The 72,089-nt window shown below is 31.2% G+C and overlaps 7 protein-coding genes and 1 non-coding gene across 9 annotated transcripts in view; 5 read left to right on the top strand and 3 right to left on the bottom strand.

Moving 5' to 3' along the window:
• The first annotated feature begins 7,195 nt into the window (after positions 1-7,195).
• On the top strand, positions 7,196-9,770 carry LOC118058229 (WAT1-related protein At4g30420-like). Its single transcript, XM_035070934.2, has 7 exons — positions 7,196-7,813; positions 7,902-7,970; positions 8,089-8,205; positions 8,438-8,648; positions 8,721-8,879; positions 8,984-9,135; positions 9,254-9,770. The coding sequence occupies exons 1-7, from the start codon at positions 7,635-7,637 to the stop codon at positions 9,462-9,464; spliced, it is 1,098 nt and encodes a 365-aa protein (XP_034926825.1). The 5' UTR covers positions 7,196-7,634; the 3' UTR covers positions 9,465-9,770.
• A 17,540-nt stretch (positions 9,771-27,310) lies between these two features.
• LOC118058228 (WAT1-related protein At4g30420-like) lies at positions 27,311-29,888 on the top strand. Of its 2 annotated transcripts, none has more exons than XM_035070932.2 (7): positions 27,311-27,717; positions 27,807-27,878; positions 27,969-28,085; positions 28,643-28,871; positions 28,956-29,114; positions 29,203-29,351; positions 29,431-29,888. In XM_035070932.2, the coding sequence occupies exons 1-7, from the start codon at positions 27,536-27,538 to the stop codon at positions 29,639-29,641; spliced, it is 1,119 nt and encodes a 372-aa protein (XP_034926823.1). In that variant the 5' UTR covers positions 27,311-27,535; the 3' UTR covers positions 29,642-29,888. The 2 variants fall into 2 exon arrangements, with proteins under 2 accessions (XP_034926823.1, XP_034926824.1); XM_035070933.2 differs by having other exon boundaries at positions 27,320-27,717; positions 27,810-27,878.
• LOC118058237 (U2 spliceosomal RNA) lies at positions 28,122-28,314 on the bottom strand. The gene has a single exon (XR_004689125.1). It is a non-coding gene; the product is annotated as a U2 spliceosomal RNA (small nuclear RNA).
• A 10,425-nt stretch (positions 29,889-40,313) lies between the features above and the next one.
• On the top strand, positions 40,314-42,193 carry LOC118058206 (WAT1-related protein At4g30420-like). Its single transcript, XM_035070907.1, has 7 exons — positions 40,314-40,495; positions 40,606-40,674; positions 40,760-40,876; positions 41,083-41,311; positions 41,398-41,556; positions 41,682-41,830; positions 41,971-42,193. Exons 1-7 carry the CDS (start codon positions 40,314-40,316, stop codon positions 42,191-42,193), a joined length of 1,128 nt encoding a protein of 375 aa, XP_034926798.1.
• A 3,228-nt stretch (positions 42,194-45,421) lies between these two features.
• Positions 45,422-47,687, bottom strand: LOC118058226 (tetraspanin-8). Its single transcript, XM_035070931.2, has 2 exons — positions 47,103-47,687; positions 45,422-45,944 (listed from the first exon to the last, which is right to left on the bottom strand). The coding sequence occupies exons 1-2, from the start codon at positions 47,607-47,609 to the stop codon at positions 45,636-45,638; spliced, it is 816 nt and encodes a 271-aa protein (XP_034926822.1). The 5' UTR covers positions 47,610-47,687; the 3' UTR covers positions 45,422-45,635.
• Positions 47,688-55,873: 8,186 nt separating this feature from the next.
• Positions 55,874-57,385, top strand: LOC118058205 (tetraspanin-15). The gene is made up of 2 exons (XM_073409875.1): positions 55,874-56,645; positions 57,011-57,385. The coding sequence occupies exons 1-2, from the start codon at positions 56,020-56,022 to the stop codon at positions 57,321-57,323; spliced, it is 939 nt and encodes a 312-aa protein (XP_073265976.1). The 5' UTR covers positions 55,874-56,019; the 3' UTR covers positions 57,324-57,385.
• Positions 57,386-57,748: 363 nt separating this feature from the next.
• On the bottom strand, positions 57,749-61,047 carry LOC118058225 (protein FLX-like 4). Its single transcript, XM_035070929.2, has 4 exons — positions 60,889-61,047; positions 59,349-59,903; positions 58,431-58,570; positions 57,749-58,329 (listed from the first exon to the last, which is right to left on the bottom strand). The coding sequence occupies exons 2-4, from the start codon at positions 59,885-59,887 to the stop codon at positions 58,115-58,117; spliced, it is 894 nt and encodes a 297-aa protein (XP_034926820.1). The 5' UTR covers positions 59,888-59,903; positions 60,889-61,047; the 3' UTR covers positions 57,749-58,114.
• A 10,852-nt stretch (positions 61,048-71,899) lies between these two features.
• The window catches only part of LOC118058224 (uncharacterized), a 636-nt gene continuing 446 nt past the window's right edge, over positions 71,900-72,089 (top strand). Inside the window, exon 1 of the mRNA XM_035070928.2 lies at positions 71,900-72,089. This exon is cut by the window's right edge and continues 446 nt beyond it. Coding sequence (XP_034926819.1) covers positions 72,026-72,089 — 64 coding nt within the window. The 5' untranslated portion in view covers positions 71,900-72,025.

The raw sequence follows: 72,089 nt of genomic DNA on the forward strand, positions 1-72,089 counted from the left end.
ATATTTAAGAAATCTTTAATCTTCTTCCAATAATAGAAACTTTGGGTTGCATGAATAAGGTTACATGGCCTTTTTTATTGAAGCCGCCATAAAGAGGATTGCCACATCCTTGGCTTGAAGTAAAAGAATTTTCATTTCAAATGTAATGATCCATTACGCCATAAATAATTCTTTTTCCATGACCAAAATATCTTAGAAGTAAAAAACTAAAACATGCATCAATGGTCAATTTTGTATTTTCACAATTGTTTTTTTTTGTTATTATTAATTCAGCTGAGAAGCAATTTGATATTTGAAAAAATATAAAAAAATAAATAAAAAACATAGTAAAAAGACTAAAATACCCTAAAAAGCCAAAAAAACATTCGCAACGGTTTTTTTTGTTATCATCAAGTTAGTTTAGAAAAAAATTGGTATTTGATCAAGTATTAAAAGAAAGGATGAGGTGCATGTCGGACGTGCCTGTGCCAACAAGCGGCACAAGCAATGCCTCTTAGTATTCAAAAATACCCTTCCATCGTGTTGTTAAAAGTGTTGTCGCATTCTCTTCTTGGTGATGGGGTGCATGCTGGCGGTTAAAGTCTAGTTTTTCGTCAATGATTCTTTTTTGGTATTTTTTTCTTTCTCTTTTTTCAAAAATTATAATTTGACCCTATTTGTTGTTGGTATTTCAACTTTTAGCTTTATTCTTTTGATTTTTATTTTTTGTTCTTAGCACTTTTATAAAAGTTTTTTTTGTTTTTAATTTCATCCTTCAATATCAATTTGTCAAATATTATTTTTTTTTTAAGTTGATCCTTGTTCTTTTGATTATTTTTTTAGGGTTAGTGATATTTAATTTTCTCTGTGTATATCATCCAGTGAAGCTTGTCTTATTCAGACATGGTCACCTTTCAAGCACAAACAATAAGTGGTGTTGTCAAGCCAAAATACGGTGATACGCAATTAGAAGACAAACTTAATTATGTTCAAAATCGTGTTTTGATTGCTTTTCTAATAAGCTAGCTATCCATTCTCCAAAAGTTCTTAGACATCATCACTTCCAATGTCCAATTCAGGGGGATAAATTGGAAAATGCGGTTTGATTTTATCATTCTTGACATATGATAAGAATGATGAAACATGAAGAATACAGCAGATGGGCACGCAACGCCTGCTATACTATTGCACCGATCGTACTCTTAATTTTGGCTTCAAGCTTTAATTTGTTGAACAAAGATAAAAGTTCAATGACTTCGATTATTTTATCCATACACCTTCATAGTCACTAAGCTAGTTTGAATCCTCTTGAAGCATAGCAAGAGTTAGGAAGGTATTTTATACCACTGAAAGTCACTAAGCTTCTTGCACCGAAGGTTAGAGAGAAGTTCAACATTTTTGTCTTTCATATGGAAAGGGTCTCTGACAAAATGTAAGGAGATGGTAAGGATAAGGGTGGACACAACATCTTGGATGATGTTTCCTGAAGGGTCAAGGATAGGTGTTTGGTCTTTATAAGCTTGTATGGAGTTTAAGATATGGAGGTGATCTGTTTCAGTGAGATGGTAATCCCACCATTGTTTAAGCTGGCCAGAGAAACCTGCAATAAGGAGTTCGGCTACGGCCTTGTCTGGGGTTACTGTTTGGGTTTTGTAGGTATTGGCTGCCATGGTCATTTGTTGGAGGGTGTTTAAAATATTATATTAAGACATTCCATTTATATTCCATTCATAAAGGGAGGAGGTGCTGTATTTATATTGGTTTAGAACATTGGGTTCTGTAGGTGAGGAAATATTAAGGGCATTGGTTGTTTTGTGATTTTTTTCAAGGTTTGTTTATTTCAAGAGGTTATTCTTGAAAAGTATCTATATCGGAGGTTGATATTGGGTTATTTTGAATAGTATTAACTTGGTTTGTAGAGGATGAAGGGTTGGATTGTTGAGGTGTGTCTGAGATAGTCAAGGTTGTTTGGTCAAGATTTTGTAAGTATATTTTAATGGCTTTAAGAAAATCTGCTTTTTTTTTTTCTTGAATTTGTGTTTGGCTTGTCTTGGTAACCTGGCATGGTTTGAATACTAGGTTTTCTAGCTTGATGTTGGTTGGGTTTTTATTAGTTATGAAGTTGATCTAGTTCTTTTGTATTTGTTTTTCCAGTCTGGTAAGCTGTTTACCTATGGTTTTGAGGTTGATATTTATGATATTGTTTTGTTGGATGATATGTTTGGTATTTGTGAGGGTATCATCTCCGGGTATTTTGTATGGAGCTGCATCAACTGTTTGGTCTTTATGGGTAAGCTGTATGTTTCGCAAAGGTAGATGGTCAAACTCAATTGAAGGTCCACTGGTGAGGTTCAATACAGGAATTTTGGAATTGGTAGTAATAGGACGTACATGTTTGATGGATGCAAATAGATATGTAATATGTTGTGCTGGTGCATTATGAAATTCAAACCAATCAAAGAATAAAGTTTGTACCTTATAGGACTCAATGTAAGCATAAAATTGTTTTTGGATATCATTTCTTTGTTGGAGGAAGTTTTGAAAAAACCAAGATCGTTTTTTAGAATTATGGTCACCATAAAATTCTCTTTTGAAAAGCGTTTTGTTTATGACAAAATGTTTATCTGAAGTCAAACATTCAACTCGTTTTGGATGTTTTCAGTTACTGCTGAAAAGGTTGGGGATGTTGGAAGAGATGGTTGCTCAGTGTCTGTATAAACATGTTTTGGTATAGTTGTAGTATAATCTACATTTTTGAAATTAGCAGAAGGGATATCAGATGTAGATTTTCTAGGAGGATTTACATGATAGGAGATATTGATAACAAAAGGGATTTTAGAAATTTTTCTAAGATCTATTGTATTAGAGGAATAAGAGTCTTCTAAGAATCTAGAACTTGTAAAGTGTCGGTGGAAAGACAATTTAACTTTTCCATATGTTTACTAGGTAATGTTGTTGATTTAGACATTAGGTTGTGGTGGTTGAGGTAATTCTGGTTGTGCTACTCAATCAAGGATCCAATCCTCTAGAAGAGATATCTTTCCATTTGATTGCTTTTGGGACAACAATGTTTGAGTGGGATAAATCTGTTTGTAGATGGAGTGTTTCTCCTTTTTGGGATTAGAATTTGTGTTTGCTGGCAAAGACTGAGAACATGGTTTTGTAGTGGATTTTGAATATGAGAGCAATATGGATTGATCCTTCAAGCATGTCGTAGTTATGGGTCTTTATTTGTAGTAGCATACTTTGCAAGATATTTTTATCTTTAAAGGATATGGTTAAGTTTGGACAACAATCAAATGAAACTGGATCACTACAAAGGCTAGACTCAATATAACTTAGGAGTGAGTCTTGAAAGTTTTGGAATCTAGCATCTCGGAGGACAGCTAGAATGGAGGTGTTTAAACCTTCTTTTGTAAGGGGTTTTATCCTAACTTGGACAAGGTCAACGTGGATGTATTTATAGTTTCTAGCTATATGTTTTTGTAAGGATTTTTTTAGAGAGGAGTTGGATAGTTTCAAAAGGTTTTGCAAGTAGAATATCTCTTTCTTCAGTTTTAATAGTAAAATCTGTTTTGAAAATATCATATTTGGACTTTTGATAAATATGTGTTTGAGAAATTTTTGGAATTTTCCAATCATCAATGTTTTTTTGTAAAATCCTCAATTGTTATCTCTTCACTTTGTACAATCCATCTACTTTCAAAAGTCTTAGAGGTAGAGGAAACTGGAATAGAATTAATCCTGTGGAAAACAAAATCCATAGATTGAAAAGATAAACTAAAAAACAGCCTCCAAGTTATATGGATCTATTGCTCTAAATATTAAACGGGACTTACACCATTCAATAGCATTCACCTATTTACTAATGGTCTTTTGTCTTACTAGAGTTTTTGTAACCTATGTTACTATTCCTATCCAGATCCCAGTAGGCTCTAATACCAAAGATTAGCAAAAATACCAACAAAGTTAAAGATACCAAATTATAAATTTATAGAACACAGTACATGGCGTTGTTATACCTGAGAATGATCTTTAGATTGGGTAAAAGGTTTCCAGCTGATATACTGATTTTGGAAAAAGAAACAATTTTCTGATGTGAATGAACAAGGCAAGACCAACAATGTCAGGATCTTTGATCAAACATAGAGCATATTTAAATTTGTAGAAATATAAATTTTGCAAGAATGTAAAAAGTGTAAATAGAAATAGAATCTTAAATAAATTTGTATGGTAAATCAATACAAGAGATATTGGTTACAGAGGAGAATGGTTACAGGGAAACAGGAGAGTAAAATTTCTGAGGGGAAATGATAGTCTGCCCTCTAAGGCTCTAGGAGTCCCCTTTTATAGATGAGTTGCCATGGAAGAGGCCAAAATGGCTTTTGAAAAGCCTAGAGATTCCTCCTGAATCCATGTGCTATTGTCTTCTATGATTAGGTGATGACAAAATGGAAATTGCCCATGGTTTTTGTGGGATTTTTTGTTTGTTTTCTTCTTACCACCGACACCTAATTTATCTGTTTGTAGTATTAGGTAATATTTGTAAACAAAGACTAAAACAATGGGCTTAAAACAAAGGAACTCAAAACAGTTGAGTCAAAAAGATATGAGCTCTAAATAGATGAGCTTGAAATACTTTTTTTTTTTTTTTGCTGCCGACAATTTTATGGGGTCTTCAATGTTTTGTAATGGGTGGCAAAATGGCAAAACAGTCATCTTCGTTATCATTTCCAAAAGAATATGCTGGAGATGATGAACTAGAGGAGCTGGATTCAGACAACACTATTTTAAGGTCTTAACTTTGGATGATGCTTTCCACAATGTTGAGGTATTCTTCCTTAGATTTTGCAAGGGCAAGCAAGGCTGCAGTATGAGCCTTTCGGGCTAGAAATTTGGACGGAGGATAATGGTCAATGATGGGGGAGGATTGATTCTTTTGTAACCATTCCGTTACAGCTAATTTTAAACTTTTGGATTCTGCTGCAAATGAATCCCACCATTTGATTTTAAATTTGCGTACAAGAATTGGATGTCCTTGTTGGAGATTATAATCATAAAACCATGAACATACCCATGGAATAAAAAAAAATTGTATAGAATATTAGAAGGGAAGAAAACTTCCTTTCGAAAGGAGTTGGTTGAAAATTTTATTTGAAATGAAGATATATATATATATATATATATATATCTCTGTGCGCCCGCGCGTGCGTGTGAATGAAGAAGTTTAAAAAGATTTTTTTCTGAAAATTTTAGTTCATTAGATATTTAAATTGTTAATCATGGTTTATTTTTTTGTTTTCCTTATAAAAAAAACTATAACAAATTAGGAAACAACTAAAATAGAAGGAGGTTTCATTGTAGCCCCTCACATTTCATTGTTCAGTGCTATAGTGTGATGACTATTTTGTCCTTCCCAACAAAAATTGCACGCATTAGTCATTACTAATTTATTTGGGTGAGGTGCATTACATTTGAGAGGATGTGCAGGATATAAAGGATATGAAAACTAATTTTCTCTCTTGTTATTCACTATCCAGACAATTTTACCATAATTATTTAATGTTTTCACATTTGTTTTTAAATGTTTTTAGTACTTTTCTTTCCTTATTTTAATGGATATTATCTTTTGAACATTATGCAATGGTTTTATGTCTTATTTCTCTATGATTGCTATATTTTCCCTATATGCTTTTCGTTGAACAAATTAAAAGGGAGAGAATTGGGGAGGTTGGGGAGAGAATTGACATTTTTTTTTAAATGTTTTTAGTACTTTTCTTTCCTTATTTTAATGGATTTTATCTTTTGAACATTATGCAATGGTTTTATGTCTTATTTCTCTATGATTGCTATATTTTCCCTATATGCTTTTCGTTGAACAAATTCAAAGGGAGAGAATTGGGGAGGTTGGGGAGAGAATTGAAGAATACATATAAAACATGATTATATGATTACAGGGGAGAGAAATTTATATCTATAGATTGTTTTTAAATTGAAGTTTCCAAGGAACTATATTGCAAATTATAAAGGGATACACACACACATACTAGATTGGTGCCCATGCTACACTGCGGGTCTACATTTTTTTTCTAGTAAAATATTTAGGCATTGAAAGCATTTTTTTTTTTTTAAGAAAGAGAAATTCAATAACCCGGGTTATAGTTCCAACCAACTACATAAGCTAGCTTTATTTGAATCATATGGAGAGAAAAAAAAAAGACAAAAATAGCAAACAGGAAATATATATATATATATATAAATGTATCACGATAACATGAAAAAAAAAAAACATTTATTTAAGAGGAAAAAATTAATCATTTACCTGGTCGTGTTTAATAAATTTATTTATTAAAATCAATTTGCAATAGAAATTAACACACATAAAATAAAAGGAAAATAAAAACTATGCAAGACTGCATGTATTAAAAATATCATAAAAAATAAATATATAATCTATATAAAATATTACAAAATTTATAGAAGAATCATACTAATATTTTTAGATATTAAACACATACAATATAATTAAAAAAATAATTACTATTTAGTTAAAAACTATTTTCAAAAAGCATATAAAAAATGTATTTGCAAAAAAAATTAAAAAACAATGAGGACATGCATTGTGGGCGTGGTAAACTAGGCCAAACGCCTAGCCCACAAACAAAGGTTCCACATGTGGTCTTGCAAATTCAGGCCTACACACAGGGGCCTTTAATGTTTTTTTATGGTAATAAGGTGGATGAAATTTTGTTTGGCGCCCCATTTTTTAATAAAAAAAAATAGATGACGCATCCTCCTGTTTTGATAAACGACATGTTGTCTATAATTCTCTAGATTTTGGCCACCATGGTGGTTCTTGTTTTTTCATCTAAAAAGCCATTTTAACCAATTTATAACCCTATAAAATACCATTGAAAACTTGTTAATTAAACCAATTCATGACCCCTTAAAATTGAAAAAAAAAAATCAACTTGAAATCCATAATCAACCTGAAATAAAAAAATCTTCTCGAGCTCAAATCTATTTTTTAGGTCCTGCCTAGGTAAAAAAAAAAAACCTAATCTTAACTCTTTTCATTATATGGAATCATTTGACATAAAAATAATCATTTTAGTGACTAAAATCATTTCCAACAAAAATTTTCTCTTTTTACTTTGAAATTAGACAACCCTTACTCCTCCACTAAAAACAAACTGAAAAATTATTATGTTGTAAGTATTGGTTGCTGGGCTGTCTGTTTATCTTTGTGAGCACTTGTTGCTGGTGAGGATTGGTTGCTGGGCTGTCTGTTTATCTTTGTGAGCACTTCTAAAAAATATATAATTGAGGTACTTTCTCTCTTTTTTTAGTTTATACTATATCTCGTGTGTGTGTCATCAAAAATCTTACCAGCCCATACACAACTGGATCCTTCCGAGAAACCCTTCTTCCGATGTCTCTCTCCAAGTTAAGTCCAGATGCTGTCGTGAGTTTTTGTTCTTATTTTAATCGAATTTTTGTTCTTTTATAAGTCCAGACATCACTCTCCATGTCACTGAACACAATATTATGTTGTAAGTATATTGATTATGCTTCTAATCTGTATGTATGCGTGCCTCTAGCGTATATATATAGACACATATACATGTGAGCTTGTTACAATTGACAAGCAAGATATGGGGGCATTTGATGATTCCAAGCCAACACTGGCCATGTTAGGATTGCAATTCTCCTATGCAATTGTTTCTCTCATCACAAGAGCTGCTCTTATACAAGGAATGAGTCCTAGGGTGTTTGTTGTCTACAGGCAAGCCATAGCAACTTTGATCATTGTACCCGTATCTTATTTCTCAAGGTACTTTCTATATTCTTTAAACTGCTATGTGTCTCTATACACACACACATTAATTCGTTATGTAATATTATCTTAATTACGTTCACAGAAGAAAATCAGTTGGGACTTCTTTGGGACTAAGGAGCTTTTCTTTAGTGTTTTCGGCCTCACTTATAGGGTACGTAAGCATATAGCAATCTTTTTTTTTTTATCATTATTTTTAGCTTCAATTTATGTATCAAGATCGAATAACCCCAGCCGCTGACATGACCGTTCCTTACTTTAACCTGCCACAGTGTAACGATCAATCAGAACGTCTTTGCTGAGGGACTATACTTAGCCTCATCATCAATGGCAAGTGCAATGGGTAATCTCGTTCCTGCCATCACGTTTGTCATGGCAGTAGCTCTCGGGTAATTGAGCATAACTTTAAATTTCCCTTTCTTTATGACTATACACGCTCACAGTGAGATACCACTTAGCATCACATAAATATATGGTGCTATTGAAGCTATCAACACTTGGATTATGAGATCAGTAGACAAGACCTCATTTGTCAATTAGATCTCCAGTTCTTGGACTTCATACTTCAAAATTAACGTGTAATTAATGCGTTGTTTTTTTTTTTTTTTTGTAATTGAATAGATTGGAGAAGATTAAGATCGGAAGCTTCAGAAGTATCGCGAAAATAGTAGGAACAGGAACATGTGTCAGTGGAGCCATATCAATGGCATTGCTCAGGGGACCAAAGCTACTTAACAAAACCATTTTTGGGTCGGGAGGTGAGGATTGGTTGCTGGGCTGTCTGTTTATCTTTGTGAGCACTTGTTGCTGGTCAATTTGGCTGATTTTGCAGGTGCGTGGATCTAAAATTGCTCCACTCGTGTAAACATTTTGGCATCTAATATAATATTACAAATTTTAACAGGTTCCGCTTACAGCTAGCTATCCTGACCACCTATCCTTGTCAGCCTGGATGTGTTTCTTGGCAACACTACAGTCAGGAATTCTAACATTATTCTTAGAGAAAGATTTGGATGCATGGAAACTGCATTCATACTTGGAACTTGTTGGTTGTTTGTTCACAGTAAGTAGTTCTTCCAGTTCCAGTTGTTCTTAGGGATTGGCTGTTTTGATGCTCGACTGATATCCTAATTAATTACTAAATGTTAAATTATCTGATATGAACAGGGAATTATAGGATCTGGGCTTTCTTTCTTTGTTCAGGCCTGGGTAATTTGTCAAAGGGGTCCCCTCTTCTCTGCAATGTTCAATCCTCTATGCACAGTTATTGTAACCGTATTGGCTGCTATTTTTCTCCATGAAGAGATTTACACTGGAGGGTAATAGGATTTGAATTTTTATCTTTTCCGAGCTTTCTTCTTTTTGTGCCGTCAGCTTAATGAAATATATTACTGCCTTTATGGGTTCTCATTAAAATCCTATGTTGTAACATAGCAGCTTGATAGGAGGAGTTGCTGTGATTATTGGTTTGTATATTGTGCTATGGGGAAAGGCAAAAGACTTTATAAAGGAGGAAGACGAAATCGATCAAAGGCAGGCAGTTAAAATCACGATTCAGGACTCCAGAGAAGGAAAACTTGCTCTTGAAGAACCTTTTCTATCTGATAAATCAAATGACATTGAAGAAGATGATAATTTCCATCAATAATAGATTGGATCAGTAATCATTTTGCAGTTCTTTTGAGATTACAGATGGAACATGACATTGTAATAGTTTTGAGAAACTTAAGTACTCAAGTACTTATTAATGTCAATTTAACGAAACCATTTCAGACCCCCGGAAACTGAGTCTATAATTTAACATTTTACATTCAAGATATAGATAGTTGTTCCACTATGATAGATTGATGAAAATGAGATTTGAACTTGAAATCTCATTTCTTTGCGCATGTAAATGCAATTAATTCTTGTGAAAATGAGATTTGAATGGCAATAAATTTTATTATATAAAATGGATCATTCTTCTATAATACTGATTATTTTATTTTATTTTTGTTGTTATTTTTACTCTTTTTTTTCAATTTAACTTTCAAATTCAAAATTTTATGTTAACTTTTAATTTATTTTTTTATTTCAAATTTAACCCTTATTTCTTTATTTGTTAATTTTTTATTGTATACTTTTTTTTATTTAATTCTTGAATATTTCATTTCTTAGGAATTGAGCTTTACGATTTTTTCATATATGGTGCTTCAAAATCTTATGACTCAGATCATGAGTTTGAAAAAATAATAGGGGTTGGCATATTTTTTTTGTTTTATTTTCTTTTCTGATATCATCATTCAATATTGTTTTAAGATTATTTTTTTCAAGTGAGTTTTTATGGTATTATATTTCTATATGGTTATCCAGATCTCATGTGTCAATCATGAATTTTACATGTTAATTCAACTTTGCACATATTAATAGTTTTTTGTCTCATTTTTCTATTATATTCACAACCAGAATTCACAGTTTTACCGACTGAAATATTCTGCCGGTCTGTGATTGATAGTACGTCGGTAAATTATTTACCGACGGAATAAGTCCGTCGGCTTACCTTTCGTCGGTAATTCCCCATTCCGTCGCTATATCGGTCGGGAAAAAAAAAAACCATTTACCGACGGTTTTACAGACGGAATTTGTGCGCAAAAAAAAAATTCCCGCTTCAACAATATCGACGGATTGTTATTCCGTCAATGATATCACAAAGCACCGACGGTTACTTTCCGTCTGTAACTTACTCGGTGAATTGTTGAAATACCGACAGAATATACCGTCTGTAAATTCGTCGGTAAGTTATAATACCGACGGATTAATTCTGTCGGTAAATCTGTTGGTGAGTCATGAAAACACCGACCGAATTTATCCGTCTGGAAATTTATCGGTGATGGTCACGACTACTGTCTAATGTCGACGGATTTAGTCCATCGGTAAATTCCTTTGTAATTTTTTTTTATTTTTTTATAATTATTTAGAATACATAATAAAAAATGATATAAATTAATGGTAATAAAAACCAATTATCCAAATAAAATTTATATTAAGCATCAAAAACAAAAAAATGAAAGATAAATAATATTCATTACAAAATGAAATGTTTCAAAAAAACATTAAATGAAATTTTAAATGTAAATAATGTTTATCAAAAATTAATATAAAGGAGGATGAGGAGGAGGCTGGCTGTTATGCGGCCAACTTGGATTGGGTGCACATGTTCCACCTTGTGCCATGTTTATGACCATTTGACGAAGCTCTTCATAGGCCGCTCTTTGTTTTGCAAATTTTGTTGTGTATTGTTCTTTGAGTTTTGTGTATGCCTCTGATAGGTGGCCGCACCTTTGCTGCAAGGCCACAAACTCCTTAGATTGGGAGCTCCCGAAGGTTGAAGCAGTACAGGTCGTCCGCAAGTTGTCGGCCCTAGTGTTGGAGAGCCAGTAAACCTGATTCTTATCGGGTCCACCTGACGATCCAGCCTCTATCCGCAAATTCAGATCGAATTCCGGATGGGTCGAAGGATCGTCCCTGTATGTCTCCCTCAACCGATTATTATAGGTCTCCTGAAAATAAAAAGTAATCATCATATTCAATTCAATAAACATAATAATAACTTACAAAATAAAATGGTTGAATAAACATACCACAAAATATTGAGCTCGGCTGTCAACGAACTATTGTACCCCCTTTTGGCAGTCTTGACTCCGCACGTGCATCTCCACAAACATCTCCATAGGGCTTGGCTCACGTCCAAGAGACGTAGCCTATAATGAAAAAAATATATTAACAACAAATTAATTGAACGATATATTTCATTTAAATTAATCTTACCATCTGTTTCGCATGTGCAGCAAACGAAACGGAGCCGCCGGTGTGCGTTGTCACCGAGCCATGAATTGGCCGATTCTGGTTGCCAGCACCGGACTGTGAGCGTCGTGTGATTCGCTCAGACGTCACGTGCTCAAGATAGTGCGGCCATATATCCTCTAGGATGTATATCGGTTTGAAATCCCTCGAAACCGCAACATCGTTCCAGCCTTGGAACCCCCTATCCCTCGTAGTTTTTTTTTGCCTTTTTTTGGACTTCGTACCAAAAATCACACAACCTACTTAACGCAATCAAAAATTACATTTCGAAACATAAATTTTTTTGTAAAAAAAAGTTCTATTTTTTTTTATGTTACCTAGTTGCAGCGTGATTTTCCCACATCATTCTCACAACATTGTTATGTTCCTCGTTCCAGCAGAATCGATTCTGTGTATAAAAAATAATTTTTAAAAATGTTAATAATTTATTTACAATTATATTAAGAATTTATTAGAAATTAGCTTAAAATTATATATTAACACAAACCTCAAATCTGGAAAACCATGCATTGATTTGAGGCATCCTGGATATCTGACTCCATTGAAACAATGGAATCTCCATCGACGCTTTAAACGCCGATGATATTACTCGAGCGGCCTCAATGTTTGTGAACCTGAAAAAAATTTAAATTAATTAAATAGTGACTTCATAAATTTGTTTTAAATTTTTTTTAAAAAAAAAAATTAAAACCACCTTAACAAACTTACATTTAAAGATCGTCCTTCCATTGTGCGTCGTACTTGCGGGTCCATCAATTCCTCTGCGAAGGCACGCCGCTTCTGCGATGTGAAACATCGCTGAAAAAGGCAGCATCAACTAACGACGCAAGTGGTGTAGGTGCCTATTCTTGAGAAGCACCTAAGGAAATGTCTTCGTCGCTGCTAGACGAACTAAATGCGACCGTACGTGAAGCTTTGGTTTTCATTCTCTGCATCTAACCAATTTTATATAGATAATTATATAATTCAAATCAAATGTTAAAAAAAGATTCGGCAGCACCTCCCCTATACTTGGATACTACCCAAATCCATAAACCTGCAAATATTAACAATAACCACAACCAATTGACCCAATCTATACTAATTATTCCAACATATTCAATTACTAATCCTAAGGTAAATTCAACATTAACAATTACAATTCAGCAAATTATTCAATAATTATGTCAATACAACAAAACTATAAATTCAAAATAAATAGAAACAATTAATCACAAATCATCAAGTTAGAGTAAAATTAATAATTCTTCAAACATATTCAATTACTAAATCTAAGATAAATTCAACATTAACAATATTAATTCAACAAATTATTAAATAATTATGGCAATACAACAATAAAATATATACAATAAATTTTAAAAAAAATATAAACTAACAATTAAAAACATACGCAATTACTAATTATTCCAACAAATGCAATTACTAATTCTAAGGTAAATTCAACATTAACAATATTAATTCAACAAATTAATCAATAATTATATATGGCAATACAATAATAAATTATATTCAATAAATTAAAAAACAAATATAGACTAACAATTAAATCAATGGAAATAATTAAATACAAATCATGCAATAATAGAGTAAAATTACTAATTATTCTAACATAGTCAATTACTAATTCTAAGTTAAATTCAACTTTAACAACAAATATCCAATAAATTAACTAATACCAATTATGACAAAAAATTCAAAAAAAAAAAAATATGTCCAATTCAAAACTTTATCTACATTACAAAAAAAATACACCAAAACAACAAAATAACAAAAATAAAAAAAAATACAACTAAAATAAAATAAAATAGAAAAAAACCACATACCTTTTAATATGATGAAGATTCACAACAACTAATCTTGCTAGAGATTCAAGGTGAAAGCCTTGAAGGATTGAGAGCAAAAAAATCAAATTTAGAGGGCAACGGAGGAGAAGAAAAAATGAAGCGAAACGGCGGGTGCTGGAAGTTATATGGCAGATTTACCGACGGATATAAAAAAATATTATTAATTTTTTAAATCCGTCAGTAAAAGGTCAACAATTCGTCGGTAAGTTTTGAATTTCGCACTGAATTTTTAATTACCCTCCAAATTTTTTGCGGTCCGTCGGTGATTTCGTCGGTAATCTGACAGTGCATTAAATTCACACCCTTTGGAATTCGCACATTCCGTCGGTATTTTATCGGTAAAAGTTTCCACTGACAACATACTGACAAACCTAATCTGTCAGTATGAATGTCGATAAAGTCGTCGGTATGGACGTCAGTGATTGTGGCATTTGGGTGTAATTATTTTCGAACTCTCTATGAGATGCCGACGGATGACTGTCCGTCGGTATTGACGTCGGTGATTGTGGCATTTTGGTGTAATTATTTTCGAACTCTCTGTGAGATGTCGACGGACGTTTGTCTGTCGATATGGACGTCGGTGATTGTGGCATTTCGGTGTAATTATTTTCGAACTCTCTGTGAGATGCCGACGGACATCTGTCCGTCAGTATGGACGTCAATAAAGTCGTCGGTATGGACGTCGGTAATTGTGGTATTTTGGTGTAATTCTATTCGAACTCTCTGTGAGATGTCGATGGACGTCTGCCCGTCGATATGAACGTCGGTGATTGTTCAATGTACAAGAGGTGTTGTGTTTGTATTTTCTATTTACCTTCCTGCAAAAAATTCATTGATAAACAGTCCATCGCACAAAACATTAGCAACAATGCTTAAACAATAAATATATATTTCATGTTACAAAATATATCATCCATAATGTAAATTACATGAAGAAAAGGGTTTTACACAGGGCTTCGTTTTGATAGTTACTCAGAATTATCTTCTTCTTCGTCATCAATTGAATAGTCATCACCTTCATCGCAATCTTCAATATGGATATCATCTTTTTCATCGACATTTGCTTGTCCGCTAGAGCTCAAAACAACGTTCAACTCCTCTACGTCAACATCAACAAGACTATCATCGGAAACACGAAAATTTGAATTTTCTTCCAATTCAATTGAAGGAGCAACTCGATATGGTTCAACCAACTCACTAACTTGAAAGACTTCATCCCGCACACTTGTTTCTTCGTTCTCATCCTGAACAACCTCAACACGAACCCGTGGTTTTCTTTTTAAAACGGACAACCAATCAACTCTTGATCGATCCTTTCTAAATGAAGGGGTGTATGTGTAATAAACTTGTTGACATTGCTTTGCAAAAACAAAGACATCGTTTATGTTGCAGAGTCTAGCTTTTGAGTTGATTTCGACCAGACCATGGTGCGTATCAACTCTGATTCCTCTGTCTGTCGTGTCATACCAATAGCATTTGAATAAAAACACTGTATTCTGCTCGTTATGATATTTTAGTTCGACAACCTCTTCTAATCTACCATAATAGTCAACTTCTAACTCATTACTTGTGGATCCTTTAACACAAACACCACAGTTGTATGTCTTTCTTCCTTGCACGTATTCTTCAGTATGGAAAACATATCCATTGATAAAATACTCGTTGTAGCACTTAACTTTTCTTTTAGGGCCGAGGCTTAGTGAAGACAATGACTTAGACGCACTTCTTCCCATTTGATAAACCTTGTATACATGTAATGTACATCAATAAACGATAAATGAACGAGAATCTAAACCTTGTATACCTTATTGGAGAGCAAATATTGTCGATGTTGCCTGCAAGTGATAATGAGTGTATGATTTCACAATATATAATTAACAGTATTTTACTGACAAAGTTTAATTAGTATTACACATATATAGACTTACTGAATAAATGGTCTCAACTCATCACAGTTAAATAGAACATAGTTGTGTGCTTGTTTGAATTCTATTTCTGACAAATATCTTCCTCGTACGACATTTTTAGGTGTGGGTCGTCTAGTATTGGAGAATATTGACAAGTTCCCACTAGAAGGCACTTCATCGCCATCGTCGTGCCGTGGAACGCGATTGATTCTTGTTCTCAGATGAGGTTCAAAATAGTACGAGATAAATGTTGAGATCTCTTCAACAATATAGGCCTCAGATATCGAAGCCTCTACATATGCCTTGTTCTTAACCTTTTTCTTGAGATTAAACAAGTACCTGCATTGAATTACAATTCAAGTATTTCCAATTAAGAAAAACATATAAAATACTTTTAGATATGAATTCCATTGCAACTGTAATATCTAACCATTTGAATTGGTACATCCATCTATACTGGACCGGTCCTCCAGCTTTTGCCTCGAACAGTAGATGTATAGGGAGATGCTCCATTGAGTCAAAAAATGAAGGAGGGAATATCATCTCAAGTTTGCATAGTGTCTCGATGATATTCGTTTGAAGCCTCTCAATGTGCTCAACATTCAACTTGCTGGAGCATATATCTCTGAAGAAATGACTGATCTCCGTCAGTGCATCCCATATTCCCTTTGGCAACAAATCACGAAAAGCTAATGGGATGAGTGTTTGCATAAACATGTGGCAGTCATGACTCTTCATTCCATACAATCTACAGTCCTCTATGTTAACAAGCCTTGATATGTTCGATGCATGTCCATCCGGAAAACGCAGACTCTTAAGCCATTTGTAGACTAGCAGTTGTGCGTTTTTCTCTAACATGAAGCTTGCCATTGGTTTTGCGACCTGTGACTCCTCATAAACCAACTCCATATTTTTACGGTTACAGTATAAAGCTATATCCAATCTAGACTTGATGATGTCCTTTGTCTTCCCCTTCACATCCATGACGGTGTTGAAAATTTTATCAAACACGTTCTTTTCGATGTGCATGACGTCAAGGTTATGGCAGAGAAGATTGGTCTTTCAATAAGGAAGCTCCCAAAAGATACTTCGCTTTACCCAATTATATGTCAAACCAAAACCAGGAAACTTTTGCTTACCTGATTGAAGGCCAAACACAATGTCACCGTACTCTGATACAACATGATGCTCAGCATCATGTGTTTGGTGCCATGTCATGTGCTCAGCAGTCCTTCGTGACATGAATAACCTCTGCAATCTAGGTGTGATCGGGAAATATCTAAGTTTTTTATACGCCACTAGAGTCTTTCCCCTGCCAGTTCTGGGTTTGTAACGGGAATGTCCGCATGTCATGCACTCGGTCATCTCAGCATTTTCAAGGTAGTATAACATGCAAAAGTTAGGGCACATGTCAATTTTCTGGTATGCTAAACCGAGGGGTTTCATCATGGACTTCGCAGCATAGAAGTTCTCTTTCAGCATGTTCCCTTCAGGTAAAATGCTTCTTGCCCAATCAATAATTTTGTCATACCCGGCCTCACTCAGCCCATGATCTGACTTGATGGTGAACACCTGTGCCACGGCCGACAATTTACTGTAGTTTGTGCAGCCATCCTATAATGGTTCGTCAGAATCTCTCAACAAATCAAAAAACCTAGCTGTCTCTGCATTAGTTTCTTCTTCTACGATTGGACATTGACTGACATTACCTTGATTCATTCTCATTGCATCCATAACCATGTTTCTGTAAGGATTAGTGTTGTCATTTGCCGCTTCATGCACGTTGCTAGCACTAGAAGTTGACCCAACCACCGTTTCTCCCATTCTCCTATTACTAACAAATACCTCTCCATGTGCATACCAACACTCGTAATCCTCCACAAACCCTTTGTGTAGAAGATGCATCATTACAACATCTGGATGCAGATACTTTTTATTTTGACACTTCCTGCATGGACACCTAATACCGCCTCCAGTAAAATTTATGGGAATAGATGTTGCGAAATTAATAAAACCCTGAACCCCGATACAATAATCCATCCTCCGCAATCCTTGGGATGACATCATGTATATATTAATTAACTAAGTTAGGTAAATAAACTTGTAAATCTATTACTTTACCTCAAGATTATCCAACAAACCAATCACAACTTCTCGTAAATATTAAATATTCATTATCATTTATCAACGTCCATACATCGTTTTTGTTTGGGGGCGAGGGGGGGCTTGTTATTTGCAGATGGGGAGACTTAGGATTAGGAAGAAGAAGGAGAAAGAAGGAGAGTGTCGGCAAGGCGGCCATATATTCACTTTTTCCGACGGACTCACCGATGGAATAACACCGTCGGTGAATACATCGGTGACTCCGTTGCTAATTGTGACGGGGAATCGACACGTCACCACATGGACCTGCTTTTCAAATCTCTCGGTGATTCTGTCGGTATTTTTTGACGGTGCACCTGTCACGTCACCCGTACGGATCTGGCATTCAAATTCGTCAGTGATTTCGTCGGTATTTTTTACCTGAGTGTCGACAGGTTTTGAATCCATTGGTGATTCTATCGGAAAAATCACCTGTCAAAACCTTCGCCTCAGGTACCTGCCCTTTTTTCATTAATTCTGAACTTTTCGTCCGTAATTCGATTGGTAATTACCGACGGAATATTTCCGTCGGTAATTACCGACCGAATTACAGATGGAAATATTCTGTCGGTAATTTCGACCGAAAAATACCAACAGAAATATTCCGTCGGGGATTCTGTTGGTATTTAGCAAGTTTCTGGTAGTGATTATTAAATTAATTAAGATTTAATCAAATTATCAAATTTCTTTTACTTATTTAAAAGCATAATCGTCATTTTATTTAAAAAAAAAAATTTAATTTTTTTAATCCGATCTGCAATTGGTAACATAACTAGTTTTCATTTAACGCTACTAGTGTATGTTTGGAAAATACAATAGCATTCCAAGCCGAGCAAAACAAAGCAAGCCCGATTGTTACCTGATAATTTAAGAATGGTTTCAAGCTTATCTCGGTAACACGTTGCAAACTCTTATCTCATTGGTGTAAACAGCCTGGTCCACTGATACTTAATTATGCAGATAATTATAAAATTCTAATTAATCTCGCGTTTCCACGTCTTGCATGATTGGATGCGCCATCTTTTCATATGAATGAGCAATTTACTTAATTGCCCTCTAGGTTTTCGAAGTTAATCGTTCAAATACATATTTAAGAAATCTTTAATCTTCTTCCAATAATAGAAACTTTGGGTTGCATGAATAAGGTTACATGGCCTTTTTTATTGAAGCCGCCGTAAAGACGATTGCCACATCCTTGGCTCGAAGTAAAAGAATTGTCAATTCAAATGTAAGGATCCAATACGCCATAAACAATTCTTTTTCCATGACCAAAATATCTTAGAAGTAAAAAACTAAAACATGCATAAATGGTAAATTTTATATTTTCACAATGATTTTGTTTTTTTTGTTATTCAGCAAGGAGCAATTTGATATTTGAACAAATATAAAATAATAAATAAATAACATAATAAAAAGACTAAAATACCCTAAAAAGCCAAAAAAAAAATTCACAACGGTTTATTTTTTATTATTATTAAGTCAGTTTAGAAAAAAAATTGGTATTTAATCAAATATAAAAAGGAAGGTTAGGGTGCATGTGGCTCACTATTCAGCATGTGGGACTTGCCCGTGCCAACAAGCAGCACATGCAATGCCTTCTAGTATTCAAAAATACCCTTTCATCATGTTGTTAAAAGTGTTGTCACATTCTCTTCCTGGTGATGGGGTGCATGTTGGCAGTTAAAGTCTAGTTTTTCATCAATGATTCTTTATTGGTATTTTTTTTTCTCTATTTTCTCAAAAATTATAATTTGACTTTTCTTGTTGGTATTTCAACTTTTATCTTAATTATTTTTTTTGTTCTTAGTGCTTTTATAAAAGTTTTTTTTATTTTTAATTTTATCATTCAATCTCAATTTATCAAATATTATTTTTTTTCAAATTGATCTTTATTTTTTTTATTATTTTTTTAGTGCTAGTAATATTTAATTTTCTCTGTGTATATCATCCAGTGAAGCTTGTCTTATTCAGACGTGGTCACCTTTCAAGCACAAACAATAAGTGGTGTTGTCAAGCCACAATACGCTGATACGCAATTAGAAGACAAACTTTATTATGTTCAAAATCGTGTTTTGATTGCTTTTCTAATAAGCTAGCTATCCATTCTCCAAAAGTTCTTAGACATCATCACTTCCAATGTCCAATTCAGGGGGATAAATTGGAAAATGCGGTTTGATTTTATCATTCTTGACATATGATAAGAATGATGAAACAGGAAGAATACAGCAGATGGGCACGCAGCGCCTGCTATACTATTGCACCGATAGTACTCTTAATTTTGGCTTCAAGCTTCAATTTGTTGAACAAAGAAAAAAGTTCAATGACTTTGATTATTTTATCCTTACACCTTCATGGATTCCAGCTCTAGTGTAATCATGATGGATCACGTTACGCTCTAAAAGCCTCCCTCCTAGTGTCAAAAAAAATTGAAATACAAAGTCCACTGGTTATTGTGTTAGTTTATAAACTAAGTTTGCATAACAACTTCTCGTCCAACGAAGGTGAATACAAGAATATAGTAGCTTAGCTATGATTTATCGACAGCACAAGAGTTTATATTAACTAAACAGGACAAAAAAAAAAAGTCCTTGTCAAAGTGGGGAAAAAAACACCGGAGACAAATGCATGTGGACCGTTCTAGGAAGTCTGTTCTTGTGTCTCTCTCCACGTTTGTGGTTCAATGGTCTTCCTCAATATTAAATTTATACTGGCAGAAATGTTTATAGTCCTAGGAATATCATTAATGTCACCAGGTCACATTTTTTGTTATATTAATGACTACTTTAATGATTTTGATATCATCCAAGTAAAGTCAAATTTAGATTGCAGAGTAAAAGTTTTTACTGTCTAGTTTTATGCTACTAAGCATAACTCCAAATCAAACCATTGGATTGAGCTGAAACTTTATTAGAAGATTCTAGAGATATTTTTCTATGTTAGGGTAAACTAATACTAACTAATGTGAATCTCGTGGTCACGTGGTCACGCAACTCACAATCAAGATTGAGCTCTGGTCTCGAAAAGCAAGGTTGTCAAAAACGCTTTTTTGACACGACACGAAATATACAATATAAACTCGGATCGTAAACTCGAATTGTAAAATCATAAAATTGCAAGAAAAATATTTTAACTAATTATATATTGACAATTTCAGTCAAACAATAAATAATAATAGAACACAATTAAAATAAAAATGAAATAAAAATACAAGTATCCAAATACCTTGAAATATATAATTCAAATCAAATTTTATTTATGGTTTAAATAACTTAAAAATACAAAAAAAAAAAATAAGATTGAACAATGCCACCTCACCTTCCACTTTTTTTATGTTAGTAACAATTCCTAGAAATAATGTCCAAATATCCCACCAAGCAACACATGTATTTAAAGTTCTCTCTGAGTCTTTGTCGTCTCTCTTTAAAATTAACAAATGGTTAGTCTAAAACATAGTATTTCTCCTTATATAAATATTCATATCTCTTATTTTACTCTTTTGATTCATCACCATCTACCTCTATCTTTCCATGGTTTCAATCCTCCGATCATGTCTTCCCAACCTAAAACACAATATAAGGCTTTCCCATACCCAAGATCCTCTAATGCTGGTGTTAGTCTGCTAAGATTGAAAATTTGAGATTTGGGGCAACGGGGAAAGGGAAGACTGAGTGGGGACTATGTAGTGGAGTGTCAGGGGACTCGGACAGGAAGGTAGTAAATTTTTTAACTCGATTTGACACGTTTTATACATGTTGACTCGTAAAATCATAAGATTTTAAGAGTCAACTCGTGATTTTAACAACCATGCCGAAAAGCCGAAATAGGTCTGATAAGAGTATAACACGATAGAAACTTGTTCCAAGGCACCAACTCTATTGAAATAAATTTGGATGACATCACGAACCCAGTTCATCTTCAATAAGTCAGATTCAGATTGTTCAAGAATATAAAAATATAAGAATCTCTCTCAAACATTAAAACTAAAAAATTCAAAAGTATTATTCATCAATGGATTTGAAATTTAAGCATAGATATTTTTAAATAGTTCTGGAAAACTAACCCTAATGGATCTACCTCTACGGCCAGAATTAAACCACTTACAAAAACTAATCCAAAACTTTCACTAGTAACCCCAAACTCTGATCTAAACAAGTCTTGAATCCTAACTATAAACAAACTATTAATTAAGTTCAAACAAGCCTTCAGTTGTGGCTAACAAAAAAATAAAAATAAAGCTCATAAGTCTTAAGTCTTTATCTACCCAATGATCATAAAAAAACAATATGTGATTAAATACCACCAACCATTCTTTTCTTACGTAGTTAGGATAAATAAGAATCACTATAAGAAAAGGATTTTGGAACATTAATGAATCCTTACCAAACTTGAAAATTATGTTGCAACCCATTAAAGATATTTGTAAAATTAAAAAATTTTCAAAACAAGCTGTCAAATCCTTGTAAGAAAAGAATCTTTACCAAATAAAAAGTTCACAAGTCAAAAGGAAGTAAATAACAAAATTTATACAGCCTATTCTGACTTATATCGCAAGTTCTTCCCAAACTCCGATTCAGTTGAAAGTTTACCCTAACATAGACAAATACATCAGAAATCTTTTGGTAAGGTTTTAACTTGATCCAAATGTTTGATTTGGAGTTATGCTCAATGGTGTAAAACTGGACGGTAAAAAATTTTATGCCATAATCCAAAGCTGACCTTGCTTCATTGGTTTTGCAAAAGAAATAGTTGAGGCAAGGAATTTTGTTAGGGGGGCTTTGCCATTGTCTTTAGATTTTAACTTTGGTGGCATTAGGATCTATTTTGAATGAATTATGAGGTTAGAAAATCTGAGATAAAAATTGTACTCCTTTTATAAACTCTATATCAAAACAAATATACTAAGTATAGCTTTCCATCAAGTAAAAAATTGTTTTAATGCATTGTTTTTATGCAATGTTTTGAACATCTTTTTGTAAAACCTCTTTTGTTGATTTCCAGTCAATTTATAAAAGAAAATTTTTCATTTTGTAAATCACTTTGGAATTTTGTAATGCATAACACAATGAAAATAATTTCCGTTCTTATAGTAGAATAATTCTTTTGACAATTATTCTGATATGTAAATTTAAATTGAAGAATTTGTTCTTTGTTATTTTATACTTGTTTAAGAATACCCTCATACCAACTATTTTGAGGGTTAAAGGATTAACATTATGTAAGCAAGGAATTTTTTGGACCTGTTTTTTAATCTGTGGAACAATCTTAGTGTGTTTATCAAATCATGGAACAAGGTTCTTTATCAACCTATCATGTAAGGGTTTTGCTATTCTGCTTACATTATGGTAAAAATCTAAGATATAATTAAGACTTTCTAAAAACCTTTGTGGTGGGGTTTTGTCTAAAATTTTGTTAGGGTACTTACTATCAAATGCAAGAGATCTCTTAATAGGTGCGATAACTCCTTACAAAATGTAAAGACCAAGAAAACGACCATAAGTTTGAAAAAAAGAAATCCTTGATTATGAAACAATTAAACCATTTTGTTTTGCAACATTAAACAAAGTTTGTAAATGTTTATGGAAAGATTAGTACAGAGAAGAATGTTGGAAAGATTAGTGGATATGGTTGGTCATCTAAGAATCTAGAACTTTGTTGAATGTCTATGGAAAGAAAATTTAATTTTACCATCACTATACTGGGTTATTTGTTTAAGTTAGATATTTAGTTGTGGTGGTTGTAAAGGTTTTGGTTGGGTGGTACCTTCAAGGATCTAGTTTTTTGATAAGCTTACATATTTCCATTGAATAGATTTGGGTACGACTGTATTTGATCTAAAAAAGTCTGTTTGGAGGAGTAATGTTTCAACTTTCTGGGATTGGAATTTATGTTTACTAGCAAAAGAAGAAAACATTGCTTTGTAATGAATTTTAAAAATCAAGGCTATGAGAATTGATCGTTCAAGCATATTGTAGTTATAGGTTTTGATTTGTAGAATTATATTTTGTAGGATGTGTCATAACCTAATTTTTGACCATTTTATTTTTATTTTTATTTTTATTATTATTTATTGAAAAGGATAAAAAAAATTGATGAAAAAATAATAATAATGATGATGAAAAAACAAGTAAAATGAAATAAATGAAGAATGAATTAAAATTTGGGTTAAGGGCAATATGATTGGAAGTTTTGGGGTTTAATTAAACTTTGAAATTAATCTAATTAAGCTTGGAATTAATTTATTTAATCCAATTAAGGGTTTAATTGGAGAATTGATAAATTTTTAGACTTAATTAAGCTTGAAATTAATTTAATTCATTCAATCAAGGATTTAATTGGAGAATTAATAAGTTTTGAGACTTAATTAAGCTTGGAATTAATTTAATTAATCCAATGAAGGGTTTAATTGGAGAATTGATAAGTTTTGAGACTTAATTAAGCTTGGAATTGATTTAATTAATCCAATTAAGGGTTTAATTGGAGAATTGATAAGTTTTGAGACTTAATTGGACTTGGATTTAATTAAATTAATGAAATCAGGGACTTAATTGAAAAAATAATAAAGTTTGGGGTTAATTTAGGGTCCAAATTGCAAAAATAAAATCCAAGGACTATATTGAAAAAGGCGCACAAATGCAGGGGGCAATTACAGTTTAAACCAGGGGCTTAATTACAAGACTTTTAAAACTGCATGGATCAAAACGTAAAATGGCCGAACGACGTCGTTTTGAAGACAATGTTCATCTTCTTCTCCTTTAAGCCAGTGACCGTTTTCTATAGTAAAGGAGGCCGAACGTTGCAACAGTAATCGTCGTTCATTGGCCTCAGCTATGGGCGCTCTAATGGTGTTCGACCCTCAACCTGCCACCCGTTACCAACCCGATAGGCTCTATATAAACCGAGGGAGCTCGAAGAACAGAGGCTGGTTAGAGAGAGAGGAAACAAACCCGAAACAAGATAGACACAAGTAAACCAGCGAGATTCCTAAGTTTTCTGGTTAAACCCCAGACCAAAAGTGAACCTTTCCCTCACCAATACTAGCCTAAAACAACAAAAAAACAAAACTGACCGAGAGAGAGCAGAGGCTTTGTTCAAAAAACAGAGCAAAAGAAACGAAGAAAAATAAACCGAAACAGAGACACAGGAAAGGAATACAACGTGAAAAGTAGAAGGAGTAAGAAGAAATTCGAAGGCAGAAGCTTCATCCTCAGCAATCACGCGCAAATCCCTTGCAAACGAACCGGGTAAGTCTTCTACTCTGTTTCCCCTGCTTTGCCTCATTTCATTTTTCGCCATCTGTTTTTAATTCAATAACAGGGCCATGCACGCATGATTTAGATCACGGGTGCCTAGTGTGGCCCAGCCGGGTCATTGGCTTGGGCTAGTAACCGAGCTGGGCTGGCTGGGTCTAGCCCAGCCCATGTGGGTTGCACTGCACCCAGCCCCAAAAACAAAAAAAAAAATAGAAAAATAGAAAAAATAGAAAAATATAAAAATATGTGTATGCATGAATAAAAATAATATAAATTTACTGGTTTATTCACCAACGCTAGAGTCAGGAATAAAATATTGGTTTAAATTTATATTATTTTTATTCGTTATATCTTATTTTATTCAGCAAGAACAATAAAAAAATATATATGCATGTATAAAAAAAATAAAATTTTATTTTATTGGTTTATTCACTGACGCCAGAGTCAGGAATAAAAACACTGATTTATTTATTTTTTGTTTATTTGTTTTTTATTTTAACTACATAAGAAATAAATATATGTGAACGTATAATAAAATGAATTTAGCTTGTTTGTTTATTCACTAGCCTTAGAGTCAAGAATAAAAAATAGTAATCTAAATTTATTTTATTGCTATGTAATAGTTACCAATGCCAGAGTTGGAATTATCCATAATTGAATATTCACTGACGCCAGAGTCAGGAATATTGTGGATAAATCATCAAAATGTAAACCAATAAAAATTTAGCAATTTAAGACAAAAACAGCAATGCAGTTTGCCTTAGGCAGAACGTTTAAGGGGTGATAATATCTTTCCTTTTACGTAACCAGTCCCGAACCGTAGAATCTCTGTTAATCAGTTAGGGTTCCTAGTGACCATAACACTAGGTGGCGACTCCTCAAACAAGACATTTTCCTTAACAAAACCGGATGCCAGAAATCTGTTCTTTTTCCATAATTCAAGAGAATTTATTTTTAGGGTCGCCGCAATATCGGGTGCGACAAGATGCTTCTGTTTTTTAGTGATATAATAAGCTTCAGATAATAATCAAAGGAAATAAGACCACTACATAAACTAAATTCTATGGAACTTAGTAATGAATCCTGGAAATTTTGGAATCTAGCATCTCTAAGAATAGCCAGGATAGAAGTATTTAGACGTTCTTTGGTAAGAGGTTTAATCTCAACTTGTACAAAACTAATATGGATATATTTATAGTTTTGATCTTAAAGTTTTTGTAATAATAATTTGAATAGGAGTTTGATGGTTTCAAAAGGGCTTTATATGTTAAATATCCCTTTCTTCAGTTTTTGTTGTAAATTAGTTTTGAAAAGATTAAAAGAAGAAGTTTAATAAATTTGGTTCTTTTAAACTTTTGAAAATTTTCAATCATCAATATTCTTTATAAAACCTTCTATAGTAATTTTTCACTATTTATAACTCTTTTATTGTTAAAAGAATCAAAGATAGAAAAGGCTAAAAGAGAAATAGTTCTCCAAAAAAATAGAATCTATAATTTTGAAAAGATAGTTTTAAAAAATTGATTGTTCTCTTCTATCTTAAATGGGACTTACAACCAATAAGTAAGATTCACCTATATTTCTAAGGTTCTCTCTTTGTACTAGAGTTCTTGCAAGTTTACAATAACAATACCCTACACATACACCAAAAAGCTTTGATACCAATATATATATAATCATGACTAGTAAATAATTTTTCTTGTGTTTGATGTTATAGTGCAAGATATTTTTTAAAAGTATTTTTTATTTAAAAATATATTAAAATAATTTTTTTATTTATTTTAATATTAGCACATCAAAATTATAAAATGCCATAAAAATGTTAATTTAATACAATTCCAAGTTCAACCACAATTCGTTTTTTTTTTTAAAAAAAAAAAAAAAAACCTATAATACTCCATCACTCACAAAGTTCAACTAAAAGGGTGTTTGGGAGTGTGGTCGCGGTTGCTTTTCAAATAGTTTTTCGTGCCGAAAAGCATGCCAATAATGTTTTTTTATTTTTTAAAAATTATTTTTGATATCAGCACATCAAAACGATCCAGAAAGTACAAACCGCACTCAATTTTAGCAAAAAAAATAAAAAAAATTTGAAATTTTGTAAAAGCAGGTTGGATCGCAGTGCCAAACGGCCTGTAAGTTGGACTTCGAATCTGGGAAAGAGGTTAGAGGCTGTGGAGTTTGATAATATGTCACATCCCAACCAGAAATGCCAAGTTAAGCAAGGACAAAAACTAGAAATAAGAGAGAAGCATTCCAAAGCACGTTATAAAACATTTTTCAGGGAAAGAAAAAAGTAAAATCAAAGTAATCACCATATCCTTTAAGAGAATAGCTCCAAGTTTCCACGTCAAAGATTTGTCAATGCCAATCCAATACATGCCAACTAAATTGCTACCACATTTTTTTTTTTTTATCAAATATGAGATTTGAACGGCCTGGTTCATTCACCTGTATCGACCAATAATTTTTTGCAGATCATAATTCATATGATTCCAATCTCGCCGCGTCACAGGAAAAAATAAGTTATTTAATTACCTCAGAGATAGCTGCATCTTACACATGATTGCTTTTTTTATTTAGTTTTATGTTACTAGTGTTCTGTCTGTAGTCAAACCTTATCTCCTGATCCAAGTCTATCACGTTATGATGACTCGCCTGCTCGCAGATCTCTTTCTATTTGTATGTACGTTGTTGCCATTGGGAACCTAGTGCCCAAGCTAAAATAGCATGGGTGGGTTTGATGCTTACAAGCCTGCTATGGGAATGGTTGGTTTACAATTCATTTATGCAGGGGTGGCTCTATTTACTAGAGCTGCTCTTGTACGAGGACTGAGTCCCATGGTCTTTGTAGTCTACAGGCAAGGCATAGCAACTTTGATCATGGCTCCTCTAGCTTATGTTTCGAGGAGGTAATTAATCACACAAACTCTAACACACCCATAATTTCTCTCATACTTTGCATATCAGCATTTCCTTAAAAGTTACATTTGTTAATTAGCAGAAGAAGTTCAAGTGGGTTCTCTTTGGGATTAAGGAGTTTTGCTTGGATATTTGCTGCCTCCCTTTTGGGGTACGTGTCCTAAACTTTTTATCCCTGCTTTCTTTTGTCACGGTTTCATATTTAAGAAGAATAAGTGACAGATGCAACCTTGCCTTGCAGGGTAACTGCCAATCAAAACGCTTATTTTGAAGGCCTCTACTTATCCTCTTCGACTGCAGCAAGTGCCTTGACTAATCTCATGCCTGCAATCACTTTTGTAATGGCAGCCATTTCCGGGTAACTTATAATTGCTAGATAAAAAAACAAATACCATTATGGTGCCAGGCCCTTGCTTTAGTGCAACGCAGGGGCAATGCTCGTAATGTTCAATAGCAACCTACAATGATGGGCGCTTCCCTTTAAAATATTAAGCTAATACCATGTGGATCTAAGGCCAAGTATCAGATATTAAAATGATAAGAACAGATACTTCACTTGATCTTAGCCAAAAAGAAGAGAAAGGTATGCCAATGAATGTTGCTTGAGCTGCTTTTCATAATCCCACCTGTGGACACTATTTCTCTTCTAGGCAATGTGGGAATAAGCTCCAAGCTATAGCTCTGCTGATTTCCTCCTCTTATTGTTTTGGAAATTTGGTACAGAAAATCTTGACCAATTTCTATCAGGCTAACACTCTTTTGAATCAAACAATAACCTAGTAGAAATTTTAACTTGTTTAAGGCCTGGTGATCTTTGCTATAAAGAAATTACTAGTTTTCTTTCTTTCTTTTTCAGTGGATGTCTATTTTCTAAATTCTACATGTTTCCCGGATCTCTAATTATAAATTAATCAGATTGGAGAAAGTTAATATACGAAGCCTGAGAACTACTTCCAAGATTCTTGGAACAGTAATCTGCGTAAGTGGAGCCATTGCCATGGCATTACTCAAAGGTCCTAAGCTGTTAAACACAGAATTGTTACCAACAAAATCCTTTTTTAGCCCTGGAAGCGACAATTGGCTATTGGGGTGTCTATTTCTGTTTGGAAGCAGTTGTTTCTGGTCACTATGGATGGTCTTGCAGGTAAACACCTTCCCTTTCCCTTTCCGTTACTTTAAGATCAATGCATATTCTGATAACTAAATTTTTTCTTCAATTTCCCTACAGGTACCTATTTCAGCAAGTTGTCCTGACCACTTATATTCTTCTGCATGGATGTGTTTCCTCGCATCATTGCAATCATCAATGATTGCATTATTCGCGGAAAAGGATCTTACTTCGTGGAAGCTGATTACTCATCTTGAAATTGCTTCCTGTTTGTATGCGGTAAGCAGTTTTCTGTTTTTCTATGATTGTTTCCAAATTGCTATTGATTCTAATCTTGGACATGGACCTTTTTTTTTCTTCCTAAAAGGGAATTGGACTGGCTGTGTCTTTCTTTGTCCAAGCCTGGGTAATTTCTCAGAGAGGTCCCCTCTTCTCTGCAATGTTCAATCCTCTATGCACAGTTATTGTTGGCATTTTTTCTGCTGTAGTTCTACATGAGGAGACATATGCTGGAAGGTAATATCTTTTCCACCTAACAATTTCATTCTTTTAATTATCAAAGAAGAGTAAGATTTTCTTTTTTTTTACTCTTCAGTTTGATTGGTGCTTTAGCTGTGATAATTGGTTTGTATGCTGTGCTATGGGGTAAAGCCAAAGACCTTGAAGAGATTAAAAATGAGATGCATCAGCAGCTGCAAAATGATCAGTCACCTGTGCAACTCTTAATAGATGAGTCTCCAGAGAAGAAGAATTGCAAAGCTGATTTGGAAGCACCGCTTCTTTCTAAGCAAATCAAAGGATGTTAAAGAAAGAAATATGATTTCTTAATTTCTAAAGGTAATTGACAGTTCTGTGTAACTGCAGATGTTAGAGAAGAGTGCAAGAGCTTTAGTTGCCTTCAAGGGGACGCAAAAAGCCTGTTAAAATAAAATTCGGTGGCAGTTTTTATATTCTTAAGGGTCGCCAGAATTTAGACAAAATGCTACAAGAAAGGTGTAATAAAAAATTTACTAGCATAACTGAAATGTAGTTTGGTATGAATTTATAGCTGAATATATCCCTAACATTTTTCACTTAAGAAAAAACAAACGCTTATTATGTAAATTTGAACCTTCAACTTTCCAAATTTCACTTCAACTTCAGTAAACTGATCAGCTGTACCAATCTGTCATACTAAAACTGAAATAGTGGAATGGTAAAAACAAGCACTAAAAACAATGGATAAATATTTTCCTGATGTATAAATGTTGATGCAAGCGTAACCATAAGAACAAAAACAAGCATGAAATGACAAAATTGACGAGGAAAAGGATTTCAAATACAGCACTAAATTTTCAGTTTTATTCTATAAAAATAAAAGCAAAAAAGTCTACCTCTTAAAGAGTTTTACAATTTCTAAAAATAGGCTAGAAAACCGACCCTTATTATGTAATAAGATCAGAATTCTAAAACATTAAAAAAAAAATTAGAAAATCTGAAATAAAACATGAAATCTAAAAAAATAAAGGAAAATCAACTTAAATAGTATCTTCTGAGCATAATTTAATTGAGCAAATCTATAGCGTAAATAGACTAGCAAAATGGTCCCATAAAGAACTGGTTAGATCTAATGATCAGATCAAGAGTTATGATCTCGTTTAATCACTATAATAGTCTAACACAACCAAACTTTTTATTGAGTCTAATCTGATCACACCTTCTCTTAGACGTAATCCCATCCTAATAGTGCATAAAAACATATGTTAGTTGATCCACATAGTTTAATTTTGACAAATTCATTTCTAGTTATGACATATCCCTATCCTAACCTTTAGTATCAGCAAGTCCGCTTGCATCAAATGTGTTCCAAAATAGATTCACAAAATGAAATTTTATTGAAAAGATTGAAAGCGAAAAGTCTTATGATCTAAAATATTAACTCTCCATGAGAATGTTCATAGAGATTATGACCGGTTGAAGAAAGTTCAAAATTTGAAAGTGTTTTATTCTTATTGTATTTCATCTTTTTTGCCTGCATAATACAACCAAAGTGAGTTACTGAGTTTTGGCTCAAATAGCATAGGAAAAATGTGGACTTTGAACTTGCCTTGATTAAGTTCAATTCTTTTGAACAAAAAGATCAATAAACAAATTACAGTAAATGTTGGAAACACAACCACATATCAATTTTGAACTCCCCTTCTCTTATTATCTCTTATTATTGATCTTGTACCGCCTTGAGCTTTAGGGGATGAAAAGATTGCGAATATAGAACAGATAAAAAAAACACTTACAAAGTCATTTCAATAGCAAAAAGAGATAACTAATCAATTTAATGATCAACGAAAGGTTTTGATTAACCAAGCTAATGAGTTCATTTCTACCAGACAAATTGAAATATAGGTCCTCCACAACACCAAATCCACAATACTTTCCTCCGAAAGAGATTAATGGAAAAAATGAAAGGGCCTAGTTGGAAGCTTAGTAACAAAGGGAGATAGAAAGCATGAAAGGCAACATTGCTAGACTCATCAGCACACTCGAGCAAGCTCTAAGGTCAAGTTCTAGAGAGGAACACTCGACTCAGCCTATTGTTATTGCACAGTCTACAGCTCCTCCAAACATGAGTGAACCAGGACCCCAATTTACTACCCACGTTTTAGTACCTCCTATAAAGGTGCCACTTGTCGCATGTGTGCGGCGATAATCCTCTTAGGTCAGGAACTTTATGGTGATGAAGGGAGAATAAAGAATTCTTATTTCTTATCACTAAAAAAAAGAATAAAATTTTCATCTAGTATTTTAGTTACTAGAAACCCTCCTAGTTTTAGAATCTGGATAAGAAAACTAGTAGTGTATAGGGTGGACGTATCACCACTAATACAAATTACATAAGGTAAGCTACAATATTTATTTATCTGATATAAACTAAGGTATTATTGTGTTTTCTAGTTATTGATCTATCAAAGTTTAAGAAAAGTTATCCTTAATAAGAAAGTCTTTATCTTATCAGGTTAAAGTCTAGCCATTTTAGAGTTGAAATATATTTTTGTATTTTTTCTTTTAATATCAAGAATACATCTTATGTAAAAGTTTTTAATCCTTGATATTGGGATTAAAAAAAAAAAAATTTGGTGTGTTTTAAAATATAGACTAAGTCCCATGGCTTTAATAAACTAGTTAGCAAATCCAAAAATTTATGTAAAAATAAAAATAAAAAACTATTTTTTGTGATTTTTTTAATATGCTAAAATATCCAAATATAATCTATTTTTGATAGACTTGGTCATATGCAATTTAAACTAAAATTGTATTTGTAAAAGAAATATTTTTTTTGTTGTTATTTTTACAGAAGGGAATCGATTCGTTTAATACCGAAAAAACATCTCGCGTATAAGTCATAATTCCAAATAGTAAATATGTAAAGGTAGAAAAAAATAGAGAATTAAAAATTAATTGCAAAATAATCTTTTAAAAAATAAAAATTTATTAAAAACTATACGAAGACCGTGTTTGCCAAGACCTAAATAAAATTATCATTCATCAAGGCTATTTAAACTACAATATCAATTCAAAACAAATTATTATTCATCAACTCAAAATTGAACATTGCCAAACATCCATATAAATTTTATTAATTTCACCTACTTATATTAAAATCGCATACTAATTCAAATAAATCCAAACATAACTCATGCACCAACTTAATGTAAAAAAAAAAAAAAAACAAGCAATCTTAATCCAAAAAAATAATATAACAATTCAACACAAATAACCACATCATTTCAAAATAAAAAACACACATCAAACCAAATTAAATAGTATCCAAAAGTCTGACCACAATAATAAACAAAATTCCACAACATGAGTAATTTGTCCAAAAAATGTTTTAGGGTTATAGACTGACCTTCCGGGGATGAGAAATTAATTGGAGAAACTATTGTAACTAAGGAAACAAATTTGGAAGACTTTGCAAAGTGAAGAAATCGTGGCAGCGCATGGTTTTAAACACCTCTGTTTATGAAAGGTCGAGACTAGGTGGATCTGGAACAAGGTTTCCTTCTCTTTCTTCTTATACTAGCGATGAAGTTCACCTTCACCTGTAAGAGATAGAAAAAAACCCACAAGAAAAGTTTTGGTTCTCTCTTCTTTTTTAGATCTGTTTTTTTCTACTATAATTTATTCATCATTCCTCTTTTTTATTTAGTTAGATGTTGCTGTCATCATTGGAATTTAAGGGTTATAAAAGTTGAACCACCAGTGGTATTAAGTCTTAATGGCTAGTGGGCGTAATGGTTGGCTTTCTTTGTTCTTGAAGCTAGTGAACAAAGAGCGAAAGACATGAGCTACTGGCCAAGAGAGAAAGCATGGAGATGATCTTTGATTTGAAGAAATTAAGAAGAGAGTCAAAGTCTATGAGTTGCGAAGGTGCGACCCTAATGGTTTGAGGAAGGTAGCTTCTACTAGAGAGAGTTATTGCCGACGAGTATTACTGTTAAAGAGCTTCTTTTATAAGTGTTTTAGGGTTGGTTTTAGTTGCTGAGTTGATGGATATTGATGGGGTGTCAATTTTATAAGAATTAAAGGAGAGGCTTAGCTCTCTAGCCTGGGTATGGCAATCGATGATGTTGGGCTTATGTGAATGACGAAGATGAAACCTTGGTGGCTAAAATGGAGGGCGATTGTGTGGTGAAAGGATGAAAAGGTGTGGCCTTTTTGTGTTTTATGGCTAGCATTGGTTTTTGTTTTTTAGGAGGTCATGTTTAGCTTACAGTGGTGTTGAGGTTAGATCGTAGAGATGGGATTTTTTGCTCAAAAGAGAAGATGGTGAGCTATCTTGAAAAGGGGTTGGTAGAGTCTATTATGAAGGTGAAGGGGATGTTAGCACAAGGTCCAAAATGGAAGGAGGTTGTTTCATATTTTATTCTTCCATTCAAAAAGAAAAAGTGAGGTCATGGGTTTTGTTGCTTTTTTTTCTTCGAAAAGGGCTTTGAGTGGAGCTGATAGGCCAATGTTTGCTGATGGTTGGGAGAGAGGGATGATAGGTTAAAGATTATCCTTTTTTTTTCTCCTCTGTAGCTGACGGCTAGCCTTAAGAAAAAATGGGTTTATGATTTTTTAAGAGTCTTTTTGAAGAGTGTGAACTAATGAGAAAAGTACAAGAAATTTTTTTTTCTTTTCTTTATTTATTTCCCCCCCTCCCTTTGGTGTAAGATTACCACCTATTTATAAATGGAAACTTTTGTCTTCTTCCCCAATTGATTGGTCCCCAAATAACTAAAATACACTTTAGTCCCTTATTTTCTTCCTTTGCATTTTGGTCTCTTTTTTCCAAATATTCTTTATTTTTCTTATTTAAAAAAAAAAGCTTGAAAAAGGCAACATTAACTTGATGAGAAAAATCAATGATTTTAAAAATAGTACATTAAAAGCTAAACGTATTGAAAAGAAATTTAAAATTTGAATTCTTTTAAGACGATGTTGAAAATGCTAAAAACAATGTAAATACTTTAAGAACATATTTTTTAATTATTTTGTATTTTGAAAAATTTTAGAAAAAAATAGTGTCAAAATTTGGTTATGACACCTCTCATGGTAGATCTGACTACCAAGGAAGCCCATATAGGAAAGGTAGTGGATATGGATAATAAAGATAAATTTGCTACCCTAAAAGTAAGGATGAGAGCAATTGAAGGGGTTGAGTTGTACAAACTTGTGAGAGTCGCTAAGAACTATTTGGTTCCTAATTTGATGGAGCCCAAATAATTTAGAGTACCAGAATTTCTAAAATACACCAGTAGTCAATGCCTAATTACTCACTTGAAGGCATATTGCAATAAAATAGCAAAAGAGATACATGATGAAAAGTTATTGATCCACTTCTTCAAGGTAATAAGGTGGAAAGACTTGGTAGAGGCTTTCATAAAACATTGCAAGTTTAGCATTGACATCGCCCTAGATAGATCTAGCTTGCTGGTCATAGAGAAAGGAAGCAAGGAATCTATCCGTGAATATGCTCAAAGATAGTGTGAGAACCGCATAGATTAACCCTCCATTGTTAGAAAAAGAGATGATTAAAATCTTCTCTAACACTTTCAAAGCCCTTTATTTTGAGCACTTTGTAGGAACCATGACCTAACATTTTATTAACATAGTAATTGTTGCTGAAAGAATTGAGCATTCTTTAAGAGCTGGCAAAATCATTGACAAGTCCAAAAAACAAAAAAGGGTTTTGCAGGGAGGAAAAAAAAGACCAAAGTGAGAAATGTTTAAGGATGAGGTTACAATAGAAAAGGGTACCATAAAACTATCAAACACCCTTACCTAAAGCCAACATAAGCTTTTCTACACCTTTCCCTGGAAACCAACCCAATCCCCAAACTAACCAGCCAACTGACAACCAAAAAGAGAATTTCCAATGAAGGTACTTTTAAAAAGACCAAGAGCAACTCCCACCTTTACCCATATCACTCAAAGAAATATACCAAAGACTATTAAGCATCAGCCAAATTGCCTCTGTTCCATTAGCCCCATTGCAACCATCATTCCAAAATTGGTATAAGCTAGATCAAACTTATGAATATCATGCTGGTATCAATAGACATAACAATGAGAGTCATGTCGCATTTAAAAGGAAGATCATCCCGCTTATTAAGGCAAGGTGTATCACTTTCAAGAAAATTCCTGATATGAACCCTATTCCACTTCCAAACCATGCCTTATAAAGTAGAGGGGTCAATACCATGGAGGAAGATAAGAAAGGAGAAGCAGTCTTGATGTGACGTGGACCTCTTGATAAAATGATCAAACAACTCCCAACGAAGTAGATAATAACTTGGAAAGCTAACAATCAGGTTTGATACAATCCTGACCTAGAGATAACCTTATACCTAAAAACCTGAGATATTGGAAAAAGACTTGGACCTAAAGATAACCATATATCTAAGAACCCTAAGTATGCAAATGACATCACGAAGCTAGTTAATGTTCGATAAATTAGTGTACAATTTTCATCCCTGCCAAGAATAATTGTTTTGCCATAAAAAAATAAAGAAAAACTCGTGTTTATTTTTCAACTTGTTGCTGAAATTTTTAGCTCAAAAAAACATAATATAGTCTCCTCTAACAAACCCTAATGGATCCTTTTTAGGTTGTAAGCTAATGAGCCTAGATTAGCAATCAACATAAGTCTAATAATGAAATAAACTCCTAAACAATGTTTAATAGGCCAAAACAAATTCAAATTAAAAATAATTGTGCAACATTAAATAAAAAATAAAATTGGATTATCAAAATAGTCTTCATACTAAAATTCCTCCATGTAGCTCGAATCTTCAATTTTTACATATTCTTGATAGATTTCAGTTCTGATTTCAAAGACATCTCTCTCTTATCTTGATGAATTATTGGACCTACCATGTATGGTTGGAGAGATTCAGATGTATACTTTCCAGCCCAACTTGAATCGCAACAAAATTTCTCATATAGCTCTAAATATGTCTCAAAAAGTACAAGAATGTCTAGTTTGGAAGATTTGACAATATTTAACTAGTAACTTTGACCCATTAAAATAATTATTTTCTAAACTTCATTTGACTTAAACACTTACCACAATATAACTCTATTTGTCTAGTATCTTCTTGTAAAAGTTTAGCTTGATTTGATGTATGGTTTGAAAGATATGTTCAATCTCATAAAACTAGTTAGCAAACATTTTAAGGTTAAATTCGGATCTAACTTAGTTCATATCATCATATCCTTTTTTAAAAAGATTTGGCATCAATTATGTATCATGAAAAATATATTCTAAGGTCAACAAATCAGTACTAGGTCAAAGAACAACATCATCATCAAAACCAAGAAGAACCTAATTAGCAAAGAAGATCCCCTGATATATAAGTTCTCATTTTCAGCCATATTTTCCTTCTTCAATTTTAATTGCTCCTCATATATTTGCTTAGGTTTCAAATATACAAAAGTTATAGGTTTTCTATTCATCTCAAAGAAATACTTATATGTCACTTTATCATGTATAACTCTCCTATCATATTGAGATGGTCTACCAAGAAAAAAATGACTAGGCTTCCATTGACACAACATCACATAACACCTCATCATAATATTTACCATTAGAAAAGGCAATTAAATCATGTTTATTCACTTTCACTTCATCACCATCATTCAACCACTATAATTTATAAGGTATAAGATGTTTTTTTTTCTATTGATATGCTTTTTCATCCTTATTGTTTTTATTGGCAGGAGAGCATTCAATAAGATATCTTTAGGATAAAAGGAGTTTGTATTGTTATATATAATTGGTCTGCCTAGGTATAATGTTCCCATTGAATTTAGTTTTATATAAATATGATGAATTGTGAGTATTATTAAAATATTAAAAAAATTACAGCCTAAAAATCAATGCAACAAATGACCATCTTTCTCAACAATGACAAGCACAATGGCTTATTTAGTCATTAAACTCACTTTTGTATTCCTGCCTAATTTCTAACAATATTGCTTCTGACCATGATGATTTGTGTTTGGTTTTCTGAAACACATATACATAGTTCCAAGAATCTTGTTAGATATATATATAGGGTTGTTTAGAGTTTATACAAAGATTACCTGAAGATTAGGTGTTTTTTTTTTTTTTTGCTTTAAATAATTTCTTTAATATTGGGTTGTCACAAATCATAAGTTGTTCAAATGTTCAGCCTCTAATGATAATCCACACAAACCACCAGTGAGAAATCTTAGAAAATAAGAGGGATTGATATACATTTAAGTACTAGCTCTTTTCTTTTATGTTTTACGTATTTCAGTATTTTACTTTACTCTTAGAAAATAAGAGGCATATCTTTCTATTTATAGGGAAAACTAATAACTTTATAAATGAAAAAAATATCAATTTAAACCCTAAAATAATATTACATATATTATTTTAGGCTAATTTTAGAAATTTATTCAATCAAGTCCTCAGTTGATTGTTTTTAGGTCTAGAATTGTAATTTCCTGTATAAAATACATTATACTCCTCAATTTATAAAAAAAAAATTATTTATAATAAAGTTACACTTGATTAATCATCTCACTTTAATTTTTGACCAACAATTCTTATATGTGTGACCTATTTCGTTCCCTAATAATTTTTTTCAAATATAAATCATAATCCTAAATAAAATAGGATTGAATAAATTAAATAAATTAGTTTATTATCAATTTAATAATTTATTGATTTATATTTAAAGATTAAGTACAATGTCTAGTAACCTGTTTTGATCCTTTAAATATTTGAAAAGTCATAAGTGGTTTGACTTAACTTTTCAATGACCAGTTTCTCAGTATAATTATTATCTTTTCATCAACAATGTTTTGATTTAAACATTATAACATGAAATGTGTCTACCTTATCAAATCATGTTTGTTCTCAATACCAAAATCATTGATTATTAGAATAAAATTGAAATTCTTTTCAAATCTTATTATACTTTGTGCAAAGATTTACAATCAATACTATTTGATAACAAATGAAACATTTTATCTAATTCATCTAGGTTTATGAATGCTCTCTTAATTACTTAAATATCTTCATATAGTTCATATTATACCTAATATTTATCTATTTGTTACCTTTGATTAGGACAACATATAGCAGGATCAAAACATAACACTCTATATAAGATAACTTGGTAATCTCAAGTCTAATGATAACTTACATAATTGTCACGTGAACCTTTCTATAAACACATGTGATCTCTCCATATATGATTTTTATGCGAGTAAATGGGTGTGTAAAAGCCAAGAAATTATCCATATTTTCTATCCAATTTTTAGGAGGAAATTAGCCATTTTTTTAGGGAACAAAAGTCATTAAAAAAAAATGTGTTTGCTTTTACATGGCTACATAGAAAATAAGGAATGCCAAACCTGATTTTAGGCTTATAAATAGTTTTCTATTTGCTCTTCTTGTATTCTTTCTCTAACTTTCTACATGTATAATGTTTTTAGGTTCTTTTAGTTTTATTTGTAATGTAATATTTGTAATTAGTTTTTGCCCCTCTTTTTCTAGAGAAATTGAAGGAAATGCAAAGTGAGTTGTAATTTTGTACCCATCAACTTTGTATCCCTGTATTTTTAGGAAAGAAAATTCAAAGCTGCATTATGTTACTATTAAAATCTACAGGGTGCTAGGTGAAAAGTGTAAAGTGTAATTGGGTTTTCTTCTTCTTTCTTTCTTTTTTGGTTTTTTTTTTTTGTTTTTTTTTTTCTGGTTCTATTAAATAGTAAATTGACTCTTGATGTATAGTGAAATCGATAAATCTCTTAGTTTTTTCTTACACCCATATCCCTAGCACAAAGAAAATATATTAATGTTATTTTATATAATCAAGTTTTTATGAATGATTGTGAGGTGCAACCATTTTGTAGTTTTTTGGTGTGGCTACCTTATTAGAATACACTTAAGAGACATATTTCAATAGATGAATCATGATCTATAGAAATATATCATAACCATTTAGAGTTATACTTGATAGGGTCAAGCTTCTCTAACCTTGATAAAGTTGACGGGGACACCAAACTCATATTATATATTACGCTGTTGTATAGACATAGATAACAGTAGAAAACTCAACCAATCACTTTTTAGTCAAGTCTATTTTATTTGATTTTATTATTATTATTATTATTATTATTAGAATTTAATTTATGTTATTTTATTTGATATTTTATTTAGTGGTTGATGTGGGAGTTTTTTTGGAAAAATATAATTTTTTTAATTTTTTTTCAATTCTTTATTATTATATTTTTCTAGTCTTTTTCTATTTTAAGAAATATTTTTCCTAGTTTATCTTTTTTTCATTTAGTATTATTGGGAGTTTTTATTTTTTTTCCATATATATAAAAGGTTGTAATGGCTTTTGGCAAGTGAAGAATGAATAGAATTGAATATTTTAGTTGTCTTCTCTTTGATCTTTAAAGGGCTTTGACTTGCAAAAATCTTTATATCCTTCGCCTTCATTGCATCAGGTTCATGAGCCCGATTGTGTGAGTGTTAATGGACTTGCCATATATTCGCATCTTTTGTTGATTTCATTTGAAACCGTTGCTGAGAGCAGATTAGATGCGTACGTCGACCCACTACATTACATCAGCAGACGGTACTATGGGCACGCAAATAAGAGCAATGTAGTCATCCGAGCGTTTGATTAGGTTATTGGCAACTATGGTATATATTGGACTTGTTGACCAATAAGAAAACTTGTTGACTTTGTGCTAGTGTTAATGGACTTGCCATGTATTTGGTTCTTATGTTGATTTCATTTGAAACCTTTACGCTGAGAGTAGATTAGATGTGTATCTGAACAACCTCGCTACCTTACATCAGCGTATATAAATACCAATATTGCATTCCTAGATGAGAATACTGATGTATAATTGGGCATATTTTGCTGTTACAGAGACTGAATTACCCCATTGATCTGTTAAGAATTTAGCATGAGTGTGATAGATAGTTACAAGCCTGTGATGGCTATGATGGGAGTACAGGTTCTTGAAGCAGGAGTAGCTATTTTTTCTGAAGCAGCATTTTCACGAGGATTAAGTCCTGAAATCCTGTCAGTCTACAGGCAGGTCATTGCAGCCTTGGTCATAGCACCTATGGCTTATTTCTCAAGAAGGTAATTAACATCTATCTTATCTCAGCCAGTCTCCCTCCCTTTAATTGGGGAAAAAATATATATATAATATTTTCCAAGTTTTTTCTCATATTTCTTGCTTTTGTTGACAGGAGAGCGTCCAGTACAATTTCTCTGGGACTAAAGGAATTTGTATTGTTATATGTAGCTGCTTTGCTTGGGTAGATTTCTCTTTGAATTTTAGTTTTTTGTGTGAAGAGGTGGTGAGATTCACTGAAAACATGATCTGATCTTTCTCATTTGTAGCCCAACAATCAACTCAATTGCCTACTTTGAAGGCATCTCCTTATCTTCTTCAACAATGTCAAGCACAATGTCTAATTTAGTTCCTGGACTCACTTTTGTATTTACAGCAGCTATAGGGTACATCCAGAAAACTCTTTCTTCTTTTGATCTAAACTTATTCAGTTATGCAGGCATATAATCAAAACAATAAATATTCATCAATGATTAAGATAAACGACATAATACAACAAAAGAAATGAAAAATCTTCGCGAACCAACAAAATCGGGCATGCAACTGACTGTCTAATATAATATTGAAAGTCTTCATGTCTCTAATTTATCAGAATGGAGAAAGTCAATATCCGCAGCTTGAGAAGTAACGCGAAGATAATAGGGACAGTTATCAGTGTTAGTGGAGCCATGTCCATGGCGTTGCTCAGAGGGCCAAAGCTACTTAACGCAGGAATCGTAGCAATAAAATCTTCCAGCGGCTCTAGTGGTGAGACTTGGTTGCTGGGTTCACTAATCCTTTTTGGAAACAGTTGTTGCTGGGCAATTTGGACCATCATGCAGGTTTTTCCTCCCTACGTTATCTTCATATGTCTGTCTGGCATTAATGAAATCACAAATCCAACTCCTTCCACTGAAATTCTGGACAGGTCCCAATATCAGCAAGATGTCCTGATCCCTTACTCTCTACTGCTTGGATGTGTTTCTTTGGATCCATACAGACAACAGCAGTTACCATCTTCATAAAGACAGATCCACAAGCCTGGAAACCACATTCAAATCTTGAGTATGCTTGTTTGCTCTACGTAGTATGTAGTCATACTCTCTCTGTACTCTTATCTTGATGAACATGTTTTGTTAGTTGAAATTAAAATGTAACCGTAGCCTTCCATGACCAATCTAAATTTCACTGATAAAAACCTACGTTGACCAGGGGATTGCTTCTGCAAGCATCATTGTTCTTCAAGCCTGGTGCATTGCACGCAGGGGTCCGCTCTTCTCAGCAATGTTCAGCCCCCTATCTACTGTTATTGTGACCACCTTAGCTGCTATCTTTCAGCATGAAATGGTTTACACGGCAAGGTAAATAACACCTTGGAATATTGTCTTCATAAAAATTTATTATCTTTATGAAGAAATCTATTAGTTATCACCAGAAACAAGTATAAATGGCTAATTAGTGCTTCTAATATTTGTCATCTGATATATTTGCCTCACTTCAGCTTGTTAGGCGCTATTGCTGTGATCGCTGGTTTGTATATGGTGCTGTGGGGTAAAGCTGAAGACCGAAGGGAGACCAGACAAGGGGCAAATTCTATGCCACAAGTTGACCAGACAAGTATTCAGCAAGGTTCTATAGATGAATCTTCAGGAAAGAACGTCTGCAAAATAAATTTGGAAAAGCCACTTCTACCTGACAAATTCTCTAATGTCGACAAAGTTTGATGAACCTGAAGACCAAAAAAATTCTTTTTTTTTTTTTCTGTCCGAGAAATACATATAGTTAGAAAAAATGTTTAAGAATACTGTTAATGGGCTCATATAAGCTCTTTAATGCGAAAAATTAACGTAATTTATGAATGAATGAAAAATAGATTTTAAATAATTCTTGATTTACCTATCTTGGTAAAAACCAATACTCTTTTAAAAAACTATATTCTATATAGAAAATAAACAAGAAACTTTTTAAATTAGAAAGTTGAAAAGTTGAAATTGAATAAAAAAAACAACCCAAGCTTTTAAAGAAAAGCGTTCTAAATAAAGTGGGTTTTTGAACTTAAATCAACTCACATGCATCGGATCTTGTTCAGGCTTCGAATTAGTTTTGAATTTAAGATTTATTTTAAAATAATATTTTGAATAACAAAAAAGTTATATTTTACCAATTAAAAATTTGAATTTGAGTGAAGAATTATTTATTTTAAACCATTGGTGTATGCCCTGCCTGTTTTTCAAAAATCACCGTAGAAAAACCTTTAATTATAATTTTAAGCATGCATCAAAACACTATAGAAAAACATTTTAGTTTTTCGTACTTAATTCTCATGCTGTTTTTCTTCCTTTCATGGTACAAAGACATTGTTATGCAGCACGGTGGCCCAAGTCGTGGGTCCTAATTCTAGGTGATAATACGTTGCAGAAGAGATATCAACATGATAGCCCATGGCGGCATATGCTTGTGGACCCATGCGAAGCCGGGTTCTTACAAGCTTTGCTCCGCAAGTAGAGGAGGAGGAGGGTTCACACCATAATTTTTAGACTCAGATCTCGATTAAGGTCTGAATTTTAGATTTTAATTAGATTATTCAGATTAATTTTTTTAAAATTAAAATAATATTAATTTAATAAAAAAATAATAAAAATTAACAAGTTGTAACCAGGTTTTTTATTTTATTTTTTTTTTTCAGCTCCAGATTAGCCAGGTACCAGGTCAACCCGTCGGACCGAGTTGGATTTCAAAACTATGATTGACACACTGTATTGAAAAACAACACAGGGAAATGCCTCAATTTTTAATTTTTAATTTTTAATTTTTTTTAATCATGGTATGTAATTAAAAATTTGATATCTCCTGCAATGGTTCCACGAAGATTTAGAGTGTGTTTGGGAATGCGGTGCAAACCGTGTTCCCACAAAATTTAATTTTTTTTTTTAAATTTAATACGGTTTGTATGTTTTGGATCGTTTTGATGTACTGATGTCAAAAATAATTTTTTAAAAAATAAAAAAAAATCATTAGTATGTATTTCAGCATGAAAAATTATTTAAAAAACAATCGTAATCATACTTCCAAACACGCTCCTATAAAAATAAGATATGCACCTGCACCCTTAATATTTCCCAGAAGATCATTCGCGCCATTTAATAATTAAAATCAAAATCATAGATCTTAAGTTTTTAGATTTTTTATTCTAAAATTAAAAAATGCCTTTTGATTCTCTTTAATTTAGGTAAGACAAATGGAAGGATCTGAAAAATGCGACAACACAATTGAATTAGAAATCAAGCAAGCGCATGCTTGGAGAATGGGACCCTCTCCAAGAAAGTGGATCTCATACGTGCGCCATGACTCATCAGAGACAATAATAATTCACCACTGGACTAAATGTATGGTCTTTTAGCATATAAACACAAGGTACAATAATTAAGATTTGGAAGTTACCAGGAACACAAAGATAAAGACGTTTCTTTTCTCATTTTATTATCAATTTTACGACAAATCGGTGTTCTGATATTTGTTAACAGGGGATGTTTCGACAGAATAGTAGGAATTATTTTTAAAATAGCTTTTTTATTTAAATATATTAAATTATAGTTTTAACTGTGTTCCTAAACAATTTCTAGATTTTTTTTTTCATCTTGTATATCTGAGATATTTCTTAGCATTTAAAAAAAAAAAATCTATCCATCCCTATCATTTAAAATTTCATTCATGTTATTTAAGATGCCCGAAATGCTTGAGATGTTTTACCAACCATTTTGTTTTACTAATTAAAGAATTACTCTTGTATTAAAAAAAAATTCAGTACTTCTGTATGTAACATTAATTATATTTAATCGATGTGAAAGATGTAACTCAACTGATCAGGTTTTAAATTTATTTCTCAGAGATCATCTGTTCAAGTCCCATAAACATCAAAGCTACTGGAAACTTACATAGTCGTTAACTTCATGATCCATAGAATTGGTCAATGTACATGGAAGCTAACACAAACATTCCATATTAATCTAAAAAAAAAAATTGATAAATTATGTATCATTTGTAATATTCATGAAAATCTAATTTAATTTTTTATTATAAAGGAGAGGCTCGAACACAAGATGTCTTGAGACGAGAGGGACCCTAATACCATTTGAGCGCAAATTTTAATTCAATTAATAATAATTTTGAATATCTTTTAAATTTTGTATGTATATATATATTCTAAGATGTGTTAGTTTAATAGTGTTAGATATGGTGAGTATGTATTTGATTAAATAATTAAATGTTACATACAATATGAGATAATGGATATATATCCAAAATAAATATCTTGAAATATATAAAAATTATTCAATATGTTACTTCTAAACAAGCAGACAACCAAACAAATATCTGATGCAAATTTCAGCGCCGGCTATCATCGCCATACATAAAACGAGTCTCGAGAAACGTCAAGATAGCTTCCTTCCTAATCTTCTCCTTCGCAATCAACCACTGCTTGCCATAGAGAGAAATATCTAACCTTTTTTTAATCCTGTTCTCGCTTCTCTCCATGTCAAAAAAAAAAAAAAAAAAAACCCTTCTGGAATAAGAAATGGCACCGATGCATATCCAACCACCATGAGACTGTTACTTGAATAGTTTTTTGAAGTATTTTTTTATTTATAACTATATTAATATAATATTCTTTATTTTTAGTATTATCATATATATAAAATACTAATACACCAGCATTGACTCCACTGCACAGCCACATATATTCAGAAGAAACCAGTTCCTCTGAGCTTGTCTTTTATCAGCAATCAATGCACTGTCTGCACCACTCCATGGTAATAAATCTATTAAAGGGCTGTAATAAAAGCTGATTCAGAATGTCATTAAGGCCCAAAAAACAACGTACGGGTAAAAATTAACGCATTGTCTGAATGCTTAAGCCAATCAGAGAAGAATGATCAAAACAAAGTCGCAGATTTAGAAAATATGAACTCCTTATCATATGAGGCATAGAAAGCCAATATGTTCACAGGGATACTAAAAGAAAGGCATACACATGCTATACAAGAAACCATCTGCAGAAAAGGATAAATATATAACAGAGTGGGCAGCACATAAGTAAGCTGCCTACAACTAATCCTACGCGTTACTTTCTGCATCCATGCCGGCAGCAAGTAGAATTCTCCCAAGTTAAGTGTGCTTCCATCCAGAAAAGTATGCATTTTCGCTTCTGTTGTTCCTGAATGCACAGCATCCAATGGAGTACACAATGATGAGGAACACAAGGAATATAATGTTGATAACAGCCACCTTCTTCCAATCACTCTTGAGGTTGTCCAGAAGCCCAGCCTTGCAAGAGTTGCAGTTAAAGCAGAGAACATTTGATTGATTATCCCACGCATTACAGTCAGGATCGGAGGTGACATTTGTAGTCTTGTCCCAAGTAGTCGGATTTTGATAAGTAAAGCCACAGCTATCCGGTGGCTTACAGCAGCCAGCCTGCAAAATCACAAAGAAACAACATCAGAGCCCAGTATTGTCAGCACTTCATAAAGAGGAAGTCTACTGCAATATCTAAATAAACGTAGTTATTATATATATGTCTGATTTGGAGAATAGCTAATTACCAAGATTTCATAGAAATAATCCAACTATAGAAAGATCACATATCAACTAAATGAATTATTTAGGATTGATAATAACCCACTTGGCTAAAAGAAACGAATCTGCATTCTCTTGTCCTAGGGTAATCAAAGTTCATATTGCTCTGCCATTGCCTTGAATATAAAAGAAAAGGAAAAAACATCTACGACAATTCCCAAAACCATAAAAATGAACTTCCGCATTTACACTGAGAGGTCCCAGTGCACGCATACAAACACGGAACAGCAACAACTCAGTCCATAAGGCTGTGGAAGGCCATAAAGGAATAGAGACCCCACCGCCCCGTATGAAAACAATTAGCAGACGATAAAAAAAACAAAATAAATAAATGAAAATTTGTGCTCGTCCAAGGTAAATAACTAATGGTAATTGAGAAACAAAACAGGGTCATTTTTCCCAACTTACAACTCAAGCAAAAGCACAAGCAAAGTTAAGCGAAAGGGGTATATTTCGTTCATATATCACCACACAGGAAGAGTCTCTAACTACAGAATCCCAACAAAATCTCAAGAATATGTAAAGTAAAGATTAAAAAATAAAAAAGGAGCCCAGATGCTCTTATTTTATCCTAAATAAAGTTATGCTCTTATCTATGAAGAATTCCCACATAGCTAAAACAACATGTGATAACTAGAATCCACAAAAAAGAACCATATTCTTCACCTAAAAGTGCTCTTGCTTTTCTCTCTCCAGCTACAATAAACTAGAAACAATAGAGAATAAATTATACAGACGACCAGTGATTCATCATGACTCACGAGTGACATGTCGTTTCTCCAATAGGAGATTAAAAACTAAAATACTAATTGTTAGTAAGAGAAAAAATACCATAATAAACACACTAGAAAAATTCATAAAAAGGAAGATAAATAAAGATTATTTCACTGAAACTTAGATCTCGACAACAACAATAACGCAAAATCAAACAATAACAAAGTAAAAAAATAAAATATCCCAAAAAATGGAGAGACTAGAAAAAATTAAAAAGAAAACCTGAAGAGCAGATAAATGGCGAGTATAGAGAACGGTGAGAGTATCATTCAAATATCTCTGATGAAAATCACTACAAATCTTAGCATCGATCAAGCAACTCTTAATCTTGCTCCAATTCTTCCCACTGGTCACTCTCTTCTGCAACCAATTCGAATAATCACCCAGCCTATACTCTTTATACCCTCTATCAGACAAAACTTTACCAGCACCTTTGTTGGTCACCACAAAAGTTAAAATCGTGAAGCAGAAGAGTACGACAATGAGGAGAAACATAACTACGAGGTAAACCCAGAGGAGCCATGACACGCCACAACACGCGCCAATTAGACCGGCTAGTGAGACAACTAAGAGGAAGACACCAAGAACTATAACTGGAGTGTCGAGGAATTTCTCACATTCGGATGCTCCTTTGTTTCTTAACCAGATCCCTGCCCACAGGATGGGGATTGAGAGCAGGAATGTAATGAAGTTCAGGATTCCTACCAAGTTATTGCTTAGACGAAACATAGTTGTTTTTTGGTTGCTCAGAAAATCAGAGAGAAAGAAAAGAGTGTTGGGTTTGGAAGGGAGTTGTGATTTAGAATGAAGGAGGAGGTTACATAAAAGGCAAGTTACAACTACACGCGCTAAACGCCTGTGTCCTGAGGATGGGTTTGCGAGACACGTGGTTGAAATTTTACAGTCTTAACGGATGGAAATTAGTCGCTGTCAACGTGGAGGAATAAAAAAAATATTTGTTGTTTTGATGCCGGAACTTCATTTTAAAGAAAAATGAAAAACTATATGTTTCAAGTTACAGCCTTCATCAATTAAATAAACTAGTTTTATTTTAATTGTATAATAAAAATAAATAAGAAATTATAGTAAATAAATAAAAATTAAAAAAAAATACACTAACTTAGAATATAATTATTTTTTCAAGAGTAGAAAGGACAAAATTTAACCAAAAAAATAAAAAAACAAATTCATGTCAATTCAGACTACCATAATATACAATTAATAAGTATTTGAGTTAAAGTGTTAAACATGTGTTTCAAGTTATGAAATTAGAATAATCTAGTTGAAAATAAATTGAAAAAAACTATAAAGTTAAATTTTTTTTAAAAAAAATAATGTCCAACAACAAAATACAAAAACAAAAGTTGTAATTTAGATAGAATGATAAAATTAAAAAACAATAAAAAATTTATAAAAGGTTTTATAGAAATTAAAAATCAAAATAATAAGAATTAAAGTTGAAATATCAACAATTAACAGGATCAAGCTGTAATTTTTTAGGAAGGAAAAAAAAATTTCACCAGTGACAAATCGTTCCATTACCGCTAACATACATTGTACCAACAAAAAAAAAAGACAAAGTTGATAAAATATAGTTTTGGCCTCTAAGAGTGCAAGCGCTGCTAGAGGTCTGCGGGTACCTCCAATGCACCAACAACCTTTTTCCATTAAAATAATATTTAATTTATGTAAAAAAACTAAATTACTTTTTTAAAACCGGTAATAATAAAAAATAAATCATAGTGAAATGACTAAAAGATCTTTGAACGCTTGTTTTGTTTATTTATTTTATTTTACGAGTAAAGTTTTTATTTTATTATGTTTAAAAATGTGAAAAGACATATTTCTTTTTATGTTAATTTTAAAAATCTCAACTTAAAGGGTAATAAAATTAATTTATCGAACAAAATAATATGATCTCTAAACCATAAGTGCTGCTAGTAGGCTTTCCAAACCCTAGTAAAAAAATAGGATCATTGATAAGTTTTTTTTGTAACTTATTAATTTTTTTTATTATGTTTCTATTTTAAAATGTTGTTGTGGTTATTTTTTACAATACTTTTTTTCTTGAAAATGTATCAAAATGATATTTTTTTTTTAAAAAAATTATTTTTTATATCATTGCATCAAAATAATCTGAAAAAAATAAAAAAAATTACTTTGAAGTAAAAATAAATTTAAAATTTTTTAAAAACACTTTTAAAACGCTAAAACAAATATTAAATAAATTAAATACTAGCCTTGAGCATATTATTTTTATCCAATGAAATATTGTTTTGCATTATCAGATTTATTTCCTTCCAAACAAAGTTGATGAATTTTATATTTAAAAAAGAAAAAAAAATGTTGATGTTTCAGTATTTTTCTTATTAATATTAATTTGTGTAGTTATGCTTTGTGTTTTTCTGTTTTCATTTTGTAAAGGAATTTGAGAATTCAGACAAGAAAGAAAGAAGGAGAATCACTTATTAACCATTAGCCAATAAAAAGTTTTTACAAATTACGATGATACAATGTTAAAAAAAAAAAATGTTAGGATAAAGTCTCCCTTCTAAAACAATTAATGAAATGGATTTTCAAAAATGAGAGAGAGTCAGAGATAGTCGTTGGGCTTCTTATCCATTCCGGCCAAGTTATTTTGTCCTTCTTCGAGTATCCGTTACAAAGCAGTCTTCTGCTGCTCCCAAGGACAATACCGTCAATAAGCAACCACCGCGTGTCACCCTCCAATGCTTATCGACGTCGCTACACTGTCGGTCAGCTTCAAGATAAGATTTTATTTTTACGTTTTAAAATTTTTTTAATTTTTTTTATTTTTAAATCATTTTTTTTAATATTTTAAGATAATTTTAATATACTGATATAATAATTTATAAAAAATATTATTTTAATATATTTTTAAGTAAATAATACTTTAAAAAGTAATTACTACAATTATATTTCTAAACAGATCTAATAACTTAAATGTTGTTTTTCAAATTATTTTAAAATTTTAAAAATACTATTTCAATAAAATAAAATAAAATTATGTTGTACAAATGAACAACCAACGCGTACTCTAACTTCTAACTATTTTCTCCAAATGGTAATAATGATAAAAAAAAAAAACAAAAACAAAAACTATTAAGACTATCTTGAAAATTTATGAAAATATAAACTTGTGGCAATGTATGATTTAATTTTCTTAGTTTTATTTTTTCTGTTTTTTTCATGTACTAAAACTGTCTAATTAATATAAATTAGTTTACATTGAATTAATAACCTATTTTCTTATTGGTTAAAGAAATGGACTTGATCTCAATATTTTAAAGTTAACTCAGAGCTATTTCGTGTTATAAAAATAACATATACATAACACAAGTATATATTTATAAAATAAAAACAATAGACAGCAGTGGTCAAGGATTCAGGAGCCCATATACAGCAATAAATAATTTCCTCTTAAACAACATGCATATGTACCTAATCCACATAATCCAAGAGAGCTGCTTACTGAGAATGAGAATGAATGTAAATATTATGGATTTTAAAATTAACAACCATATAGTTCTAAAATTTATAAAATTTAAATTAATAATTTTTTAAAAACAAATTTAAAATCTGACAAGTTAATCATTTCCCTTAAATTCCAAATATATATCTTTTTACAATCAAGTAAGTGTTCTTTTGGAATTTAGCACCAGCTAGTACAAACACTATGTCATGAATGTCCATTACGTCTGTGTGAATTTCTAACAGAAGAAGTTAGAGAAAAAAGCTTCCGTCTCTTGGCAAAATCTTCGATGAGAATAGGTGCAGACACGAAAATACAAGCATGGCTTTGAATATTTAACACTTTGTCATCATGCAGAAGTTTCGCATTCCACTTTCTCAAGCCATGGTTTTAATGACTGGTGTCTGTAACGTGTGAAGTCGAGTTCTTATAATAAGAACACCACCTATATTTTATAACAAAAACTAGATATGTTGCGTATCTATATTATTTATCTAATAAAATATTTAGGCGGCTAAAAATATCCAATAACTCAAGTTATATTATCAATTAACTTAATAAGTTGAATTTATATATATATATATATATATATATATATATATGATAACAAATAAATATAACAAGGGACAAAAACATTTATTTAAGAGTAAATAGATAATGTTGTTTAATTTTTAGCTAACTAAGCAAGCACAGTAAATATGTAATCTAAAACATTAAGGTGTAAGTTAATCTAGATTAACCTGACAAACTTGTGTCTTATATCATGAGGTTCAAATAATATAATAAAAAAATTAAAGAAACCATAAAATTATTTTTTTAAAAAAAAAAAAACAATGTTGAACGTTGATAGCATAAATGAAAATAAAACAAAACAAAAATGTTAACTCCTGTTAACTTTTCAAACTTGTGACCTGGATCATTATATCAAAAATACTATATATGAAAAAAAAATCATAAAACTCAATTCCTAGGAAATAAAACGTTGAAATTGAAAAACAAATACAAAATAAAATAAAAAATAAAAAATAACAATTAAAATAATAAGGGTTAAAATTGAAGAATTAAGTAAAAACAAACAAAAACACTAACAAAAGAAAAGAAAAGAAAAAATGCAATGCATTATCAACTTAAATTGAAGGGTGAAATTAAAAATAATAAAACTTTTATAAAAGGGTAAGGAAAAAATCTACCTAAAGAGCTTGGATTGCCACACTTAATATCTTTGTGTTCAGCTATGTTACAAGTCCAAATATATATAGGTTTAATGAACTTCCAAATATGATGTCATTAGGTTCAATTGCATGCTAGCCCAAACATATGGGTATGACAAGCTGTCAAACCCAAAGACATTAGGTTTAACAATGCATCGAGTCCAAGTACATATAGGTTTAGCAAGCTATTAAACCCAATGTTATTGAGTTCAGGTATATGTTGAGCCCAAATAAACATGGGCTCAACAAACTGTCAAATCCAAAATCATAGGATTCAGCTTAGATCCAAACAAATATGAGTCTAACGAGATGTTAGACTTAATATCTCTAAGTTTGGGTATGTGCTGAACTCAAATAAAAATGAGTTTGGTAAGTTGTCAGATTCCATTGCCTTGTAGACTTGGCATCATGCCAAGTTCAAGTTGGTATGAGTCTAACAATCATTATAGACCACATATTGAGCCACAAGGCTTTGTTTATTTATTTTTATGAAATTTTAAAATAAAATGTTAATGTCAATAATAATCATTTCTCTATACTTTTATGTGTATAAAAGTCTTTTAAGGGTCTATTATTTTTCCATCAACATTAATATTGTGTAAGAGATATATATTTATTATTAATATTGTGTAAATGATATTTATCCCTCTTTTTAATGTTGTGTAAGATATATTTATTTCTCATTAATTCTATCAAGAGATAATAACACTCCGACCCTTTTATTTGAACAACATTACAAGATTCATGAGTTATATATACTCCATAAACTACCCATGTAAATGGTTAATAATTTCTATTTTCTAAATATTTATATTTTCATTTTGAAAGCATTTATCATACATAAACAAAAATAAACGCTCTTGTTCTTAGAATTTAAAGTTTATTATCTTATTTATTACAATTTCTTACAAAAAAAACCACTAATTTTATCATCTGAAAGTTTCTAAACCCCATTAAAAAAATATTGTTTTGCATTTGTTAAGTCTTTAACCGTCAACTACTTACTTCTTGAGTTCAGTAGAAGAGAATATTCACGTGAACATATAATTAATAGCCATAGAAACACTCAAAATCTCATTTTTAAGCCTATTAAATTTTAGAACATCATCACTTTGTGATTGTATTCATGAAGTTTTGGAGATTTTAATTTTTAAACAGTATATATACATCCTTGTCCTGTCTTAAGACATTTGTATAAAACTTTTCATTCATTAAACTAAGTGAAAATCGCCTGCTTTATCGCCATAGATCAATGAAACAGTCACGGTCCTTTTAAGGATATGTCACCCACCATACTTAATTTACATTAAATTAATATTTATTTAAGCTGTAATTAAATTCAAAGTGCAAATTTGCTACTGCAAGCAGTACTCCTCTTTAAGTAAAGGCCAAATCTTTGGACGTTAGATGCAGTTATAAAGCAGGTAGACTTTTTTCTTAAAGTTTGTGTAGTGTGCACTGAAAAATACATGTTCCGGATTACAGAATAAACTTAAAGAGAAATAGTTTTTATTATAATTGTTTTTATTATTCATCTTCTCATGTATCATTATAAATTTCAATAGTAATTGTTTTAAAAATTATCATTTTGGTTCTCGAATTCTATTTTGCATAATGGAGTCCTTTTGAGTTCAAATTAGAACCCAATTTTATATTATTTTTGAAAAAAAAGAATTAAATTGAAAGATATAGAACTTAAAAGAAAAAAACAAGTAAAATAAGTTTTTAAATAATAAAAAAAACAGCAATTCCTGTTTTTTCGACCAACTAGTTGCTAAATTCTGGGGAGCTCTAAAAAATACATTGTTTTTTTTTTTTTTCAAACAATTAGAACTTATGACATGTTGTTCGCTCTATTAATTTTTTTTTTAAAAAAAACAACTCATGTGTGTGCCTTTTCTTACTAGGCTAGGCGCTTAGCCTAACCTCATTTTATTTTTTTTGTTTTAAAGAACTTTTGATTTTTTTTTATCAATACCTTTTCTATTTAAAATAATTTTTAAATTTATGTTTTAACTAACACCCCCTTCTCTATGAATTCTTTTTGGCTTATTTTAATTAATTCCATTATATTGGGTGTGTCTACGTTTTAAAAAATTTAGTATGATTCATCTGTAATTTATTTTGTATAGATTAAATATTTAAGTTTTATAATATTTTTAATATATATAGCCTTTGCGTAATATATTATTTTATTTTATTCAATAAATTTTATATGGGTGTCGATTTCTATTACATTGATTTAGTACATAAATTCATTAAACACAATCACATAACTAACCCGTATTGTGATATTAAAAAACTTAATTCATATTTATCTCTTAATTTTTTCAATTGTATTTTTATTTATCGTTAATGACATTTTTTTCATTTATATACACAATAATTCATAATTTATTTAATTGGATACATGCATAAGTTTTTCAACTCATATTTATGATTTTTTTATGTAAAATAACAAGTTAACATATTTTACAGGTTTATTTTTTATTATTTTTTAAAAAGCTCATTTATGATTTAAAAAGATGAAAAACAATACAGGCCTAGGCACACAGGCCTCAACTAGACTCTTTTTTAAATGCCCAAATGCCCCTCTCCTTAACTTTTTTTTTTACCTTTTTATTTTTATTTTATATTTAGGTGAAAAATAAATTTTTAAAAAATATATATTAAACCTGGTTGAGTCCATGATTGAGATTGCAAGTTTGATGGATTCAGCCATAATGTTTTGGTGAAAAATATATTTTTTTTCTTTTTAGTTGTTTAATGCATTTTTAATCTCTTTTATCATTTTTTTATCAATAATTTCTTTATATATGTATATATTTGACTTTAAATAAATAAAAATACAATTTCATCATTTGTTATCAATTATTTATCTTTTACTTAAAATAAAAAAAATCTCCTTTTGTTATTTAGCTTAAAATGATTAGGCCTCCTTTTGCTATTCTTAGTCTGATGCACATGTACTGGTTATTATTTTTTTTTTTTCTAAAAAGAACCTTTATACAAATAGCTTATCATGTGTTTTATTGTCATATAATTAAATAAGAAATAACTTCTGGGATAAAAAAATAGTTATTAAATCTTGTAATGTGTATGACCTGAGTTGCCAATTTTGCTGGTTTACTCGAGTTTAGTTATGTTTTTTTTTTTTTTTAATTTGAGTATTGTTTTTTTATGAATTTCATCCTTTAACATGAAGTTAATTGAAGATTGAGCTTTCTTCATTTTTTTTCAAGATTATCCCTACTGGTTTCACAGATCAACCCAAATTCACTCAGGTGAATCCAATATATTTTCATCTAAATATAATATAAAAAATATATTTTTAGTATGTAATAGTTTCAATAATTTATTATTATTTTTTTTAAAAATTATCATCTAATATGCAGAAAATTTTGAATTTTCATTTATTTTTTTAAATAAATCATTTTAGCTATGCCAAAATATTTGTTTTTTTTTTCTTTTTTGCTTCAAAGTTGTAGTGTGCCGCATATAATATTTAGGGTGTTTGAAAGTGTGGTTGCAATTGATTTTAAAAGTGCTTTTTATTTGGAAATGCATCAAAATAATAATTTTTTTTTTAAAAAAAAAATTATTTTTGATATCAGCGCATTAAAATAATTTAAAAATACTAAAAATATATTAATTTTAAAAAAATAAAAAAAAAAAAAAACTTTAATTTTTTTTAAATGCTTTGGAAACACATAAATAGTGATAATTCTTTTTCATTGGACCTTATTCATGCTTGATCAAGCATGAATTAATCTCGGTAAATAGTGTTTTCTACGGTAAAACAACAACACGGAGCTCTTTTACTTGATAGAATAATAATTAAATATTAATTAATGGTATATCTTTGATCCGAATTATAATCTGGGGTTTTGTTTACTGGGCTGGACTTACATTTCTTTTCTTTCTTTCTTTCTTTCTTTCTTTCAACGAAATTTGAGACCACGAGGTTGTCTAATTCTTTTTTTCTTTTTCAATGGACCTTATTCATGCTTGATCTTTATTATATGGGCTTGACCTTATTCATTTTTTTTTTTAAAAATGTAATAATTCTTTTAATTATTTTTATTTATTTTCCGAAAAAAGAAAGAAAATTTCCCTTGAAATGAGAAACGCATGATATAGGGAAGACTTTAAAGAAAAAATTGCATTAAAACTTTCCTCTTATTTTTTTTTTTTTCACATAAAAACTTGAACTTTTCTTATCACGCGTCGAATTAACAATGCTTGTTCTTCCTAGAATCTCTCAAATAATATTGACTCTTACTATTTATTAGGATCTCTTTTCTATAACGTTTATCCATATTCTTTAACAAACTTGACTTGGTACAGTCAAAACAGAACAATTGTTAATAAAGTGGATAAGAGAGACAAGAAGTGAACAACGCCATTAATTTTTTTGTCTCAGCTCATCTCTAATATGGCAGAAAATACTAACCCTACAGAAGCTCTTGCAATGACGATAGCCGAAGAAACCACCAAAACTAAAAAAGAAGTAGCGGGAAATACAAAGTCTGATGAGAAAGTAAATCAAGTAAAAAACTATGCAAGCATAGTATCGATTATCACCTTTGTTCTTTCTGTTCTGATCCTCGCCTCCGCTATCTGGTTGCTTTACATGAAAGATTACGATTGTGAGGAGCTCTTATGGCTACCAAGGTTACAGATTGGTATCGGCATTGGATTGATCTTTGTTTCCTTGATTAGCAACATTGCTGTGTTCCTGAGATCACGGTTTCCGGTGCCGGGATTCTTTCTAGTTATGGTGCCATTGATCGTGATGCTCACAATGGGACTTGCACTTGTGGGAGCTAACAAGCTGGAAAGCAGAAGATTGATGGCTACACCAAAGTGGTTCAGAGAAAAAGTTCGCCATAATGACAACTGGGAAAATATTAAATCATGCATCTACAATACTGGAACATGCGATGATTTGGTGTCCAGGTCGTTGAATCTCAAAGCATTTGATTTCAGTATCAAGAAATTATCATCCATAGAGGTAGGAAGTTTCATTTATAGCATGCATGTTATATATATATGTGCTTAGATTTGTTATATTTGAACCATCTTTTATGCATATCTTAACATGATATAATTTACTGTTGACACTTTACTATGATGCTTGCAATGAGTTTTATATATGTCGTCTCTATAGTGAAATTGATATGTTTCCCACAAGATTATAAGAACGCATATTTTCCGCTCCGATCAGGTTACTTTTCTAGGCATAATTTCTCAAGTGATCATATGCTGTTAGTTATTCGTTGATTTTACGGTAATGCCGGCAACTAGTTAATCACCTGATTAAAATCTTTAAATAAACCTAATCTCTTTCTTTCCTTAATCTTAGAAGAAGAATATCTTCTATAATATCCGTATTGTAAGCTCTTTGCTTCCTGATTTAATACTTGTTATTTTGTTACATGGAAGGCCGGATGTTGCAAACCACCATCAATATGTCAAATGGAGTACGTGAATGCCACATTCTGGACAAAAGTTGAAGGGGCTGTGGATGAATCACAACAGCAATATAGCGACTGTGCTACATGGCAGAATGATCAAAATATCTTGTGTTACAACTGTGGATCTTGTAGACATGGTTTTGTGAGAGTAATGGAAAGCAAATGGAGGAATCTTGGCGTCCTACTTATCTTGATGGGCTTACTTCTTATTATTGCTCATCTATCATTATTCGTTATGGTTATGTGGGAGCACTACAATTGATGAAAATTAAGACTGCAAATTACTTATCTGTCCCCACCATTTCAAGAAAGAGAGGTGTTTTCCTTATAGTGTAGCCCGATCATTTTCAAGAAAAGGGTAAGCTTTTTTTATCTTTTCAAAATAATTAGTGTAATAAGGATGATTTTCTTCTTTTGTAATTTTGTTTTTGTTTTATGGTGCTGGTCACCATGTGTGCGTGCTCTTTCTTTTCTAAATTGTTGTTATTTTTAAGTTTTTAGTTCTATGGTTTGAATTAGCATGTATTCGGGGAGTTTTTTTAGCAATAAGAGAGCACATTCTTTTCTACAACAAGCTTCACTCAATCCCACCAAAAAAAAAAAAAAAATTCAGATCAAGGGGGAAGGCTAATGCTGAGATTAATAACCCTTTATATTGATTCAATAAGACTGATGTAATGAAAGAAATTAAAGAATTCAATTCCTGGAGTCCAGTTTGATTCATCAAAGAGCTTGTCAAAGGGGATACAAAATTAAATGGTTCTGTAGAATGCAGCTTCTTGATGAACTACGTAAATTAAAATGTTTTAACAGATTACATTGCAATGCCATATGTCACTTTAGCTAACAAGTGAAGAAAACATCTAATCTATAATATACACAATAACATTAGCGGAATTATGCATTTTGCAAATGCAGAGCAAAGTGGTAGGCAGCTAAAGCTTGTGAAAAGCCTCTAATGAAGACTACTTAATGTTCACCTTGTAGCAACTGATGCCAGGCAAGGCAGGCAGAAAAGCTTCTGGATAGCTCCTGATCAAAGCTTCATCTTGTTCACCCCCGAGCATGCGACGGATCAAAAGGCCCTGCCCATTTAGCAACACCACCAGTAGTAGACATTGCTGCACCACCAAACCCAACATTGGACACTACACTGTTGCTACTGTTGTAAGGAATTATCCCTTCCCCTGCTGGCCCAACACCCATGTGAACAAAAGGCCTCCCATATCCATCAGGATTTGCGTAGCCACCAATATATTGGTTTGGAGCTAAAATGACACAGATCAGCACCAGAATTATGTTAAAAAAACAATCAAAACATATTTCGAAGGACGCGACCACCACATTTAGATACAACACAAAAAGTTACCACGTGCTCTGGTCTCAGCATTCAAGACATCAACGCGCAAATTTTCCATTTCTCTTGCCATCCCCATGAGATTCTGTTCCATTGCTCGCATTTGCTCCACCTTCTCTATATTTAATCCTTTTTCGTACTCGAATGTAGCTCTTTTCACCAAAAGAGCAGATGAAAAAAAAAATGTAGATGTAAGTTAGAACTTAATAAACTGTACATTGTATGTAACAGTGAAAATATTTTAACAGAAAAAATCGAATCCTTATTATATCAATGAATGTATATTTTTTTTTCTTTTGCTGTTATTCAGTACCATTTCATCAGTGCACACTGCATAACCATCATGCTCACAGAGAAGACAAAAACTGATGTTTTATCAACTTTTGTATCATCCATTACTTCCAAAGCTGATGCAAGTTTGCTGCAGTTAACCTTTTTCACTCCCCGCTTCCCACTTGTATTTGGTTTCCTCACAAATCCTCCATTTACAAAGCACATCATGCAATGTCACATGAATCAGGGGCTAGTTTAAATATTACAGTAGTACAAGGCAAGAGAATTAGTATTACCCGGCACGTTAGACTCAGAGAAACCTTAATTAGTGTAAAACAGAACAGTCAAATAAATAACCACACTATGAAAGCACCATTCAATGTTAGTATTACAATCATGATTCCTCAAAGATTAAAAAAAAAAAAAAAAGGAGAGAAAATATCCTATGCATTTAGGTCCTGAAACCATATCTCTGGATGATGGAGCCAGTAATTGGTGTTGTTTTGGATTATTAACAAACTCTAGTCAGTGGTAGTTTATTTCAAGTCTAGAATTAAACATCATGAAGGGTTCAGTGGCAGGTTCACAATTTAACACAGATTTAAGGTCCACGAGGAAGCAGCAACTATTAAAAACTTGAGACAGATTTATTACTACCTTAACCTCTTGAGTTCATGCCTTGAATTCTCAAGCTCAGCATGCAAATCTGGTATACTCTTTACATCAGTGTGGATTTTCTGCAACTCGTGTGAAGCCTGTTGGATTTGTGTAGCAAGCTCTTGTCTTTCTTTGACCAAGTTCTGTGCCTCCACATGTGCCTGTTTGAGGTCCTTTTTCACGTTCTCACCAGCCCTGATGTCTTTTTCCATTTTTGCAATTTTATCCAGCAAAACCCTGATCTGGATATCACTTTCAGTCTGGATGCTTCTAATATGTGCCTTGAGTCTTTGCACTTCCTGCTGAGCAGCAGCAAGGTCCTCCCTCATGGCCATCTGACTAGTAACCAGTCTATTATTATCCCCTGCAAGTTGTTCAATGTCCGCAGCCTGAGCAGCAAGCCTATGCTCTAGAAGATCAGAACGAGAGAGTGGCTCTGATGTACGGTGGCCAGCAGGAAATGGACCATGACGCATCATCCCAGGTGCTTGGATAACACGCCCTTCTAAAGTTGGTGGAATATGCCTTCTTGCAGACATGACAATTCTCTCAGGTCTGCACAAGCATTAAGGTTTAATTTTCAATCAGAGTCCTGAGATGCAGATTGGTGTTTCAATCAATCTATGGAATCACTCCAAGTGTGAAACAATGTACACTATAATGGATAAAAGTAAAAAATGTCTATTCTATTTGCCGTTTGAATCTACAGAAAGGTTCCCAAGCGTTCTAAAACAATCTGTTTCAACAATAGACACACATTCCCTCGTACCATGACCAAAACAAACCCATTTGGCCTTCAGGACACTATCATTGCAGGATTGTGCCTGTGATGCCAGTCTGCAGAATGTTTTAAAGTAGCCAGAAACTAAAATCACCCCAGAACATATGAGACACCATTATAAAATCATAAAGATTGACAATTGGATTACCTACAAAGCATTTATATAAACAAGTTCAAATTGTCAAACAAACATCTCAACTCAAAAGCTTAAGCTATTAGGTGAGACTTCAAGATATGATTTATATTATTTTCTAAACAAATAACCCACACGCATAAACCCAAAAGCTGAAACCACCATTTATCACCATTGTCATATCATTATATCATGTACACGCAATGCACCAGCAGGCACATTTGGTTCCAGTGGCATATTCTTATTTATATATAAAAAAAAAAAATCCTCAAATTTGGAACTAACGTTCTCATAGATTGTTAAAACTACCAAAAACCGAACAACCCAGATTACCAAAACTAAATCTCAAGTTCAAGTTCGAGATGGAGCATAATTCAAGGTTAAATTTGGGTTTTTTTTACTCAGATTTTAAATAAGCAATCAATTTATTCAAGCCTAACTTTAAGAGAATCACGAAATATATATTATTACAGATTTTCTTTTCCTTTGCTATAGATAGTAAGATCAACGTGAATTCAAATCAAGAATCTTTGAGGCCCAAAACAAAAAAACTAAGAAAGCAAATTGGTATAGAAGGCAAAGGAGGCGTACAAAACTGTAAATATATGTGTAAAGAGAAAGAGTACCGGCTGCGGTGTTGCCGTGGAGGAAGCGTCGAAGACAGGTAGGAATAGGGAGGGAAGGTTTGCGCTGATGATCAACGGGCCAAACTCCAGTTATACTATACAAGTTACAATATGGAGCAAGCAAATGCGTTGGTTATGAATTTATTTATTTATTTTTTTAGGGAAAATCTAAAAGAGTTTACTTTTTAATTATCAAAATTTCTTGCAATTATAGTTTTTATTTAATAATAAATTACTTATGGATTTGCGAACTTGCTTTTCTTAAATTTCTCTAAAAATAAAATAAAATAAAATAAAGGAATATGCATTCATGATAAAGAAAAACATAATAATGAAACTTAGTTTGAGAAAAAGAAATATGTAGTTGAGCTAATAAGTTATTCACATGATAATTAATCTTTTTTTATAAAATTATAAATCTGGATATAAATGACTTGCTTATTAATATGTAAGGATTACTAATTTTTTTAAAAAAAATTACAAGTTCATGAATTGACATTATCATATGTCTTCTTTCATTATGTTTTTTTATATATATATTATTATTATTAATTCTAAATTATTAAATTTAAATTGATAAAGTATTAATAACTTAATTCATTATATTTTATTTCTCTCATTTCATTTAATCTTTTAAATTCAAAAGATTTAGAACATTGATATAAAAGGATCCAAGTTTATGTACATATCATAATTTTAAAATCTGGCCTGACTCAACGGATCGATCCATAATTAAAACTAAGTCAGATTAAAGGAAAAAAAAAAAAAAACTCGATATGACTTAGCTGACTCGATAGGTTTGACCCGGTCAAAACCTGATTGTAACTCATTGACTTTTTTTAAAAAAAAACTAAAATAATGTCGTTTTGATTTAAAAAAAAAAAAAATTAATTCACGCGACCCGGTGATCCGGTTAAAACTCGAAACCCGAATCTTGAACCAGACCAAATCTGAAAACTATGGTACAGATTGTTTATGTAAAATAATGGAAAAGAAACTTCATCTCAGTATATAAAAACCTACTGCATGATACCTATATTGTCAAAATCAAAAGGAGTAATATTCAAAATTAATAAACAGTTATAGTTAATTAACAATGGCTTATAACTTTATCTATCCTTCCATATTTCTATTTTAATTTAAAATCATAAAATAAATCAATTTTATTAAAATGTATCAATTATAATTTATAGGCACTATAAAAATAGAATTGAAAAGGTAAATCCACACATTTACTAATGGTAATTTTTCTTAGTTCTTACGGTAAATGCATTTACGCGGAATGAATTTAGGACTCTTCTAACCCACTGTATGGTTCCAGTTTGAGAACCCCATGCGTTTGCCTTTGCTTGAATGCTTATTTATAGAGTAAAACAAATCTTTGATGATAGTTTTTTAGAATTAATTTAATGAAAATATTAATTAGTTAGTTTTTGAAATTTATTAATAAAATTTACTTATTTAATATATGAGATACTTACTATTTTTTAGCAAGTGAATTCCTTAAAACTATTATGTAAAATTTGTATTATAATGAATAAAATGCAATATTACACATTCTTTCGTGGCTTGAAGTAAATATAATTACCTAATACATATGCATATAATAGAGTTGGGTGTCAACCCACCTTCTTTACTGTGATTTTTAATTTTATTTTTAACATTTATTTGATTTTAAATTTTGTTTTATAAATTATTTCACTTTTTTTATGATGTTATTTTTTATAATATTATCATAGTCTCAAATAAATATTCTATTATTTAATTTATTCTTAATTTTAAAAATATTTATTTTTCTTATTATATAATTAAGTTAAAAATAGTTATTTGAAAAAAAAAAAAAAAACAAAGTCTTGCACTCTGATTTATTTTTCTCCAATCATTTTTGTCTTTCTCTTTTTAGTTTTTAACATTTGTTTGATTTAGTTGGGTGTCAACCCACCTTTTTTACTGTGATTTATTTCTCTCCAATCATTTTTTTTTGTTTTTAACATTTATTTGATTTTAAATTTGTTTTCATAAATTGTTTCAGTTTATGATGTTATTTTTATAATGTTATCATAATTTTAAACAAATATTTTAATATTTAATTTGTTCTTAATTTTAAAAATTTTATTTTTCATATAATTAAGTAAAAATAGTTTTTTTTTTAAACAAAACAAAATCTTACACCTAATGGAGTCTATCTTCTAATTGCAAATTTATCAGTTTAAGTCGTGAAACCTGAGTCGATTCAATATATCAAAATCTTATTATTAAAAAAGTCATCTTAATTATTATTTTTTTTTATTGTCAAACTATAATTTTTACAAATTATCAAGTTGTTTTTGAATTTGCTAAGTCGATTAGGTCATGCAGGGCAACTCTCACAAGGTTTAATGTTAATGTTGATCTATTGAGTCAAAGAGGTCGGGTTTAATAACCATATTAAATAGTTTTTTTATAGGCTGAACATTTATATTTATGTTCAATTTTTATTTATTCAAGTTATAGCATGTCACAGCATTATAAACTAGTTATATACGTGAACAAGAATGATTATTAAATATTCTTAATATGGATACTTGACTTATGTAAATTAACAAGACATTAAAAGGTGTGATTAAATTACTGTAGTCATACCTATAAATCACTATTTATTGTAATAGTTTTTTTTTTAACTTCACCCTTCAGAAACCCTTTATTCTTCTCTTTTTTTACTTTTTTTTTAATTTAATTCTTTAATATTATATTACTTTGGGAATTGTACTTTATAATCTTTTTTTATTTTCTTTTTGTTAGGTTATATTCTAGTATTGTGGATTTAGTTTTTTTTTTTTATTTTAATTTCAACTTTCAACATTAGATTTGTTGAAAGTGGGGCTTGATAATTTTTTTGATTTTCTTTATAAGAATTTATCTCAATTTCTTAACCTAGATTACAAGTTTAATATGTTAACCCAAGTTAATTGGGATTCGTTTTTTTTTGTTGCTTTTTCTAATTGATTTTTTTTTCGATTTCATTCTTCAATATTGGGTTGGTTGAAAAGTAAAATTTATATTTTTTTCATTTACTTTCTATGAGGTTATCATGATCTCATGATCTATGTTGCGAGTTTGAGAGTTTGACTTAGATTGACTTTGTTTATTTTTTGGTACCTTTTTTAATTGAGTATTATTTTTATTTAGACTTCTAATTTATTTTTTATTTGCTTTTAATGAGGTTATTTCAATTTCATGATCATACTCATGTTTGATAAGTTGATCTGAGTTAACCCGATTCATTTTTTAGTCCTTTTTTAATTAAATATTTTTTTTCAATTTCACCCTCCAACAACTTAATATTTTTTTTCTTCTAATTTTATCCTTGAATATTAAGCTATTTAGAATTTGGGCTTCATAATTCTTTTTAATTTTCTTTCTATTAAGTTTTCATTGTCTCATGTATTTAGGTTTTTTTTTTCTCGATTTCAACATTTAATAATGGAATTTGTTTGAAATGGAGCTTTAAAAAAAGATTATTTTCCTTTATGAATTTGTCCTGGTTTCATCACCTATGTCATGATTTTAACAGGTTAGCCCAAATTGACTTGAGTTGTTTTTTTAATTATTTTTTTTTTGATTTTCATTTTTTAATATTGGGTTGGTTGAAATTGGGCTTTCTAATTTTTTTTATTTGCTTTATATTAGGATATCCTGATCTCATGACCCGAGTTGCAAATTTGGCAAGTTAACTTAAGGTTACTAGGTAGTTTGTATTCTTTTTAATTTAATATATTTTTTTAATTTCATCATTTAACATTGAGTTTATTAGAAATTGGCCTTCATAATTTATTTTAACTTGATTTATATAAAATTATCATGGTCTTATGATCCCGGTTACAGATTTGACAAGTTACTTAGATCAAGTTAAATATGTTACAATCTCAATATTTGAAAACAAATGACATCCAATATATCATCATATTATATATATTTTTTAAAAAATAATCTAATATGTATTATATTTTGAGTTTATAATTAATTTTTTTATATTAAAAACATGTTTGCAATGCTTAAACTTTTTTCTTACATTTAAAAAAAAATTGATTCGTCCAACAGCACAATACATGACATGATCTAAGTGGTAATTATCATAGTAAGTACATCTGTATTAGAATACATAATAATTCCTTCTTAATTTATACGACCATAATATTTAACTTCCCCTTAATGGTTATGTAATTTTTCTCTGTGTCATTTAACAAGAAAACATTTATAAATTCAATTTCTAGAATATAATTATGTGCTTTATTTATCAACAAATTCAATTGTAAAACATTGATAACTAGATTAGTTGATTAACTAGTAAGTGGGTTCACATGTTATTTTGGTCTATTTAAAAAACTTATTTCAATTTGAGAAATAATATTTATGTTGAAAAAGACAAGTGAATGGAATGCACATAGAATTGACAAATTACTAGTTATTTGATTCACATTTCTCCATGGGTTGTATAGTTTTTTCAAAGAAAAAAAAAAAGAAAATATTTACCTAGTTGTATTTAATAAATTTATTTATTAAAATTAAATTTTCATTTAAACACATTTATAAGAAATAAAAAAAACAAACGACTTATGTTATAGACCTGACTAGGTTTTATAAGTTGGTTTAATTTGATTAGACGATAAAAAATAGGTGATGATAATAAACAACAATTGTTTTACAATAAATAGATAGTAATAACTTGGAAAAAAAAAAAACCTTAGAAGCATGAAATTAGATTAAAAAAAAGGGGATAAAAAATTAACTTGAGTCAATCTAAGTTAGCATGATAGACATATAACTTAGGTGATTAAGGGTGAGCCAACTCGGGTTAGCCTATAAAACTTGTGGCCCAGGTCATAGGATTGATATAACATAAAGCTGATTTTAAAAAAAATATCAAACGATGAAATCATAAAATAATTAAGCAAAAAAATAATGTTGACCTACATTAACTTTTGAAACCCGTGACCCAAGTCAATAGACCAAAAACACCATAAATGGAAAAACTGTGAAGCCCAATCTCTAGCTAATTAAATGCCGAAGGATGAAACCAAAAAAAAAAAATTTAATTACCCAAAAGAATCTAAAACAATTGTAATTAAAAAATAAGGGTGAAAATCAAAATAAAAAAATAGAATTGAGGGGGGCCAATAATTTGTTTATTGAAGGGTTAAATTGAAAATAAAAATAACTTTAACAAAAGGAGAAAAATCAAAAGAATAAAGACCAAATTAAAAGAAATAATACACCATAAACTTTTATTGAAGAATAACATTGAAAAACAATAAAACTTTAACAAAAGAGCCACGAAAGAAAATAGAAATCAAAAGAATAAGGATTGAATTGAAAAATAATAATATATGACAAACTATAATTGAAGGACTAAATTGAAAATAAACAAAACTTTTATAAAAAGACCAATAAAAAATTAGAAATAAAAAGAATAAGGATTTAAATTGAAATATCAATGACAAGGAGGATAGACATGTACTTTTAAAGGGAGGAAAGAGAAAACAAAGAAGAAGAAAAATGATTATTAGTGATAAATTGCTCATACTTTATCATCATGCATCGCACTAAGAGGAGGACAACGTAGTAGCACTTCTAACAATATAACAAAAGGGAATGTGTGGTCAATAGGAGGCGTAACACTCACCATTCAAAGAGCATAAACGCCTTCCACACACTGAGACATGGTAAGCATACAACAACATCTTTTTGAATTAAAAAAATAATTCAACATTCAAAAACCAAAAATTGCCTCTATTAATATGGAAGTAACAGGAAAAAAAACCCCTTTACAATAGGATGAAATTGCCCTTATACACATGCCTTATTTGTTTCTCATTCAAAGGGAAACAAATGTCTTTTTATTATGTTATAAAAAATGAAAAGACAAAAATGCTTTTATTCAACAACTCTAAGTTTTTTGTACTTGGAGGGTATATTAGTCATTTTATTATACTTAAAAGTTAAAAAGACATATTTACCCCCTAACAATCGTGTAATGACCAATGAGCCAATGAAAATGATTGTATTACTTCTAATAGCAAGGCACCTCATTTTTTCTTTGAAAGGGCAAAACTATAATTTTAATATAGTAATGAATAATTTTTTTATGTCTCTGTGTATAATGATTTTAACACGTTTTTTAGAGTTTTGGTAATGAATTACTTCATTTACATTGTCAAGATTTATTTATTTATTTATCATGTTCATAATTGAACTTTTTTTTTTAAAAAAAGAAAAAACTTATATGCCATTGATTCATTCTATAAACCCTTAACCCAAAAAATTGGTCTACCAATGTATGATGATTTTCAATTAAGAAATGATAATTAAGAAATTAAATTTTTATAGATGGGGATAAGAACTCTTAGTAGTTTAATTTAAATTTTGGTTGAGATCAAGTGATAAAAAAAAAAAAAAGAAGCAATATGTGATATGTTAATTAGTGATAAATCGTGTAAACTTTTTCTCGACCTATCAACTCCCCTTTAGCTACCATCACCGGCCATTCCTTAGCAACACCTAACGTCCTTCATCTATGATGCAATGGTAGCTACTTGAAGAAGAAGAAAAGAAAAATAAAATGTGAGGAAAAAAAGAGAAGTAGATTTGAAAAATAAGAACAACTTTGCTTGTGTGATGTTTTTATTTATAGGGGATGATGAACTTTACCATTAGCACAAGATTGAAGAGGAGAGGAAGAACTTCTTGATCCACATCATCACACACCTCCCAAGACACCAGAGTGTCACCTGCACGCGCCTCTAGTCATGAAAGTGCGTGTTGTCTACATGCCACCACACTCTGCCACTATTCAAGCAGTCCTTTGTTTGAATCTGAAAGTTTTATCTATTAATGAAGGTTGAAATCTGTTCAATTAGAGAGGAAATATGTTGGGTCTTCAATTGGAACATTAATTTTAAACAAGGCTTTTGGATTTTGATGCCAACGAGAAGGGGATGTTGTGGACTAATAGGTGTTGCCGTGTGTAGGCTGGGAGTGGCTATCGAGTTTAGAATTTTTAGATTTGTGTGAGAGATGGATTAAAGGAGAAAATTAGGCTGGTGTTATTGTTCACGATGGGAGGCTTTGGTTGGCAAGGGATGGTTTTGGGTTTTATAGGATGAATGTTGGCAGGGAGAAAAAGGTGAAGCTGCTGTTATGGCTAGTGCATGCTTATGGTGGTTGAGGAGCTGCAATTGTCGATAATGGATGCATGCTAATGCAGGATGAGGAGAAGGGAATTGTTCGAATTGGCTTGTAAGGGGTAGCCTGACCTTGTATGATCTTGTCGACTTGAGACCTTGAAGGGTTTAAAAAAGATTTGGTGGCTAGCGACTCCCCTTTAAAAATAGGCTTAAGGTTTTTTTTTTTTTTGTCTTAAGTGGGTGTGTATAAAATGTTTTTTTTTGGCTAATGCTTATCCTCTCTTTTATATACACTAGGATCTATATTTATAATAAAGGAGTCTCATAACATATGAAAAAAAAAAATCCCAAACAAACTCATTCTCTTTTTTGAAATTTAAATTTAATTAGAATTAAAAATCAAATTTTGAAAATGGATAACTAACATTATCTTGATGATTTTTTTAACCTAAAGATTATGAGAGAATGACAAAAATACATTATTGTCTTTAATTTTCTCACAAGTTGACAAATCACACCTTTAATCAAAATCAATTCTTGATCTTTTAATATCTAATTTTAACCTCTCTAAAAATTAAATTAAAAGAAAATATGTCAAAATTTGAATTATATCATGTGCTTAATAGTCTTTCAAGATATAAATAACCTTTGTAATCTAGGATTAATTAGGAAGTATCTTAACTTTTTATATGCAATAAGTGTCGTTCAAGTATGAGGCTTATACCGAGCACGCTTACATGTTTTATAGTTAGTAATATTTGCATATTCATCATAACACAACATGAAAAAAATTTGGACACATAATTTTTTGGTATTCTAGGCTAAGAGGTTTCATCATGGATTTGGCTATATAAAAATTATCTTTCGGTTTATTCTCTTCTGGGAACATGTTTTTCCCATATTCAAGGATTTGATCATAGTCAGCCTCGCTAAGCCCTAAATCAAACTTAATGGTAAACACTTGTATTATGATCGATAATTTGTTGTGAGTTGTACACCATTCTCATAATGGTTTATTCGAATCTTTCAAAAGTTCAAAAAACCTAGTTATATTTATATTTGGTTCTTCATCTAAAGAAATTTTAATGTTAACTTTTACTTAAATAATCCTAATTCATTTCCATTGCACTCATTTCCATACTACTATAAGAATTTATATTCCCCACTAGAAACACATGTATATTGCTAAAATTAGAAGTTGAACCAACCATCATTTTTAACTTGGTTTCATAAGGAACATATTGTTTTAGATGTGCAAATCAATCTAAGTATTGGTTGACAAACTCTTTTTTAAATAGATGCATTGTCACGACATCTTTATGGTGAACTCTTTTTTTTTTTTTCACTTCACACATGGATATCAAGTTTCACTATCACTAATATTCTTTGGATTAGAAATTACAAAATTAATAAAATCTTCAACATCTTTAAGAAATTTTTTTTAGAAACCTATATACTATCACATGCCTATACAATCTATCTTTTGACTCTCAATACATCAAAGAACAATTATCTATTATTTATGAAACCTATATGATATATTAATACCAATAATTTTTTTAGATTAACAAAGATTATCATCCTAATATTATTAACCGAACACATTACGAAGGTCAAATAGAAAGTTATTATGTAATATAAAATTTAAAACTAATAACTTACAAATACTAAAATGCTAGTAAAACATACCAATAACAAATCCAACTATTTATTAAAAAAGAATCACAATTACCCTACACAAACCAACTATTAATTCACAATAAAAACTCAATAAACCATCATTTCTTAAATTCCAAATACTCAATTCTCCCAATTTAGAAAAATATAATTCATGATGCAATAACCATCAATCACTTCATAAGTGAAACATGCTTAACCCTAATTGTTATCAATTCCACACTAATTTAATTTCACTAAATTTTTAACTAAACCATAAAATTAACAAATAAAATAATGAGTACCCAACTAACTACTCATTATATATTCAATTCAAGAATAAGTAACATCAATTAGCACCCAAATTATTATCAATTCTATAGAAATTGAATTTTCTCTAAATTTTCAACTTAACTATAAAATTAACAAAAAAATAATTGGTACCCATTAAATTGCCCATTATTTTCTCAATTCTAACATGTCTAAGTTATAAAATTACACTCAATTTCATCAAGTGAAAACTATTCAAGTTTCAAACAAACCCTAAAATACAAATTGTACATTAATTCACTAAATTGTGAACTATACAACAAGTAAAATACTTAAATATAAAAGTAAATTACAAGTAATACATAATATTTTTAATAGATTAACTTAAAATATAAATAGATAGGTTTGCGGCTTGGTTAAGTGAAGCTTGACATGAAAAGAAACTACATAAGGTTGTGTTTGAATAGGCCTTAATTGGGAGAGTTGTTTGCGCTGGCACTGGAGAGTAATGGTGGCACAACTTGTGGAGATTGGTGGAGGTTTTAGGGAGAGAGAGAGAGAGGTGGAGGTTTTGGCTTAATTTTAAAAGGAGATAAATACATTTGTGGAGGTTGTGTTTGAATAAGAGTTGTTAGATTTTTTTTCAAATCACCAACAAAATTTCTTTTGGTATTTTTATCAGGTGATATGAAAAGTCTGAAATTTTTTTAATTTTTTTCGTTGAAAATTATTGATGAAAAATTTTTGTGGATTAATGAATTGCGACATAATATTTTTTATCGGCATATCTATTATTTATTTCTTTGATTTTTTTTTAATAGTGTAATTAATTATAATTAGCTTTTAATTATGATCACACTTTGTCTTCTTGAACTCTAACATACTTTCATCCGTGGGAAGAGGCTTATCACACAAAAATATCCCAGAACAAGTTCAATATCTTCTTTTCTAAAATAAAAACAACTATTTCCGAACAAAACTCAATAATGCAGACTTGATTGTTCACAAAATTGTACTATAGCAGCTCCAACGATAATTTACAATATCAGTGATTAACAAAACATGTATTTTTTTTTACAAAACAAAATTTGTAATATAATATCACAATGTACATCAAAGAAGAACATGCTTAAAATTTTAAGAAGATATACCAAAATCCCATTAACTAAATGGTTAGAAGTTCTATCCATCTTCATTTCTTCTAATTAAATAAGTTAATTTCCAACACAAGGTAAATGCATTCTAGAATCTTCCATTTCCAAATTTTGTGGTCGGAATTGACAGAAAAAAAGATACAGTGTACCCAAATGAACTGAACACACAAGTAGCTAGGACAACTATTGCTTGCAATACAAGACTCATTATGGAAGATGACTTTTCTTGGCAGCGAGTGAGTGGATCGTGAACTCAGTTGGTGAAGTTGACGGTGAGGAAAGATAAGACTGCATGCCGCGGTGCTACACTCTTCTAATTTATCCTTTTGAGGCAAATGATACCATTCTATCTATCCATTGTCTTTTCCTTGGCATATTTAACATGTTTAAGCATTTTTCTATACCTTCAATGCAACATCAACAGTACAATCCAATCAAACAAGCTCCACTATCTATAGTGGGTTTGAAATTCATGGACGGCATGGCACCATCTTTCATAAACTCATGTCCAACGCACATTGCAATCCAATACTCAGCTTTTTTTTAGCCACAAACTTTGGTCAAACACTAATTTAAAAAATGTTCATATCTCATACACTTGGCAATGCATGATATATAATTCATAAATAAAGAAAATTAATGAGCACGTCTCCAGCTTCCACTAATTTTCTGCTACAGTCTGCACGCCTACCAACTTTAATTTTATGTGCTACCATAGACACCACCAAACCTCACTATCTACAAGTATAAATATAGCTCTATCTTTCCATTCTCCCCTCACAAAAAAACTTGCGAGTGTAATATATATATATAGCTAAAACAACATTCCTCTTACATATAGTATACATACATAGTATCTGATAATTTTGGACCTGTGGTTGCTAGGCTTAAGAAATGGGCAATTTGAAGTGTTTAGTTGCAATTCTTGTTCTCCTTGTTGCAACTTCGGCTGTGAGTG

The sequence above is a fragment of the Populus alba genome, chromosome 6 (assembly GCF_005239225.2).
Source record: "Populus alba chromosome 6, ASM523922v2, whole genome shotgun sequence".
Taxonomy (NCBI): domain Eukaryota; kingdom Viridiplantae; phylum Streptophyta; class Magnoliopsida; order Malpighiales; family Salicaceae; genus Populus; species Populus alba.

Coding starts and splice junctions, on each gene's coding strand:
- LOC118058228 (XM_035070932.2), top strand. CDS start 27,536: ATGGGTGGGTTTGATGCTTACAAGCCTGCTATGGGAATGGTTGGTTTA. Junction 27,718..27,806: donor CTAGCTTATGTTTCGAGGAG/GTAATTAATCAC, acceptor TTTGTTAATTAG/CAGAAGAAGTTCAAGTGGGT. Junction 29,352..29,430: donor GAGGAGACATATGCTGGAAG/GTAATATCTTTT, acceptor TTTACTCTTCAG/TTTGATTGGTGCTTTAGCTG.
- LOC118058229 (XM_035070934.2), top strand. CDS start 7,635: ATGGGGGCATTTGATGATTCCAAGCCAACACTGGCCATGTTAGGATTG. Junction 8,880..8,983: donor TTGTTGGTTGTTTGTTCACA/GTAAGTAGTTCT, acceptor TGATATGAACAG/GGAATTATAGGATCTGGGCT. Junction 9,136..9,253: donor GAAGAGATTTACACTGGAGG/GTAATAGGATTT, acceptor GTAACATAGCAG/CTTGATAGGAGGAGTTGCTG.
- LOC118058206 (XM_035070907.1), top strand. CDS start 40,314: ATGAGTGTGATAGATAGTTACAAGCCTGTGATGGCTATGATGGGAGTA. Junction 40,675..40,759: donor TATGTAGCTGCTTTGCTTGG/GTAGATTTCTCT, acceptor TCTCATTTGTAG/CCCAACAATCAACTCAATTG. Junction 41,312..41,397: donor CAATTTGGACCATCATGCAG/GTTTTTCCTCCC, acceptor AATTCTGGACAG/GTCCCAATATCAGCAAGATG.
- LOC118058205 (XM_073409875.1), top strand. CDS start 56,020: ATGGCAGAAAATACTAACCCTACAGAAGCTCTTGCAATGACGATAGCC. Junction 56,646..57,010: donor GTTATATATATATGTGCTTA/GATTTGTTATAT, acceptor ATTTAATACTTG/TTATTTTGTTACATGGAAGG.
- LOC118058225 (XM_035070929.2), bottom strand. CDS start 59,887: ATGTCTGCAAGAAGGCATATTCCACCAACTTTAGAAGGGCGTGTTATC. Junction 58,571..59,348: donor CATGAACTCAAGAGGTTAAG/GTAGTAATAAAT, acceptor TTTGGTGAAAAG/AGCTACATTCGAGTACGAAA. Junction 58,330..58,430: donor TGCTGAGACCAGAGCACGTG/GTAACTTTTTGT, acceptor GTGTCATTTTAG/CTCCAAACCAATATATTGGT.
- LOC118058226 (XM_035070931.2), bottom strand. CDS start 47,609: ATGTTTCGTCTAAGCAATAACTTGGTAGGAATCCTGAACTTCATTACA. Junction 45,945..47,102: donor GCCATTTATCTGCTCTTCAG/GTTTTCTTTTTA, acceptor GTGATTTTGCAG/GCTGGCTGCTGTAAGCCACC.